Consider the following 72,089-nt stretch of genomic DNA (forward strand, 5'->3'; position numbering starts at 1 on the left):
CCCCCCGTCGGGTAAATTACCAGGACGCTTGAAGCTACTTCCCGGCCTAGGGTCCACGTGCACCATTGTGCCCTGGCCCCTACCCGGAGATGGCTCAAGGCCGCCGGCTGCCCTCCTCAGCAGATCTGTGCCCCTTGACATGATCCCCTGCGACTGTGGTTCCAGCTCCTACCAGGCCCAGACCAATGTCTGCCACCTAGTAGTCTCAAGGAGCCCTGCTCCACAACGGTGACCTCTCACTTCGAGAGACACCACTCCACACTCCTCCTCTTTCACTTTCTCTGTCTCTTCTCACTTCTCACTTCCCCCACCAACCCCCCCAAGCGGGTGGCCCTATTCCCTTCAGGCCCCCCAATGGTGTGTCTGGTGGGTGTGGTGCAAAGTGTTCCTAGAGTTTTGACTGGCTCTGATCTTAGCAACACCAAAAGACAGGGATCCGTAACCAAGGAGGATGCGGAAACTGTGCAGAAGGGCAGGTTGCACAATACCCTGTGACAACTTGATAGGCCAGAGCGTCACAAGTGTTCATGACTCCACCATAAGAAAGAGACTGGTCAAAAAAGGCCTGCTTGGCAGAGTTCCAAGACGAAAACCACTGCTGAGCTGAAAGAACATTAAGATCGTCTCAGTTTTGGCAGAAAACATCTTGATGATCCCCAAGATTTTAAGGACAATATTCTGTGGACAGACGAGACAAAAGTTTAACTTTTTGGAAGGTGTATGTATATCTCATTACATCTTGTGTAGAAGTAACACAGCATTTGAGAAAAGGAACATCATACCAACAGTAAAATATGGTGGTGGTAGTGTGGTGTTCTGGGGCTGTTCTGCTACTTCAGGACCTGGAAGACTTGTTTGGTAAATGGTAACATGAATTCTGTTGTCTACTGGAGAATATCTGACCATCTGTTCGAGACCACAATCTGAAGCGCGCTTGGGTTATGCAGCAGGACAATGATCCTAAACACACCAGAATGTCAACTTCAGGCTTAAGAAAAACAAAATTAAGACTTTGGAGTGACCTAGTCAAAGTCCCGACCTTAATCCAATTGAGATGCTGTGGCATCACCTCAAAAAAGCGGTTCATGCTCGGAAACCCTCAAATGTGGCAGAATTACAATTCTGCAAAGATGAGTGGACCAAAATTCCTCAAGAGCATTGTAAAAGACTCATTGCCAGTTATCACAAACTCTTGACTGTAGTTGTTTGCTGCTAAGGGTGGCCCGGCCAGTTATTAGGTTTAGGGGCGATCACTATTTCAGGGCCCTGAAGGTTTGGATTTCTTTTTACCTTAAAAATAAATACCTACATTTATAAATGCATTTTGTGTTTACTTGTGTTATCTTTGTCTAATATTTAAATTTTTTGATGATCTGAAACGTGAATGTGACCAACATGCAAAAGAATAAGAAATCAGGAAGGTGGTAAACACTTTTTCACACCACTGTAGATGACATTCCTGTGCGGTCCGTGATTTTCTTAGACCCATAGACTATGGGCGATTCAATTTAAAAATTTACTTGTCTCTGGGATTTATTATTTTTTTTTTGCAGAGACACAGTCGACAATAAAATACGGACATGTAAATAACTCCATAAACTACAAAGCGTATATATTCTGTCTGTGAACACCACAGATAGAATATGTACAGGACCCATGGACTTCCGAATGAGGCCTAAGCTCGATTAATATATAGTTTTTTTTTTTGTGGAATTTCGAGTGCAGTATCAGTAACAACATAAATTCGTGGCCAAAAGTTTTAAGATTTACACAAATTTTGATTTTCACAAATTGCGTTGGTATTTTTAGATCTTTTAGTCAGATGTTTCTATAGTTATTGAAGTACAAGTATTTCATAAGTTTTTTAAACTTTTATTAACAAATAAATACATCAAGTTTTTGCAAAGACTTAGGACCCAATTCACACTTTTCCAAGTCACACTTTTATTGTGAAACTTGGAAGTTGAGCAAAAATTGTGTGACATTTAGAGTTTTAACGTAAGTCCTGGACAACTTTGCCAGAATGTGGGGATGGGGCTACTCCTGATTGTCTAGTCCATAAAAAGTTACACAACTTAGATGTAATAACTAACACCAGAAATGTACTCCTGTCACTGACTAGCGTACATTTCTGGCAGAGGCACATAGTAGTTGTAAGATGTATCTTATTCATTAAGTGGCGCGCACCTCTTAATGAATTTGGTGCACCTTACTCCAGCATGCCCATTTTTTAAAGGGAACCTGTCAGGTCCAAGTTGCACCCAGAACCACGAGCATTTCTACTAGTCGTAAGGGCGTCAGTTCCATTGGCTAGTCGACCCACATAGCATGTTGGCACGCCCCTGTGGGCGTACTAACATGTAAATGAATGCGCAGCAACACCGCACATACCTCACTCTTGATTTCAGCCGGTGGAGGATGGATGCGCACTGTGTATGATCGGGAGTCTCAACACTTCCAGTCATGCGCACAATACCTCACTGAAGCCCAGATAGCTTATACCCAGCATCACTTTAGTGTATATAAATGGAAGTCCTGGCGGGACTCCCGATTATGTACAGTGCGCATCCATTCTCTGCCGGCTGCCATCAAGAGTGAGGTATGTGCGACATCGCTGCACATTCATTAACATGTTAGTACGCTCTGCTCACAGGGGCATTCTAACATGCTATGTGTTCCGACTAGCCAAGGGAACTAAGGCCCTTGCGACTAGTTGCTGGCATTATTAGCATATAAGAAACGATCTTTAGAAATACTTTTTCTAAAGATCTGTTTACTTATGCTAGTGTATACATGGATTGTTAGGCAGGAATTAGCAATATGCATACAGAACTGCTTTTGGTTCTGGGTGTGGGTGCATATTGGACCTGACAAGTTCACTTTAAGGCCCCCTTCACACGTCCGTGATACACGTGCGTGTTTGGTCCGTTTCCGTATATACCGGAGACACGGCCAAACGTGCACCAATGTTAATCTGATTGTGGTCACACGTGCGTTATTTCATTATGTCCGTGTGTGCGTGTCCGTGATCCGTATGTGTTTGCGTTTTGCACGGATGCATGTCCGTTATCTGCATGGAGCACGCACACGTGGACACAATGAAAGTCTATGGGTATGTGCACACACGTTAGTAAACACGTATGCATCTACCTATAGTCCGTGTCCGTTTGGTGTTTTTATTTCTAGTGATGTGGGCTATTCTTTCTATTTCTGTGTATGTCGGTCAATCTCCCTGAGTCCGTCGGTCGGTCTCTCTGTCGGTCTCTCACAGTCTGTCGGTCAGTTTCCCCCCCTCTCTCATACTTACCGTTCCCCGATCACCGACGCGGCGCTGCACGGCATTCACACTGCTGCGGCGGCTTTTACTATTTTGAAAAAGCCGGCCGCTCATTAAACAATCTCCTATTCCCTGCTTTCCCCGCCCACCGGCGCCTATGATTGGTTGCAGTGAGACACGCCCCCACACTGAGTGACAGGTGCCTCACTGCACCCAATCACAGCAGCCGGTGGGCGTGTCTATACTGTGCAGTGAAATAAATAAATAATTAATTAAAAAAAAAACGGCGTGCGGTCCCCCCCAATTTTAATGCCAGCCAGATAAAGCCATACGGCTGAAGGCTGGTATTCTCAGGATGGGGAGCTCCACGTTATGGGGAGCCCCCCTCCCTAACAATATCAGTCAGCAGCCGCCCAGAATTGCCGCATACATTATATGCGACAGTTCTGGGGCTGTACCCGGCTCTTCCCGATTTTGCCCTGGTGCTTTGGCAAATCGGGGTAATAAGGAGTTAATGGCAGCCCATAGCTGCCACTAAATCCTAGATTAATCATGTCAGGCGTCTCCCCGAGATTCCTTCCATGATTAATCTGTAAGTTACAGTAAATAAACACACACACACCAGAAAAAATCCTTTATTAGAAATAAAAAACACACACATATACCCTGGTTCAACAATTTAATCAGCCCGAAAAAGCCCTCCATGTCCGGCGTAATCCAGGATGGTCCAGCGTCGCATCCAGCTCTGCTGCATGGAGGTGACAGGAGCTGCAGAGGACACCGCCGCTCCCGACAGCTCCACGCGGCAAATGAAGACAGCCGCGCGATCAGCTGAGCTGTCACTGAGGTTACCCGCTGTTACTGGATCCAGTGACAGCGGGTAACCTCAGTGACAGCTCAGCTGATCGCGCTTCTCACCTCAGTTGCTGCGTGGAGCTGTCGGGAGCGGCGGTGTCTTCTGCAGCTCCTGTCACCTCCATGCAGCAGCGCTGGATGCGACGCTGGACCATCCTGGATGACGCGGAACATGGAGGGCTTTTTCGGGCTGATTAAATTGTTGAACCAGGGTATATGTGTGTGTTTTTTATTTCTAATAAAGGATTTTTTTTGGTGTGTGTGTGTGTGTTTATTTACTGTAACTTACAGATTAATCATGGAAGGAATCTCGGGGAGACGCCTGACATGATTAATCTAGGATTTAGTGGCAGCTATGGGCTGCCATTAACTCCTTATTACCCCGATTTGCCAAAGCACCAGGGCAAATCGGGAAGAGCCGGGTACAGCCCCAGAACCGTCGCATATAATGTATGCGGCAATTCTGGGCGGCTGCTGACTGATATTGTTAGGCTGGGGGGCTCCCCATAACGTGGAGCTCCCCATCCTGAGAATACCAGCCTTCAGCCGTATGGCTTTATCTGGCTGGCATTAAAATTGGGGGGGACCGCACGCAGTTTTTTTTTAATTTATTTATTTTACTGCACAGTATAGACACGCCCACCGGCTGCTGTGATTGGGTGCAGTGAGGCACCTGTCACTCAGTGTGGGGGCGTGTCTCACTGCAACCAAACATAGGCGCCGGTGGGCGGGGAAAGCAGGGAATAGGAGATTGTTTAATGAGCGGCCGGCTTTTTCAAAATAGTAAAAGCCTCCGCAGCAGTGTGAATGCCGTGCAGCGCCGCGCCGGGGATCGAGGAACGGTGAGTATGAGAGAGGGGGGGAAACTTCAGTCACTCGGGGGATTAGAGGTCACCGGTGAATCCTTCACAGGTGACCGCTAATCAGTACTCGACACAGACAGAGCCGCGGTATGAGGATGAAGTCGGGTGAAGTTCACCCGAGTTCATTCTCATCGCGCAACTCTGTCTGCTGTCAGCCGACATTTATAAACGACATTGTGCATCACACACACGGACATTACACACGGACATTCCACGTACACATACACGTTAATTTCACACGCACACACGGACGTTCTACACACAAACACGGCTAGCATACGCAATTCACACAGGTGCCACACGGACCATAAAAACGGACACAAAAACGGGACGTGGACCCGAAAAACGGCCCGTAACACACGTGCGTGTTTTTCACGGACGTCTGAAGGGGGCCTAAGATTGTAGAATGCCAGTCTTAATGAATCAGCATCTTAATATTTACAGTGTTGACTCTTATTTTTCAAAACATAGGGCTCATTCAAAATTCAGTTTTTTCCACATATAAAAAAAACGGACTGATTATTTTGTTCAGCGTGTCTGAGTGTCATCAGTTTTTTTCATATGTGGAAAAAAAGAAGGTTCTCCATCTCCATTTTGACAGTTGGTGAAAATCGGACCACACCCAGATCCAAGTTTTTTCATGGAACGATAGACTTCTTTGCCGATTTTGATCCTTGCTTCGGATTAAAATTCTACACATCTCCACAAAGTTCCGAGTTCTGGAAAAAATCACAGATATGTAAATGGCTCATAGACTATCTCAGGTACGAATGCTATCTCAGGACATCTAAAGGCCCCTTTACACACTGCAATATCGCTAGTGATATCGCTGTAACGTCACCGGTTTTGTGACGTAATAGCAACCTCCCCAGCGACATTGCAGTGTGTGACACGCATCAGCGACCTGGACCCCGCTGTGAGGTCGCTGATTGCTACAAGTTGTTCAGGACCATTCTTTGGTCCTTTGTTTCCCGCTGCGCAGCATGTATCGGTGTGTTTGACACCGTTACAACGACATCATTAGCGACCTAGCCCATAGGCATGCTAGCGTTCCCTTTCCAGCGAGGTAGTTCTGCAGGTCCGTATCGCTGCTGCGTCGTTGGCCAGATCTGCCTGTTTGATAACTCACCAGCGACTGTTAGACACTTTCCAGGGATGCCAGCCAGGTGGAGATCGCTGGTGGGATCGCTAGAAAGTCTGTGTGTAAAGGGGCCTTAAGCTACTTTCACACTTCAGTCTTTTTTCATCAGTCACAATCCGTTGCCTTGAGAAAATACGGTATCCTGCAATCTACATCTCCTGGGAAAAAAAAGGCATCACTGTCGCATGCTGTATGATGCAGTAGTGATTTGTTTTTTTCTTCCCCGAAGGTGTAAATTGGGTGCAGGAATATGGTGTAAAAATGTCAGCACCAAATCTGCATCTCTTGGCAAAAAAATGTCCAAAAACGTTTTTGATGCCGTTTCAGTGCAGTTTTCTTCCAGGAGATACAAATTTTGTGCTGAAATGTCTGCACCAGATTTCAGCATGAAATGTGTGCCTCCTGGCAGAAAACTGCACCATTCAGTGTGAAAACCGTTTTTGTGCATTTTTTTGCCAAAAGATGCAGATTTGGTGCTGAAATTTTTACACCATATTCCTAAACCCAATCTACACCTCCTGGCAAAATAAAAATGCATCACTACCGCATCATACCACATGGTTATTATAATATGAGGGGACCCAATTTTTTCATTTATTTATTTTTATTGTACGATAGATGCGCATAGCGCCTGTGATTGGAAGCAGTCAGATGCTGTCACTCAGGCTGGGGGCATGTCTGACTGCAACCAATCACAGAAACCAGTGGGCGGGGAAAGCAGTGCCTATGCATGAGCCTAATGAGCGGCCCTGGAATTGAATGGGCAGCTATGGGAGCAGTTGCTGCCACATCGCAGTCTTGGTAAGTCTAGCACGCCTGCTCCTATCCCTCTTTCCCTTCTACCACCATTTTTAATCGCCAGATTCTGGTCCCTATAGCCAGATGTCCGGGGTCAATTCCTGGCCGAACCTAATCTTTTTTTTAAAGTCTGGTTAGTCCCGCCAATCCCGGATATCTGTGAGTTCACCCATCACTAATTTTTATAAATCAGCCAAAAAGTTTATAAAATTTTAAGAAGAAAATCACTTTAATTTCACATAGTTAATATAATTTTGCGATGCAATCAACACTCAATGGCATCTGAAACATTAACGGAATTATAAGCAAACAGTTGTGTGCATTTATCACTGTTAAGGGAGATAGAAAATGAGGTACTTAGTAATATGACAGGGTCCAACATAGCAGGCAGGCAACCCTAATGGATAGATAGAGCTATGGTATAGCAATAACTGAGGGAATGTTCTGGACAGGCATCTCCCAAGTTGTGTGTTTTCTTCACTACCATTTCATGCCTTGCTGTAATTACAACCTGATTGCTGGCCCTTGACAAGCAGCAGGACAATAGCGCCATTCAGCTCAAGTTTCACTTGTTTTAAAGGGCAAAACCATTTAGCTCCCCAAATCTGACCATATCTGAAAGTGATTACCTAACTTTTTATTTATTCTTTTAAATAGGAAATATAGACTTGGGTTCTTTTACTTTATGTTTAAAATGTTGTGTATAGGGTGCTTTACACGCTTCAACATCGCTAGCGATCTTGTTAGCGATGTGGCACGCCAGAACGCAGATAAAATTTTACCGAGATCGCACATAGGGTTTTTTTTTTTTTTATAGCGCCAGTCACATGTGCAATCTCAGCAAATCGTATGTGCGATCTGGCGTGTTATATCGCTAACGAGATCGCTAGCGATGTCGTAGCGTGTAAAGCACCCTTAAGTCTCCTCATCTAAAATATGCTGCGTTTTGAAAAAAACATCACTAACCCAAAATATAGATTAAGGGCATGTTCCTCCATAACATAAAAATGTTGCAGTTTTTCCATGGCATTATTTTGTACAGAAAATCTACTACATGTCATGTCGGATTCACGTATCCATGTATTGCGTTCCCGATGCTGCAAGTCTCGTGGCCTGAACTTGACCACCTCATATCCCTATAAGGCTGTTAAGATGGTTTGGGAGATCTGCCACTGATCCGTTACTGCTGAACCATAACAGATGGATATGTGAATGCAATAGTACAAAAAAAGTAGATGTAATTTAGTGAAAACTCACGCCCACTGTGTTTCACTCCCAGCCTGTTTTCACCTTCTTGACCGGGCCATATTTTCCAGTTTTGACCAGTGTCACTATATAAGGTAATAACTCTGAAACACTTCAACGAATCCCAGTGATTCTGAGAATGTTTTTTAGTGACATTTGTACTGTTTTAACCTTTATTTGTTAAAATATCAGAAATTTGGCAAAAATGTTTTAGATTTTCAAGTTTTTAATTTTATGCACGTAAAGGGAACCAATCACCAGGGTTTTCGTATATAACCTAAAGCCAGTGCTATACTGGCACTATCAGGCTGAGTCTATACATACCTTTAGTGGTCAGCTCGGATGTTTAGTTTTGAAACACAAGAAAGTAAAGTTTATAAAATCATCAGCTTCTTGAGTGACAGCAGCTGAGGATCAGATAATAGCTGGGGGGTTATTCATACTTATCCCCTCCCCCTGTTAGAATTAGCATAAGTATTTTACAATCGATTTAATTTTTGACTTGCAGGACCGTTGTGAGGTCATACCCATGTGACCAGAAGGGGTCAAAGCTGATACCAGGAAACATTTTCTGTTGTCTGAGGCAGATGTGATTGGTTTCTTCACAACATGTGATCAAAGAAGCCTAACAAGCAGGCATGCAGCATTTGCTTGGACCTGTCCCACCCACAGCCATGACTCAGTCATGGGTACGGGATTGAAATAGACCAGGTGAGTGCTGCTAAGAGCAGTTCTACCATTCATATGTGAGGCCGTATGGCACATTTTATAAAAATATTTTAGTGTTAGGACTGCCTCAAATGAGATTTGCCGTGACGTGGCGAGGCAGTTCAAGAAATTGCAATTTTTTGCCAAAAATCTCAAAAATTTTTATAATAAGTACAGTTTGGAATTTTTAGTGCTGAAGTGCGCATTTAGTGCTGGCTTTTTGTTTTTCTTCATGTGATCAAAGAAGCCTAACAAGCAGGCTAGCAGAAGTTAACTTGCTAGCCTATGACTGTGTGGCGCCCTGGACAAGCCAGGGGCCACAGAGAGCAACACCCACACACCCCACACTCCCGGTCAGGCACACCGAAGTCAGACAAAAACTCTTGTTGCCTTCCTCCAGGGGCTGATGTCCATACCAGGGGGTGGGCCAGGCGGTTGGCCCCGCCCACCGAGGAGTTCACAGTCCTGGAGGCGGGAAAAGTAGAGAGATCAGTTTGGGAGTTGAAAGTGGAAGGAGGGAAGTAGCAGTTGAGCAGACAGAAGTTGGTCCGGGTGTGTGGCCCGGACGGATCAGCAAGGTTGGCAGACGGTGGTGACCGTCTTCAGGAGTGGCCTATCGAAGTCTACCGTAAGGACCGTGGACAGGCGGTGGCCCGGCGGTACCGGACCGGTACGCAAAGAGAAGTCAGCACCATCTGGCAGGGGCTTACGGACCCCGGCAAGGCTAGGAGTCGCCGTGAATTTGCCAAATTCGTTAGCGAAGGGAACCTCCTGGGTTTCCCAGCAGCCAAGTCCCGACAGAAGGCAACAGTCCAACCGAGAGAGGGAAACACAGTCACCGCCAAGGCTAAAGTTCCCTGGGCCAGAGCCTGTGGGCAAAAGGGGCTCCTCCAGCCCATATCCAAGCTGGGGAGCGGGTTACCGGTGGGAACCCGTTGGAACCGTTTACAGTACATAGGTGCAGGGAAAGGCAGTCACCATCAACCTGCCAGGAGAAACAACACCGCAGCCGTCTGTGGGACCCGTCCATCCAGCCGTGTGTTTTACCGAGAACTGTGTCCTCATCATTGGCTGAGTGAGTACCACCGTGCCGTGCGGCACAGCGCTGCCCCCGCGACCCTGCACCTCACCAGGCCCCGTAACCCGCCTGCCATCCATCCCTACCCCATCATCGGGCCCCGGGACAACCAACCCCCTACCCACAGAGGGGAGAACTAACAACACAGCTGCTCCCTGTCACCGCTCCCGGGATCCCCATCTAGAGCAGCGGTGGTGTCACCAATATCACCACAACCGTGGGTGGCGTCACGGACAATCACCAAATCCCCCACCATCCAATCAACCTCCCTTTTCACTCACGGGCGAGGAACGCCGCTCGAGTCCCCGGGTTCCGGCCCACCGCTCGAGCCACCAACGAGCAGCAGCGGCAGCAGCTGCCGGATCCGAGCAGTGGGAGAGCGCAGCGTCCCCTCCTCCGCCCGCGACAACTGCACACACAGCAGGTTTATGCCCAAGTCTTCCTGTTTTGATCAGAGACACCAGAGAAACCAGATGGAGGCGGAATGTCAGAATCTACAATGTGAACAGAGCCTGACACCACCCCTGAGGTGCCAGAACTGAGGAAATTCCCCACAAGTGACCCAATTTTACAAATTGCACCTCTCAATTAATTCATCTAGGCATGCAGTGAGTATATTGACACCACAGGTGTGTCACAAAATGTTACAGTATTGGGCGGTGAAGAAAAATTATTTACTTTAAAATGTTGTTTTAACCCCAGATTTCCAATTTTCACAAGGGGAATAGGGAAAAAAAGGCTCCTGTCACGGGTGAGTTACTGGTAGCAGACAGTCCTGTGGTTTCTGGTTATAGAAGGTCACAGCGTTTGGCTGTGCAAACTGTTCCCTGATGACCTATTATTTCTGCTTGGTTTTTATCCCTTTCCCTTTAGGAACCTGCAGATTTATTCTGCCCGTCAGCTGCTGTTCATCAGTACTTTCCTTATTTTTATATACCTTCACTTCCCATTACTCGGTGCTGGTGATATTTCATATATGTTTATCAAGTCTTCAATGCTAGCAGTCGGATTGCATACATCTGGAGAATCTTGGTGGTTGTTGCAGTTGTTTGTTTTTTTCCCTTGTTTGTTATCCCTGTGTGTCCTTTAGCACCTACTGAGGTTGATGAAGAACTCATCCCATCCGCTTCTTACCTAGTGTCCAGATTAGGGTCATCCTAGGGTCGGGTATCCAGCTCGGCGCATAGGTGCTGAACCTATCTAGGAAGGTGAGGGAACACAGGGACCAGCGGTAGGCTTGGTCAAGGGTCACCATCTCCTCCTTCCCTAGACACAGGGTTTCCCTTCCCTTCCCTGTCGACGTTTGTTTGGTACTTTCCCGTACCTAGCATGACAATTTCTTTATGTGTTACACAATTTCTCCTGAAAGTGGCAATACCCCCCCATGTGACTGTGCAGTATTTCTTGACAACACGGCAAGGCTTAGGAGGGAAGCAGCACCACTTCACTTTTGGAGCACAGATTTTCCTAGTGACTATTTTTTTCTCTGGAAAACACTCATGGAGTCAAATGTAATGAATGTTGCAGAATTAAAAGTTGCAAATAAGCCTTTGTAGTGCCTAGTGCATTGTAGTGCCTGTACATTCTGCCCAGCCTGTGCTTCTGGAGACACAAATCTTGTGAATTAAGCGGGCTCTCCTTGTAATGCCAGAAACCCTGCACTGCCCCGCTGCCTCCTCCCAGCATGGACGTCGACATGCTCACAACGGCAGCCGGCTATCTGTATCCTCCCTGCTCTTCTTTCTTGCTCCGTCTCTGTAGCTGTCTAGGCCTTGGGTCTCAAGGCTAGAGGTCCTGGGCATGCTACGCACTTCTTAAAGAGACAGTGCACACCCTAATGTGTCTCCAGCCCATGGCTGAGAATCTCTGAATATTTAAGGCTCCTTTTCCTGTGGGGAGGTGCCTGAGCAATTAAGTACTTCGCTTGTCTAGTTCCTGCTAGCATTACAGTCTCCTTGTTGCTGTTCCGACACCGTCCTGCCTACCTCCATTACCAACATATGCTAGTTGTTCCGACTCCGTCCTGCTTGCCTCCAGTACTGATTCCTGCTAGTTGCTCTGACTCTGTCCTGCTAGCCTCGAGTACTGAATCTTGCTTGCTGCTCCATCTTTGTCCTGGCTGCCCTCCCACACCTGCGTCCCTGACCTTCCGTTCAGCTGCTGCACTGTCGGGGACTACCCTGGAGTGGGTCCTGGTGTCTAACATCAAACCAAGCCATCTTAATCATCAGAGGCTCTCGTGCTGATCCTGTAGACACTTAGTCACACCCCTTCGGGGTAAGCCCAATCGTGGTGCAGTGGGTCCACACACGCAAGCGTGATACTCCTTACTACAATAATGCTAAATATGTGGACAGTAGCTGTGGATTAGACACATTGTGGTTCTCAGAAGGAAGGGGGACATTTGAATTAGGGAGCGCAGATTTTGCTGGATTTCTTTTTTTTGGCGGTTGGGGAGCCATAGTACTTTTCTGGAGCCTTTGTACTACCAGTAATGTGGAACCCCCCTATATTTCTGTTAACAGATGACAAACTTGAGTGGGGGCTTGTTTTTTTTGTGGGTTGAGTTAAATGCTTTTTGGTGGCAAATTGGGATACAGAACATTTTGGATCAGTTCACATTTATCCTGTGCTCTATGCTGAGCACTTACATTAGGGTTTCCATCTACATCTCCAAACTATGTGATTATTTGGTGAAACCCCTGACAGATCCATTGACTATAATGAGGCACCAGAGCTACTCTGGACTCCGTTTGGTCTCTGTTCTGCAGTGTCCTTCTTTTCAAAGGTACACAAAACTGTTGTTGATTGCACTTTTGTACACGGCTAAAAAGATGGACACTGCCGGATCACATACCAAATGGGAGTTCAGTGTGACTCCCTCTGCCTCATTACAATGAATTTTCAGTTCTGAATTTTGTTTGAATCATGTTTTTCAAAGATTTACAAGGAAACTCAGATATAAGCTTTCAGCAAAGAGCATAGTACAAATGAGAGCCGAGCCTTAATCTGATCCTTGGGAGGGAGAAAAAACAAAATCCACAGCAGTTGAAGAATTGACTTTACTACTATTTTTTACTTTGTTCACCTTGCTGTATAAGTGATTTGGCACCTTTATTCCTCAGGTCAATACTATTACAGTGATGCCAGATTTTTATAGGTTTTTTTAGGTTTGGCTATGGCTATTCTACAAAATAAAGGTTTTTGCAACACCGAATTTTGAAGGCTATAGTTTTTTAATTTGTCTGCTGACAGAGTCATGTGAGGACTTATTTATTATGGCATGATTTGGAGTTTTTACAAGTACCATTTTGGGCCACATAATATTTTTCAATCATATTCTATTCTGCTTTTTTTGAGGCAGCATCAGGAAAAACAGCAATTCAGGTTTGTTTGTTTTTTCGCCGTTCACTATGTTGTAAAATTTATATGCTTTATTCTTCGGATCAGTAATAATACACCGATGCCACATTTACAGTGGGTACGGAAAGTATGCATACCCCTTTAAACTTTTCACTCTTTGTTTCAAAAAAATTCATTTTTCTCATTAATATACACTATGCAACCCATCTTGACAGAAAAAAACCAGAAATGTAGAAATTTTTTCAAATCTATTAAGTAAGAAAAACTAAAGTATCACATGGTCATACGCATTCAGACCCTTTGCCGGATCCTGCCTTGGGGAGGGCCCTGTTTGTTCTGGCCTCATTCCGTGGGTCACGCCACCATATCTTGGTGCTAGTGCCTCCGGGACACCACCAGTGATATTTCCAGCTCTGCTGTGTGCTCCATTCCTGTGAGGGGTTCTTTGGTTCTTGTCCTGCTACCAGGTACTGTTTGTCCTGACCTCCGCTCCCCTTGCCCAACCTGATTTCCATCACTCTTGGCCATCCATACTTCCGTCACTCTAACCCATCCATTTGTCCATACCTCCCTGTCCTGCGGTCTCCTAAACTACTGACAACATGTCTCCAAATTTCCAAGCAAAAATTTGTGTATTTATTTTCTAAAAAATACTAGTTTTATAGAATAAAACAACGATTTTACTCAAAAATATACCTATAAAGAGAAAAACTTAACATTTTGCAGTGGTCTCTTAATTTTTGCCAGAGCTGTGTATACACCATGTTCCAAATTATTATGCAAATTATATTTTTCTCTGATTTTCCTAAATGGTTGGTGCAAATGTCTAATGTCAGTCTAATAAAAGTCATCACCCTTTAGAGAATACATCAAATTTTATTGTAGAAACCTTCTAATGATGACAGTATAATCTTCAAAATTTAACAAAACCCCTCAAAATGCACTGTTCCAAATTATTAGGCACAGTAGAGTTTCTAAACATTTTATTTGTTTTAAAGAACTGAAAATGCTCATTTGTGGAATTTGCAGCATAAGGAGGTCACATTCACTGAAATAAAAAGCAATTTAAATCCAAAACATCCTAAAAGGCCAAGTTACATGTTAACATAGGAACCCTTCTTTGATATCACCTTCACAATTCTTGCATCCATTGAACTTATGAGTTTTTGGAGAGTTTCTGCTTGAACTTCTTGGCATGATGTCAGAATAGCCTTCTAGAGCTGCTGTTTTGATGTGACCTGCCTCCCACCCTCAGATCTTTTGCTTGATAATACTCCAAAGGTTCTCTATAGGGTTGAGGTTAGGGGAAGATGGTGGCCACACCATGAGTTTATCTCCTTTTATGCCCATAGCAACCAATGACACAGAGGTATTCTTTGCAGCATGAGGTGCATTGTCATGCATGAAGATTATTTTGTTCCTGAAGGCACGTTTCTGCTTTTTATACCATGGAAGAAAGTTGTCAGTCAGAAACTCTATATACTTTGCAGAGGTCATTTTCACACCTTCAGGAACCCTAAAGTGACTTACCAGATGTCTCCCCATGATTTCGGCCCAAAACATGACTCCTCCACCTCCTTGCTGATGTCGCAGCCATCCACCAACAATCCACTACTCCATCCATCTGGACCATGCAGCGTTGCTCGACACTCATCAGTAAACAAGACTGCTTGAAAATTAGTCTTCATGTATGTCTGGGCCCACTGCAACCGTTTCTGCTTGTGAGCACTGGTTAGGGGTGGCCGAATAGTGGGTTTATGCACCACAGCAAGCCTTTGAAGTATACTACACCTTGAGGTTCGAGGGACTCCAGAGGCACCAGCAGCTTCAAATATCTGTTTGCTGGTTTGTAATGGCTTTTCTGCAAAAGACCTGAGACTGGGACAGAGATTTGTCTTTCAACAAGACAATGATCCAAAACATAAAGCAAAATCTACAATGGAATGGCTCACAAATAAACGTATCCAGGTGTTAGAATGGCCAAGTCAAAGTCCAGACCTGAAACCAATCGAGAATCTGTGGAAAGAGCTGAAAACTGCTGTTCACAAATGCTCTCCATCCAACCTCACTCAGCTCGAGCTATTTGTGAAGGAAGAATGGGCAAGAATTTCAGTCTCTCAATGTGCAAAACTGATAGAGACATACTCCAAGCGACTTGCAGCTGTAATCGCAGCAAAAGGTGGCACTACAATGTATTAACTTAAAGGGGCCAAATAATATTGCACGCCCCACTTTTCAGTTTATTTTTTTTTATAAAAGTTTAAAATAAGCAATACATTTTGTTCAATTTCACAATTGTGTCCCACTTGTTGTTGATTCTTCACCATATCATTAAAATTTTTATCTTTATGTTTGAAGCCTGAAATGTGGGAAGAGGTTGGAAAATTCAGAGGGGCCGAATACTTTCGCAAGGCACTGTACATATATACAGTGCCTACAAGTAGTATTCAACCCCCTGCAGATTTAGCAGGTTTACACATTCGGAATTAACTTGGCATTGTGACATTTGGACTGTAGATCAGCCTGGAAGTGTGAAATGCACTGCAGCAAAAAAGAATGTTATTTCTTTTTTTTTTTTTTTTTTTTTTAAATTGTGAAAAGTTTATTCAGAGGGTCATTTATTATTAAACCCCTCAAACCACAAGAATTCTGTTTGGTTCCCCTAAAGTATTAAGAAGTATTTCAGGAACAAAGAACAATGAGCTTCACATGTTTGGATTAATTATCTCTTTTTCCAGCCTTTTCTGACTAATTAAGACCCTCCCGAAACTTGTGAACAGCACTCATACATGGTCAACATGGGACAGACAAAGGAGCATTCCAAGGCCATCAGAGACAAGATCGTGGAGGGTCACAAGGCTGGCAAGGGGTACAAAACCCTTTCCAAGGAGTTGGGCCTACCTGTCTCCACTGTTGGGAGCATCATCCGGAAGTGGAAGGCTTATGGAACTACTGTTAGCCTTCCACGGCCTGGCCAGCCTTTGAAAGTTTCCACCCGTGCCGAGGTCAGGCTTGTCCGAAGAATGAAGGCTAACGCAAGGACAACAAGGAAGGAGCTCCGGGAAGATCTCATGGCAGTGGGGACATTGGTTTCAGTCAATACCATAAGTAACGTACTCCACCGCAATGGTCTCCGTTCCAGACGAGCCCGTAAGGTACCTTTTACTTTCAAAGCGTCATGTCAAGGCTCATCTACAGTTTGCTCATGATTACTTGGAGGACTCTGAGACAGACTGGTTCAAGGTTCTCTGGTCTGATGAGACCAAGATCGAGATCTTTGGTGCCAACCACACACATGACGTTTGGAGACTGGATGGCACTGTATGGTGGTGGCAGCATCATGCTGTGGGGCTGTTTCTCAGCCAAGGGGCCTGGCCATCTGGTCCGCATCCATGGGAAGATGGATAGCACGGCCTACCTGGAGATTTTGGCCAAGAACCTCTGCTCCTCCATCAAGGATCTTAAGATGGGTCATCATTTCATCTTCCAACAAGACAACGACCCAAGGCACACAGCCAAGAAAACCAAGGCCTGGTTCAAGAGGGAAAAAATCAAGGTGTTGCAGTGGCCTAGTCAGTCTCCTGACCTTAACCCAATTGAAAACTTGTGGAAGGAGCTCAAGATTAAAGTCCACATGAGACACCCAAAAGAACCTAGATAACTTGGAGAAGATCTGCATGGAGGAGTGGGCCAAGATGACTCCAGAGACCTGTGCCGGCCTGATCAGGTCTTATAAAAGACGATTATTAGCTGTAATTGCAAACAAGGGTTATTCCACAAAATATTAAACCTAGGGGATGAATAATAATTGACCCACACTTTTATGTTGAAAATTTATTAAAATTTAACTGAGCAACATAACTTGTTGGTTTGTAAGATTTATGCATCTGTTAATAAATCCTGCTCTTGTTTGAAGTTTGCAGGCTCTAACTTATTTGCATCTTATCAAACCTGCTAAATCTGCAGGGGGTTGAATACTACTTGTAGGCACTGTGTAATGTACACAATATATAGTTATAAAAAAATGAATAATTTAAAAACGACGTAGCGTTTTGCGGTATTTTTTATTCTCAGCGCAGATAAAGCGGACGGCTATGGGCTGCCACCCCCATCTGCCTGGTTTTACCTTGGCTGGCAATCAAAATACAAGGAAGCCCATTATTTATTTATTTTTTAAATTATTTAAAAAAATAATTAAAAAAAAAATGAGTAGGCTCCCACCGTATTTTGATAACCAGTCAGGTAAAACTAGGCAGCTGGGGCTGGAATTCTCCGAAGTCGCCCCTGGAAATGGCACATTGTTTCTTAGCGCCATTTCCAGGCGCTTTACCTGGCTCCTACAGTGGCCCTAATGCAGTGGCATGCTGGATAATAAAGGAGTTAATACAAGCTTTGTATTCTCAGATGGTACTAAGCCCGAATTCATGGTGTCACGTCAAATTAGACGTGGCCACCATGAATTTCTAGTAAACAGTATAAAAAAAAACACAACACAGGAATTTTTTTTTATTAGAAATAAAACAAAAAGAAACCATTTAGAGGCTCCATCTTTATTATAACAAACTCCTTAGTCCGACGTAATTCACATGGACAGCATTGTCAGCTCTGCTACATCACTCTGTACAGACACAGTATATACAATAATTAGTGAGAAGCAGAGAGCATTGTCAGCTCTGCCACATCGGGTGTTGCATCACCCCGCAGAGCCTGACACTCTCAGGACAGGAGCAGTCAGCTGTATGGAAATATATGCAGCTGACCGCTGCTGTCGGGAGAGTGCTCCGTGATACAACGTGACACTCCACAGTGACAATCAAAGTTCAGTTAACAGCAGAACCTTTGATGACGTCATAGTCACGTGACCAGTCTGTAACCAACGAGGTAATACAACATTCACACCTGACTGGTCACATGGCCATGACGTCATGGAAGATCCTTTAACCCGGGGACACAGCAATGATCGGATGCGGAAGCAGGAGCGGACGGGAGACAGAGTCTGCAAGACGCATCACGGACCTGTAAGTATAATGACAATGTTTATTATTAACTATATTCTTTATTTTACATCCCCACCCCAATCCTATAACTGTAAAGCTCGAAATCGGTGATCGGACGCAAGATTGTGTTTTCTTGATCCCGATCTTTACAAAATGATCGGGTGAGGCTCCCGATCCTGACCATCGGGGGGATCGCCCATCAGTAGTGGTTAGAGCCGCCGCTGAGCTGTACTGTTTTTGGTGCATTATTCTCTATATGCAAGTAGGCTATCTCTAAATAAATGATGGATAATATCACAATGAATGCGGTATATGGTATAATATTCCATCTATAATACTCTCAGCCACACAGTATATTCTCCTATGGTCTGCCAATGGTCTGGCATTGCAAATACACATTTTTGTTCTTGGAAAAGTATTAAGTCATTTTTGGAATGACAAGGCACTAATTGTGCTTCTGCATTAGGAAAATCTTACACTATGAAGTAAGAGGCCTGTGCATGTGCCAGAACTTACTGGTGTGGTCAGTTTTATAGCCTCCTCATAACATATTCCTTACAATTAACAGATAGTTATAAACTTTAATTTGCTAAAAAGTTATTTCTAGAAAGTGCTCTCTCATTCACTAAATTAAAATACCCTTTTCTTCAAAAAACTCATTTATGATACTACATATTGATAGAACATTTAATAAAAAATTATTAGAAGTTTTCAGCTACTGGGACATTGATCCCAAGAAAATTATATTTGTAGCCACTGTGAATAGTGAAAAGTAGACTGCATATACAGGGTTGCTTTTCAGGTTTTTTTTTTAGGTGTGGCATATCAAGATGCTGAATAGACAGCATAATTATTGCACAGGTATGCCTTAAGGCCGCTGTACACGCTACAACATATCTAACGATGTGTCGGCGGGGTCACGTCGTAAGTGACGCACATCCGGCATCGTTAGTGGTGGTGTAGCGTGTGACAGCTACGTGCGACTGCGATTGAACGTAAAACTGTTCATCGCATACACGTCGTTCATTTCCTAAATATTGCACGTCGGGTTGTTCAATGTTCCCGAGGCAGCACACATCGCAGTGTGTGACGCCCCGGGAACGATGAACAGATCTTACCTGCGTCTCGCCGGTAATGTGGAAGGAAGGAGGTGGGCGGGATGTTTACGTCCCGCTCATCTCCGCCCCTCCGCTTCTATTGGCCGGCTGCCGTGTGACGTCGCTGTGACGCCGAACGTCCCTTCCATTCCAAGAAGTGGATGTTCGCCACCCACAGCGAGGTCGTATGGATGGGTAAGTACGTGTGACAGCTTTTAATCGATTGTGCGACACGGTCAACAAATTGAACGTGCCACACATACGATGGGGGTGTGTCACATCGCATACGATATTGTTGCGGGCGGAGGAGGGGACGCTGCGCTCTCCCACTGCTCGGGTCCAGCCGCTGCTGCTGCGGCTGCTGCTCGGTGGTGGCTCGAGTGGTGGGCCGGATCCCGGGGACTCGAGCGGCGTTCCTCGCCCGTGAGTGAAAAGGGTGGGGATTGATTGTGGGGATTTGAGATTGTCCGTGACACCACCCACGGTTGTGGTGAGGTTGTGACACCACCGCTGCTCTGGACGGGGATCCCGGGAGCGATGACAGGGAGCAGCTGGGTGTTAGTTCTCCCCTCCGTGGGTAGGGGGTTGGTTGTCCCGGGGCCCGGTGATGGGGTAGGGATGGATGGCAGGCGGGTTACGGGGCCTGGCGAGGTGCAGGGTCGCGGGGGCAGCACTGTGCCGCACGGCACGGTGGTACTCACTCAGCCAATGATGAGGACACAGTTCTCGGTAAAACACACGGCTGGATGGACGGGTCCCACAGACGGCTGCAGTGTTTCTCCTCCCGGCAGGTTGATGGTGACTGCCTTTCCCTGCACCTGTGTAACGTGTACGGTTCCAATGGGTTCCCACCGGTAACCCGCTCCCCAGCTTGGATGGGTGCTGAAGGAGCCCCTTTTGCCCGCAGGCTCTGGCCCTGGGAACTTTAGCCTTGGCGGTGACTGTGTTTCCCTCTCTCGGTTGGACTGTTGCCTTCTGATGGGACTTGGCTGCTGGGAAACCCAGGAGGTTCCCTTCGCTAACGGATTTGGCAAATTCACGGCGACTCCTAGCCTTGCCGGGGTCCGTAAGCCCCTGCTGGATGGTGCTTGCTTCTCTTTGCGTACCGGTCCGGTACTGCCGGGTCACCGCCCGTCTACGGTCCTTACAGTTAGCTCCAATAGGCCGCTCCTGCAGACGGTCACCACCGTCTGCCAACCTTGCTGATCCGTCCGGGCCACACACCCGGACCACTTTCTGTCTGCTCAACTGCTACTTCCCTCCTTCCACTTTCACTTCCAAAACTCGTCTCTCACTCACTGCTTTTCCCGCCTCCAGGACTGTGAACTCCTCGGTGGGCGGGACCAACCGCCTGGCCCACCCCCCTGGTGTGGACATCAGCCCCTGGAGGAAGGCAACAAGGGTTTTTGACTGACTTTGGTGTGCCTGACCGGGAGTGTGGGGTGTGTAGGTGTTGTTCTGTGACGACCTGGCTTGTCCAGGGCGCCACATTCCCCCTTAGTAAAATGCAGACCGTCCGCGGGCTGCCCGTCCATCACCGGTTTTATTTTCACAAACTGGAAAAGATAAACGGTAAAACAAGTTACAATTATAATAACATCTTCCCACATTGGGAGGTACTCTTACTTAAACGTTGCAAAACGGTTACGGCTTCCGCTCTCTCCCACCCAAGTAACCTGGCCCTGATGCTGCCCCTAAGCAAACAGGCAGCACCCCTTGACCCCAGTCCAGCACAAGCTACCCGAGCGGGTTCTGTCCTTTTGAGGGGACCCACGTCCATGGGGAACCCTCTGAAACCCCCGGAGGATCGCCACCGGTTGTGGTAGTGGCGGGCCTGGACCATCACTTCCCTCCAGGCCCATCCTCCAAATCAGCCTCTCCGGAGGCTGTAACGGTTTAGCCTTAAAACATATTTTTATTTACATACCACAAGTTCGTGGTTGCCCTGCCAGTTCTCGGGCTTGTCCGTAGTAGTTCCTACGCAGTGGTTTGTATGGGGTCCCAACGGGGACCAGTTGCCGGCAACGACCGGTTTAAATCAAGGCTTCAATCAGGTGAATCTTCGGTTAATCATTCTTATCATTCATTTCCAACTTTTAAATGGTACTTTCAACACTGGTGGTCCCAACGGGGGACAATTGCAACGGGACTCCGCTGCCATCACTCTGATTCTTCGGCGTCGGTTGGGGGAGGGGGCGCGGTACACACTCGGGCCTCTTGGCTGCCACTCAGCTTTGCGTCCAACGCAAACCACCCCCTCTCCCCGAAGTGCCGGGTGTACTGCACCAGGTCTCATGGCATCAGGTTGCGGCCTGGGTGCTCCTCCGGCAGGTGGGCATTAACATCCCGCCGGGCTATAAAGACTCCGGCCTCCAGGCCCGGCTCATATATAAAGCCATAGCCCCGGCAGACATCAAACCGCCTCACCTGCCCTTCATACAGGGGGCCCCGGACACGGAAGGTCGCTTGACGGAGGCTCTCTTTCTCCCGGATCGTACGGGCCACCAACTCCGCCTTCTTCCTCTCTCTGTCTCAGCAATCTCTGGGCCCAGTGGTGTCGGTTCCCTGTCCCAATACGGAGCTGCTGCGAGCTCCAGCGCATGGGTCGGGCCCCGCGAGACCTTCTGGACACTGCCCACCACTGGCAATCTGGGTGGAAGGTCCCGCGGTGACTTGGCCTGGGGCGCTGCCCTGCAGCGGCGACCCGGCGCAACCTCAGCCGAGGTGTGGGGGATGGGCACAGGGGTCCTCTTCCGCCGGGCCTCCTGCACGGAGAGGCCTGTCGGCTCCGGCTCGGAGGAAGTTTCTGGGGATGCTTCCGGCTCAGGCTTCTGCACCTTCCAGGGTAGCGATTCTGGTCGGTCACGGGCTCCGGCTACAGGCCGATCCGCCTGGGCGGACATGCGGGGTACCGCTACCTGTTGTGGGGGTAGCGGGCCTAGTGGCGGGGGCGCGGCAGCCAGTACGGGTAGCGGGGGAGGTAGTTGGGCGAGCGGGTGTGGACCGGGTCCCTCGGCCGCGATGACCGACCCACTAGGGGCACAGGGGCGTGGGTCACTCACCCTCCCTTCTGAAGCTCCCTCTTCCTCGCGTCTCCGCACGGTCGCTACAACCTCCGCCATGTCGGCCTCCCACTCCTCCAAGAGGAGCTGCATCTTGACCTGCAGCCGTTGTTGGAGCTGCGTGGTCCGGATCTCCACCCACGCCGCGGTTCCAGGCGCGGGGGCTACGGTGCTGCGGGACGGCATGAACATGGCTCTGGCGGCCTCTTCCAGGAACCAGCAACAAGATGGCCGCAGGGTCCTGGCGTCCCTGCTTTTATAGCCACGGGCTACATGCGGCCAGACGCCATCAGTCCCCCTTAGTCTCTTTCCGGCTCCTCCTTTACAGGGGCGGGGTTTTGGCCTTCGCGCCTCCACTACTCGAGGAGACGCTCGAGCGGGAATTTTTCGCGCCCAAGATGGCGGCTTCTCAAATTTTCCGGCCGGACACCTCCGGCGGTTACAAGGCGCACCTCTACCAGACAGCAGAGCGGTAAGATCCTGTTTGTGACGCCAAGTTGTCGCGGGCAGAGGAGGGGACGCTGCGCTCTCCCACTGCTCGGGTCCGGCCGCTGCTGCTGCGGCTGCTGCTCGGTGGTGGCTCGAGTGGTGGGCCGGATCCCGGGGACTCGAGCAGCGTTCCTCGCCCGTGAGTGAAAAGGGTGGGGATTGATTGTGGGGATTTGAGATTGTCCGTGACGCCACCCACGGTTGTGGTGAGGTTGTGACACCCCCGCTGCTCTGGACGGGGATCCCGGGAGTGATGACAGGGAGCAGCCTGGGTGTTAGTTCTCCCCTCCGTGGGTAGGGGGTTGGTTGTCCTGGGGCCCGGTGATGGGGTAGGGATGGATGGCAGGCGGGTTACGGGGCCTGGCGAGGTGCAGGGTCGCGGGGGCAGCGCTGTGCCGCACGGCACGGTGGTACTCACTCAGCCAATGATGAGGACACAGTTCTCGGTAAAACACACGGCTGGATGGACGGGTCCCACAGACGGCTGCGGTGTTTCTCCTCCCGGCAGGTTGATGGTGACTGCCTTTCCCTGCACCTGTGTAACGTGTACGGTTCCAATGGGTTCCCACCGGTAACCCGCTCCCCAGTTTGGATGGGTGCTGAAGGAGCCCCTTTTGCCCGCAGGCTCTGGCCCTGGGAACTTTAGCCTTGGCGGTGACTGTGTTTCCCTCTCTCAGTTGGACTGTTGCCTTCTGACGGGACTTGGCTGCTGGGAAACCCAGGAGGTTCCCTTCGCTAACGGATTTGGCAAATTCACGGCGACTCCTAGCCTTGCCGGGGTCCGTAAGCCCCTGCTGGATGGTGCTGGCTTCTCTTTGCGTACCGGTCTGGTACCGCCGGGCCACCGCCCGTCCGCGGTCCTTACGGTTAGCTCCAATAGGCCGCTCCTGCAGACGGTCAACACCGTCTGCCAACCTTGCTGATCCGTCCGGGCCACACACCCGGACCACTTTCTGTCTGCTCAACTGCTACTTCCCTCCTTCCACTTTCACTTCCAAAACTCGTCTCTCACTCACTGCTTTTCCCGCCTCCAGGACTGTGAACTCCTCGGTGGGCGGGACCAACCGCCTAGCCCACCCCCCTGGTGTGGACATCAGCCCCTGGAGGAAGGCAACAAGGGTTTTTGTCTGACTTTGGTGTACCTGACCGGGAGTGTGGGGTGTGTAGGTGTTGTTCTGTGACGACCTGGCTTGTCCAGGGCGCCACAATATCGTATGCTTAATTGAAAGGTGTAAAGCAGGCTTTAGGCTGGCCACGATAAAAGGTCCATCTAAGGGGGGCTTTATACGTTGCGACATCGCTACTGATATATCGTCGGGGTCACGTCGTTAGTGACGCACATCCGGCGCCGGTAGCGACATCGCAATGTGTAATGCCTAGGTGCGACGATGAACGAGCGCAAAAGTGACAAAAATCGCTAATTTGTGTCACGTCGTTCATTTTCAAAATGTCGCTTCTGCTGCAGGTACGATGTTGTTTGTCGTTCTTGCAGCAGCACACATCGCTGTGTGTGAAGCCGCAGGAACGACAAACATCTCCTTACCTGCGTCCACCAGCTATGCGGAAGGAAGGAGGTGGGCGTGATGTTATGTTCCGCTCATCTCCGCCCCTCTGCTGCTATTGGCCGGCCGTTTGGTGACGTCGCGGTGACGCCGAACACACCTCCCTCTTGAAGGAGGGATTGTTCGGCAGTCACAGCGACGTCGCCGACCAGGTATGTGCGTGTGACGCTGCCGTAGCGATAATGTTCACTACGGCAGCAAACACCATATATCGCATGTACGATGGGGGTGTGTGCTATCGCGCTGGACATCGCTAGCCGATGCTAGCAATGTCGCAGCGTGTAAAGCCCGCCAAAGATGTGCAGGTGTAAAGTATTGGGTGGTCCGGAGTGAGGGGGCGGGGAGGGCGGTTAGAAGACCAGACAGTTTTCCATCTGGGATTCATCTGTGAAGAGAACACTTCTCCAACATGCCAGACACCATCGAATCTGAGCTTTTTCCCACTCAAGTGTGTTATGAAGATGAACTGCAGTCAGGTGGAGACCCCGATGAGGATGACAAGTATGCGGTTTCTGACAGTTTGTGTAGAAGTTATTTGGTAATGCAAACCAACTGCTGCAATAGCTATCAGCGTGTCTGGTCTCAGACGATCTTGGAGGTGAAGAAGCTTGATGTTGAGGTCTTGGGCTGGTGGAGTTACACGTGGTCTGCGGATGTGAGGCCGGTTGTATGTACTGGTAAATTCTCTGAAACACCTTTGGAGACTGCTTATTGTAGAGAAATGAACATTCAATTCATGGATAAAAAGTCTAGAGAACATTTCTGTAGTCAACATGCCAAATGTGCACTACCTCAAAACTTATGACATCTGTGACAAGACTGCACATTTTAGAGTAACAAAAAGGAGACAGTTGCACTCTGTAACGCTAACATATGTTGAACTATGAATATGGGAATATAGACATGGGAATATAGACATGCATTATTCAGAGGTGGATCTAGGCTTTCTGGCACCCAGGGCAAGAATCCTGTTTGGCGCTGCCCCGCGGTTTGGGTAGTTGTCATGTGGCCGCTCATTCATATGTGATTTGCGCATTTAGTCATGTGCAGATGAGCTGCTCTTCCTAAGGCCCAGCAAACACGGGGAGAAAAAAAAACCGGAGCGAATAGAATGCGATAAAAATCGCATTCTACTTGGACCAATATTACTCTATGTGCCCACTCACATATGCAATTGTTTTCTCAGCCCTAATCGGACAGAGAAAACAATTGCAGCATGCTGTGAGTGTAATGTGAGCCTCTTTCACTCACACCCATACACGTCTATGGGGCGAGAAAAACATCGCACTGCACTTGCGAGAATCACACAGCAGTTGCGTTACACCGGTGTAACGCATCAGCCAGCAATGGAGGAGTGAGGGAGAAAAATTCCGGCCCTCCCCTCCGCAGCGCCGACCCTGCCCACTGCAGCTGTGGTCTGATCGCACGATCGGACCACAGTCGCATGACCCTCGGCTTCCGCTGTGCTGTGAGCGTGAGCCGAGTGTCATGCGAGGACTCAAAGTAGTCCCCATGTGGCTTCAACCTAAGGGCGGCTTTGCACATTGCAACATCGCACGTGAGATGTCGGTGGGGTCAAATCGAAAGTGACGCACATCCGGCGTCGCTGTCGATATCGTACTGTGTAAATCCTAGATGATATGATTAACGAGCGCAAAAGCGTCATCGTATTATCGGTGCAGGTTCCGACTTTTCCATAATTACACTGCCGCGACAGGTACGATGTTGTTCTTCATTCCTGCGGCAGCACACATCGCTGTGTGTGAAGCCACTGGAGCGAGGAACATCACCTTACCTGCCGCCGGCGGCTCTACGGAAGGAAGGAGGTGGGCGGGATGTTTACATTCTGCTCATCTCCGCCCTTCTGCCGCTATTGGCCGCCTGCCGTGTGACGTCGCTATGACGCCGCACGACCCGCCCCCTTAAGAAGGAGGCGGGACGCCGGCTAGAGCGACGGTCGCAGGGCAGGTAAGTGCATGTGAAGCTGGCGTAGCGATAATTTTCGCTACACCAGCTATCACAAGATATCGTACCTGGGACGGGGGCGGGGACTATCGCGTGTGACATCGCAGCATCGGCTTGCGATGTCGCAACGTGCAAAGCCTGCCTAACTCTTAATCTTCATTGAAAAACAGAAGTAGAAAGAGACGCTAATTGTCACATGACTAAATACAGTTAGGTCCAGAAATATTTGGACAGTGACACAAGTTTTGTTATTTTAGCTGTTTACAAAAACATGTTCAGAAATACAATTATATATATAATATGGGCTGAAAGTGCACACTCCCAGCTGCAATATGAGAGTTTTCACATCCAAATCGGAGAAAGGGTTTAGGAATCATAGCTCTGTAATGCATAGCCTCCTCTTTTTCAAAGGACCAAAAGTAATTGGACAAGGGACTCTAAGGGCTGCAATTAACTCTCAAGGCGTCTCCCTCATTAACCTGTAATCAATGAAGTAGTTAAAAGGTCTGGGGTTGATTACAGGTGTGTAGTTTTGCATTTGGAAGCTGTTGCTGTGACCAGACAACATGCGTTCTAAGGAACTCTCAATTGAGGTGAAGCAGAACATCCTGAGGCTGAAAAAAAAGAAAAAATCCATCAGAGATAGCAGACATGCTTGGAGTAGCAAAATCAACAGTCGGGTACATTCTGAGAAAAAAGGAATTGACTGGTGAGCTTGGGAATTCAAAAATGCCTGGGCGTCCACGGATGACAACAGTGGTGAATGATCGCCGCATACTTTCTTTGGTGAAGAAGAACCCGTTCACAACATCAACTGAAGTCCAGAACACTCTCAGTGAAGAAGGTGTATCTGTCTCTAAGTCAACTGTAAAGAGAAGACTCCATGAAAGTAAATACAAAGGGTTCACATCTAGATGCAAACCATTCATTAATTCCAAAAATAGACAGGCCAGAGTTAAATTTGCTGAAAAACACCTCATGAAGCAAGCTCAGTTCTGGAAAAGTATTCTATGGACAGATGAGACAAAAATCAACCTGTACCAGAATGATGGGAAGAAAAAAGTTTGGAGAAGAAAGGGAACGGCACATGATCCAAGGCACACCACATCCTCTGTAAAACATGGTGGAGGCAACGTGATGGCATGGGCATGCATGGCTTTCAATGGCACTGGGTCACTTGTGTTTATTGATGACATAACAGCAGACAAGAGTAGCCGGATGAATTCTGAAGTGTACCGGGATATACTTTCAGCCCAGATTCAGCCAAATGCCGCAAAGTTGATCGGACGGCGCTTCATAGTACAGATGGACAATGACCCCAAGCATACAGCCAAAGCTACCCAGGAGTTCATGAGTGCAAAAAAGTGGAACATTCAGCAATGGCCAAGTCAATCACCAGATCTTAACCCAATTGAGCATGCATTTCACTTGCTCAAATCCAGACTTAAGACGGAAAGACCCACAAACAAGCAAGACTTGAAGGCTGCGGCTGTAAAGGCCTGGCAAAGCATTAAGAAGGAGGAAACCCAGCGTTTGGTGATGTCCATGGGTTCCAGACTTAAGGCAGTGATTGCCTCCAAAGGATTCGCAACAAAATATTGAAAATAAAAATATTTTGTTTGGGTTTGGTTTATTTGTCCAATTACTTTTGACCTCCTAAAATGTGGAGTGTTTGTAAAGAAATGTGTACAATTCCTACAATTTCTATCAGATATTTTTGTTCAAACCTTCAAATTAAACGTTACAATCTGCACTTGAATTCTGTTGTAGAGGTTTCATTTCAAATCCAATGTGGTGGCGAAAATTGTGTCACTGTCCAAATATTTCTGGACCTAACTGTATGAGACTTGCATATGAGTGGTGCGGCAATGTGATGACTGCTGGAAACAGCGAGCGGAGCTGAATCCTGACAGTGAGTATATTATACTTTGTTAGCATTGGGCTACAAAGCTAAATTTTAATTTTTCATGATGAAAGTCTGCAGTCACGTTAGGTGACTGTAGGCTTCTGAATTCTCACAAAGCATGCTCTGCACACTTTTAGGATTCTCCCATGCCAGTGGCAAGAGTGGAGGGTCATGTGAGCACAATTATGCCAAGTACTGCACATCCGCCTCATTGATTAGCATGGGAACAGATATGCACAACCCAGCCACGGCCACTATCAGAAGACAGAGCAGATCTGGAATTGAGCCTTCTAGCCGTCTGCTGCTGTCATCGATATTTAAAGTGAACCTGTCAGGTCCAATATGCCCCCGGACCACGAGCAGTTCTGGGTGCATATTGCTAATCCCTGCCTAAACGTCCCTGTATATACTAGCCTAGATAAAGAGATCTTTAGAAAAAGTATTTCTAAGGCCCCCTTCACACGTCCGTGAAACACGTGCATGTTTGGCTCGTTTCCGTATGTACCGGAGACACGGCCAAACGTGCACCAATGTTAATCTATGTTTAAGGCCACACGTGCGTTATTTGATAATGTCCGTGTCCGTGATCCGTATGTGTTTCCGTTTTGCACGGAAGCATGTCCGTTTTCTGCACGGAACACGCACACGCAGACACCATGAAAGTCAATGGTTATGTGCGCACAATACGTGACACGGATGCATCTCTGTATGCTCCGTGTACGTTTTGTGCTTTTTTCTAGCGCTGTCGGTCATTCTTTCTTTCCCTGTCTATGTCGGTCAATCTCCCTCAGTCCGTCGGTCGGTCTCTCTCTGTCTTGTCTGTCCCCCTCTCGCTGTCTGTCGGTCAGTCTCCCCCCTCTCTCATACTTACCGATCCCCGATCACCGGCGCGGCGCTGCACGGCTGTTCACTAAACTCCGGCGGCTTTTCCTCTTTTGAAAAAGCCGGCCGCTCATTAAACAATCTCGTATTCCCTGCTTTCCCCGCCCACCGGCGCCTATGATTGGTTGCAGTTAGACACGCCCCCACGCTGATTAACAGCTATCTCACTGCAACCAATCACAGCCGCCGGGGGGCGAGACTATACTGTGCAGCGAAAAAAAAAAAAAAATTAAAAAAAAACGACGTGCGGTCCCCCCCCATTTTGATACCAGCCAGGGTAAAGTCACACGGCTGAAGGCTGATCGCGCTACTCACCTCATTTGCTGCATGGAGCTTACAGGAGCGGCGGTGTATTCTGCTGCTCCTGTCACCTTCATGCAGCAGAGCTGGATGCGACGCTGGAGGTCCGTGGATTACGCTGGGCATGGAGGGCTTTGTTGGGGTTAATAAATTGGTGATGAGGGAATTTGTTAGTGTTTTTTATTTCTAATAAAGGATTTTTCGGGTGTCTGTTTTTGAACTGTAACCTACAGATTAATCATGGAAGGTATCTCGGGGAGACACCTGACATGATTAATCTAGGATTTAGTGGCAGCTATGGGCTGCCATTAACTCCTTATTACCCCGATTGCCAACGCACCAGGGCCAATCGGGAAGAGCCGTGTAGAGTCCCAGAACAGTCGCATTTAATGACTGCCGTTATTCTGGGCGGCTGCTGGCTGATATTGTTAGGCTGGGGGGCTCCCCATAACGTGGAGCTCCCCATCCTGAGAATACCAGCCTTCAGCCGTGTGACTTTACCCTGGCTGGTATCAAAATGGGGGGGACCGCACGTCGTTTTTTTTAAATTATTTTTTTCACTGCACAGTATAGTCCCGCCCCCTGGCGGCTGTGATTGGTTGCAGTGAGACAGCTGTCAATCAGCGTGGGGGCGTGTCTAACTGCAACCAATCATAGGCGCCGGTGGGCGGGGAAAGCAGGGAATACGAGAATGTTTAATGAGCGGCCGGCTTTTTTAAAAGAGGAAAAGCCGCCGGAGTTTAGAGAACAGCCGTGCAGCGCCACGCCGGTGATCGGGGAACGGTGAGTATGTGAGAGGGGTACTCCATTCAGTCACTCTGGGGATTAGCGGTCACCGGTGAGTCCTTCACGGGTGACCGCTAATCAGGACGCGACACAGACAGAGCATGACAATGAAGTCGGGTGAAGTTCAACCCAGTACATTCTCTACGCGCGACTCTGTCTGCTGTCAGCGGGTATGTATCTACGACATTGTGCATCACAAACACGCATAAATTCACACGGACAACACATACACATGTTAGTTATTTCTCTCACGCATAAACGGACAACCAACACGCACACACGGCTAGCATACGGCATTCACACAGATGGCACACGGACACAAAAAAAGGACCCAAAAAGGGAAAACGGACCCGAAAAACGGACGTAACACACGTGCGTGTTTTTTCACGGACGTGTGAAGGGGGCCTAAAGATGTTTTATCGTACGCGATGCTGCCATCGCCACCTGACGCTGGATTTCAGCTCAGTGCACGTGATCCCGGAGTTTTAGTCATGTGCACTATGAAGCCGGGTGTACGCATCCTGGCTTCAAACTGAAGTATTGCACATGACTGAAACTCCGGGGGTCATGTGCACTGAGCCAAAATCCAGCGTCAGGCGGCAACCGCAGTGGAGAGGTGAGTGAGATCATCCTTTAATGCTGCGTATTCATCAGCATGATGGCAAGCACGCCCACAGGGGCCCACAGGCGTATTAACATGCTAATGAGGCTGACAGCAAGGGAAGTAACGCCCTTGGGACTAGTCCCCTCGCTCATTAGCATACGATATAAGATCTTTAGAAATACTTTTTCTATAGATCTCTTTATCTATTCTAGTATATACAGGGACTGACAGGCAGGGATTAGCAACATACACCCACAGGGCCAGATTAAGGTTGGTGGGGGCCCCTGGTCAGAAAATCTGGTGGAGGCCCCATAACGTTAACATTTTTAGCCATAACAGTAGAGCGCGAACTGTGGCATTTAGATAAATCCAATGAACATTTATCTTCTCCTGTTCTGCTATATTCAGATTTACAGTACTACAATACAGATACAGTCCAGGATCACTCACAGCCGTCACTTATACTCAGAAAGTAGAGTTACTCACATTTTTTTATTGATCCCAATGTTAAGACAGCCAAGGAATAGTAAAAATACAGAAAGGGAAAGTTCTCACTGGCAGCAATGGTTGCTAAAAATAACAATGTGCTCTCTATTGTATTATCTCCGGAGTAGTCCATAGCAGCTGATGTCTGTACACGGTATACCATACACAGTATCAGAGGTGGATCTAGGTTTTCCTGTCCATGGAGTAGGAGTTCAGTTTGGCGCCCCCTTCTATACACGGCTTATGCGGTTTGAGTAGTTGTCATGTGACCGCTCATACGCCATTTTCACACGTACCGATAAGCTGCTCTTCCTAACTCTCTCAATGTTCAGTGAAATACTACAGCCCATAGAGAGAAGCAGGAAGAGAAGCTAATTGTGACTCAAAGTATTAAAATGACCTGCAAGTGGTCATGTGACCACTTCTGGAATTAGCAAGCAGAGCTGAATCCTTACATTGAGTATATTACAGGTTGTTGGATTGGGCATGCTACGGGGCTTACTTTTATTATTAAAGGGGTTGTCCAGGTCGACAAGGAAAATTTGTAGTTATCCTATATGACTGCAGACTTCTGAATTCTCACAGCTTGCGGACTGCACACTGTCATGATTTTCCCGTGCCATGAGCAAGTAGTCATGGGACTGCATGATCAAGGGTGAGTGTTTCACCTGAAACGCGTAGTGCTGGTCATGTCATTCTTTGTGTCTGCATGATGAAATAAAGACGTTGGTTTCTTTGCCTGAAGAGCTGGACATCCTTTCTTCTTTCCTATATTATACCGGGCTGTGGCAGTGCCTGTCCGTGCTCCAGGACGAAACCGGGATTGAGCTTTCACACGGTGAGCTGATACATATAATTGGATAATAATGCAGCCTCCATGTAAAATAATGCAGCCTCCCCAAGCCTCTGACCACCGTTTACCCTCTCTCTACCCTCTCTCTTCACGTCTCCTCGTTCCCCCGCCACTGCTCGTCCTCCCTGCTGCTCTGTCCTCGCCGCTGCCCGTCCTCCCCGTTGTTCTGTCCTCGCCGCTGCTCGAATTTGCCGCTGCTCTGTCCTCACCGGCGCTCGTCCTCCCCGCTGCTCGTTCCCCTGCCGCTGCTCTGTCCTTGCCACTTCCCTCGTTCCCTTGCCGCTGCTCTGTCCTCACCGCTGCTCGTCCTCCCCGCTGCTCGTTCTCCCGGTGCTGTGGTCGGCGTCCTCACGTCCTGCACTCTGTGCATTTAGCACAGCAGTCGCACGGGAGTGACGTCACGGCGCAGGCACAGGGGTAGAATGATGATGCATAGCGCGGCAGCGCTATGCTTCATCATTACTGTGCGCGGTGATGGGGGAGCCGCCCCAGGCAGGGGGCCCCGGTGCTGCGGCTGACACCAGGCAGGGGGTCCCGCTGCTGCGACTGACACCAGGCAGGGGGGCCCGGTGTCGGCGGCGGCACCGGTTCAAATAGCGGCTGCGTGGTCTGCGGCAGAACAGTGCAGATCCTCTCTCACTGACAGGAGCTGGCTGCTGATCTGCATGGCGGTCGCCAGGCCCCTAACCTCACGGGCACGGTCGCAGTGACGACCGCTGCGACCGCGGTAGTTATGCCCCTGCTAGCACCCTCATCAGTAAACGAATATATCACCAGAACCACCAATACATGACTACAGTACCAAATTTACTACAACAATATATTGTAATGTCACATCCCCATATACATTTGTATCACATGAATTAAAAACTCCCAGTATGTCCTTAACAATTGTAAGAAAATGCTGGGAGTTATCAGTATTTATCAGACTTTGGACCATACAGGAACTACAGTCCTGATGAGAATCTTTGAGTATCACAAACATACAGTTACATCCAGGTACCTTGCAGGTGACATCTTCTCTGATCGGAGTCATCTTATTCTTTCTTCTCCATCTTGTCCAGACGTCATGATGACTTTTCACATCCACAGCTCCTCTCTGCAGACCTCCCGGGTCTTCTGCAGCACATCTCGACATTATGCCCTTAAAAATAAATAGTAAAATGATTATATTGCTCCTAAATATAAATATATGACCTACGCTGTGCGCCTGAATAAATAATTGCCCCTCACTGTGCTCCCTGCATAAAATGACCCACACAATGTCATTTTTATGGTACATGGCCTCTTCTTTCAGTTCTGGGCCCCCTCGTCACACCGTCCTGTACGTGTTCCCACTATACTTCCAAATGTCTATACTGTGCCCCCTCCTCACACGCCCCCTCCTGAGCTGTACCCTCACACTGTCCCCATGCTATCCCCTCTCTATACTGCCCTCACCCTCAGCACCAAAATCACTATACTGCACCTCCGTCTCACATTCCCCCTCCTCAGCATACTGTGCCCTCACACTGCCCACCATGCTGCCCCATTCTCTATACTGCTTACCCCCCCCCCCACTACCCAGTCTCTATACTATGCCCCTCACACTTTTCTCCACCAATGCTCTCCACTTACAATTTTCTCCCACCATACTGCTGCCTCACTTTTTAATGGTGCCCCCCTGATTACTGTGCAGGGGCAAATATGACGCATGCCCCTTTAAAGGTACGCTCCTGTACAGTGTACAGGAGAATACATGACTGGTACACAATATACTGTGATACAGACACCAGATGTTATACAATATACACATTATTATATACCATCTGATGTGTGTACACAGTATATCACACTACTCTGTACACTGGATGTGGTATACCATGTACACAGATATACCATGCCCTGCACTGATCACACCTGGACCTACAGGACAGGATGTAACATATTCTATATGTAATATGGGCCATATATAGTATAATGTGTGCTGCAGGCTCAGATGTGATCAGTGCAGGATCTGTGTAGTGATGTTTGTGCTGGAGATCAGTGTGAGTTATTGCAGGGGAGAGATGAGGCTGGAGCCAAAGACCCGGCACTGACAGCCCGACCTGGGCTGCTGCAATAACTCACACTGATCCCGAGCAGAGTGGCCGCTGACACTATGGCATCCCGTCTGGAGTTATCAGTGGCATCCTGCTCCCTCCTCACTGCAGTCTCCTGCCGGCACCATGATTAATGACCTCATACTTACCGGGATCCACTGAGACCTCCGGTCCTCCCACAAGTTCCTCTACGAAAGGAAGAAGCAGCAGCAGGTGCGCGGTGACGTCATCCTGGCAGACACAGCGTGCAGTGGGCGTGTCTGCAGTACAGTGATGGCCGGGATTGAAATACCTTAAAGGTACAGTGCGGTCTTGAACCACTGTGGCATTAATAAAATGGCGGACACACAGATGGTGGTGGGGGCCCCCTCAGAGGCTCTTGTGGTGGGGGCCCCTGGGCTGAAGCCCTGCCTGCCCCGCCTATAATCCGGCCCTGTAACACCCAGAACTGCTAGTGGTCCTGGGTGCAAATTGCAGCTGACAAGTTCCCTTAAAAACAGCCAATTGGCGAGAGTGCCAGGTGCCGGATCCCGGCCGATCAGACACACTGGCCATATACTGCACACAGCCATGATACACTGGCCATATACTGCACACAGCCATGACACACTGGCCATATACCGCACACAGCCATGACACTCAGGCCGTATACTGTACACAGCCATGACACACTGGCTATATTGTATACCGCACACAACTCTGACACACTGGCAGTATACAGCACATTGTACGCACACAATGGGCGTATACTGCACATAGTCTTGACACACTGGTCATATTGTATTCTGCACACGACACACACTGGCCATATACATATGCATTGGACATACTGTATGCCGTACACAGCACTCACACCCTGTACACAGCACTCACACACGCGACACGCTGTTTACAGCACTCACATACCGTATACAGCACTCACACGCCATACACAGCACTCACACCCTGTACACAGCACTCACATGCGACACGCTGTATACAACACTCACATATCGTATACAGCACTCACACACACGACATTCTGTATAAAACACTCACATACTGTATACAGCACTCACATGTCGTACACAGCACTCACACGCTGTACACAGCACTCACATGCGACACGCTCTATACAGCACTCACATACCATATACAGCACTCACATGCCTTATACAGCACTCACACACGTTGTATACAGCACTCACCCTATATGCAGCACTCAAAACCAGTATACAGCATTCACACACGCCGTACACAGCACTCACACCCTGTATGCAGCATTCACACACGCCGTATACAGCACTCACACAAGCCATACACCGTACTCACATTCTGTATACAGCACTGACACCCCGTATACAGCACTGACACCCCGTATACAGCACTCGCACCTTCTATACAGCACTCACACCTTCTATACAGCACTTACATACTGGACATATACAGCACACATACACTGAACATTGAAGTCACTAATACATTAGATATATGGTGATATATATTAGACAAACACACTTGGTTCAGATATAAATACCTGCTGCTTTGTTGCCCCTGTAAGCTCAGGTGCAGCACAATTTCCTGACTAACGCACCCTCCTCCTGTAAGATGGAGGCAGCAGTCGGACACTAAGGGGTTAATATGTGGCCAATCAGCGCTGGTTTGATTCTCCTCTTCTGTCTCCTCTGCGGTGCTAGAGCTGAGCACACAAGACAGGAGGGTGACAGGCTGAGCACATGGCACTATGCAGCACTGCCGTGCGAGCCCCTCCCCATCACGCTGCAATCTGACAGGAGATGTGCAGGAGCCAGAGGCAGGGGGAGAACCCCCCTCAGTGTTGTCTGCCGACCGGAGCCCTGTGTCACTGCACAGCTAGCACAAATACTGCCGGCCATGCAATGGATCACAGGGAGAGGCGCGCCACACTTTCTCTGACTCTGGCTGTCAGCTTGACTGCCAGACTCAGAGAATAGCTGGCTCCCACTATGGAAGGCGGTAAAACACAGCCGCCGGGGAGACTCTCAGAGCGCTGCATCAGGAAGACTGACAGCACCCCCCTGACAGCCGGCAGATGCCCCTTCAGCCCCCCCTAGATGTGCCTCTGCATTATTGCTATGAAAAACATAAATATTTAGATACTTAGCACACAAAAATGGACAGTTTTATGTCAGCCCAATAGCCAGCGGCAAGGTGACCTCTTTTTGTTGGGTCCTTATGTCGCGGGCGGAAAGGGGTTTTCGGGGAACGCCGCTCGCCTGGGGAATCTCTGACGCTCGGGTCCGGTGCTTCTACTCCTCGGTGGCTCGAGCACAGGGCCGGACCCAGGGGCTCGAGCAGTGCCTCCTCGCCCACGAGTGAAAAGTGGGAGGTTTGGTGGTGGGATGTCGGTTGTGATGCCACCCACGGGGTTGTGGTGATGGTAGGCACAACCGCTGCTGGTGACGGGGGTTCCCGGGAGCTATGGCGGGGAGCAGCTGAGGTGTTGGCCCCTCCATGGGTAGGGGCGGTTGGTCCCGGGCCCAGGTTGGGGGGATGGATGAATGTTGGTGGGTAGGGGCAAGGTTGCAGGTGCCGATGCGGGGAGGCAGCACGGATGCGGGGCAGCAGTGCAGCGCTGTGCGGATGACACTGGTGTACTCACTCAGGTAGTCAATGACAGAGTCTCTGGTAAACCAAACAGCTGGATGGACGGGGCCCGCAGTCGGCTGCGGTTTCTTCACTTTCCCCAGACGGGTTGATGGCGGCTGTCTTTCCCTGCACCTGTGTGTAAGTATTTGACCCCTATAGATTCCCACGGGTGGTCCGCTCCCCAGCTTGTACGTGTCGGGAGAGCCCGGTTTGCCCGCAGGCGCTGGCCCTTGGATCTCTGCCCGTTGGCGGTGGCTCTTATCTGGACGGGTTGGGCTGTTGCCTTCTGACGGGACTTGGGTGGGAATGAACCCCTGAGGTCCAGAACGCAATCAGAGAATTTGACCGTTACGGCGGCTTCCGAGCCTAGTCGGGGTCTGAGTACCCTGCCTTGGTGCTTAGCTTCACCCCGCTCCCCGGTTCGGTACCGGCTGGCCACCGACCGACCCCGGTCCTACGGTTCCGCAGACGTCCACTAACTCCTGAAGACGGCCACCACCGTCTGCCGACCTTGCTGACTGTGCCTGAGCTCCAACCCAGACACACAGTCTCTCCACTTCCACTCCAACTCTCCACTCTCTCTAAACTCAACTCCAACTACCAACTAAATTAAACTGACTTCTTTTCCCTCCTCCAGGCCTGTGAACTCCCCGGTGGGTGGGGCCAACCGCCTTGCTCCGCCCCACCTGGTGTGGACATCAAACCCTGGAGGAGGCAACAAGGATTTTGTTTGACGGATGTTCCCTACCAGGGGAGGGTGTGTGTGTGTGTATGTGATGTTATTCTGTGACCCCTGGGGTCCAGGGCGTCACACTCCCCCTTGGTAAAACGCAGACCGTCTGAGGGCTGCCCGTCCACCACCGGTTTTATTTTTCTGAAAAATATAAAAACAAACGGTATGCATTTCAAAACTTCCCTTATGGGAGGTGACTCGCCCACCCCAGGGCTATGGGACACTCGGTGCCGGGCCGGACTAGTCCGGTGGTAGTCAGTGGTGGCTGGGCCCGGCTCCGTGGCCCTGGTGGGTGTCAGTTGAATATGTGGCTGATGAGTTGAAGTTAATGTTCGTGACGCCACCTGTGGTATGCGGCTATTAAGCCGCCGCTGCTATGGGAGAACTCCGGGGTGATGTTATAGCAGCTATGATGTTACTGCTCCCCACAGGTGGAGCGATGCCCCGGGATACAGTTGGTGCCCGTGAAAGTCTATGGTGTTGTGTGGCTAACACGGTGCAGGGCCGACAGGCGAGGAAAGAACCAGGCACAAACAACAGTCTCTTTACCTTCTCCTCTTTTACTCTGGGAACAGTCCAGTCCTGGGAGACCGTTACAGGTGGTGATGGGGATCCGGTCGGCCTGGAAGTACTTGGGATGATCTTTCTGGCCAGCTGAGTATGAGGCCTACTCCTGTACTTTGCTTTGTGATGATAGGACCCTGCTTCTCTGAATCCAGCAATGGCCCTCTTTGCTGCTGGGACCGATGGCACGTCCCTTCTTTCTGTAGGTGGCTGCGCAGACCCTCTCTCTGGTGCTTCTCCGCTGGAGTCCACACCGGGCCCTGATGCTGCAGCTGTACCTTGGATGTTTCTGGGCCAGGGGCTTGCAGCTCTCCTGCCCTTCGGACTCGGCTACCAGGGACGGATTTTATACCCTGGCAACCACAGACTCCGATGTCTGAGTCTCTCTGCTGCCTCTCAGCTATTCCTGCTTCTCTGGGCCAAGCTGCTCCAGCTCTAGGCCCCAGATTCACAGGACAGCTCACTCTGCGTCTGTTCACTTTCACTACTCCCTTCAGACTGACTCCACTTCCTCCCTCTGGTCAGGTAGAGGAAGGCTCCCTGGAATTCCAGGTTCAGAGCTCCCCCTGCTGGCCGGAGGGAGAACTGTGTTGGGTGTTAAACCTGCTGGCCAATGGATCTCCCAATTACCTCCAGGCTCAGCATTAACCCTTTGAGAGGGCAATGCTGTTGTGGCGACCAGGTCCTAGGGCGCCACACTCCCCCTTAGTTAAATTCAGTACTCCCGGACTGTGGAAACAAAACATAACATGTCATACATTTCATCCCAATATGGGAGGCACATTCTCTTTAACGTTACAAATTCAAACAGTACTATAAGAGTCCAGTGTGGCTCCCTGCCGGGTGTCCATTACACTGCTCCATGGGGGACCCGCCGCGATAAAACCCCCAACGTAGGCTCTGGGCGTGCGTCAGAGCATTGATGACCCCACTCTATGCACGCCGGACGGGTTTTTCTTCAGGGGTGTTGAGCACACTGGTGCTAACTATAAACAATTTAGGTGTTGGCCACCCATAGTCCAGTGGCCCAATTGTCCAATTTCGCAATCACAAAAAAAAACATTTTGTACACGACATTACAGACTTTTCACATAACTATTTACATTCTAATAAATACTCTTTCTTTATATAGTTGATTCCCTATACCTTAGAGGGGGTTGTCCCCGAGTGCTGCGTTGAGACCTGCGTAGCTCTGGTGTTTGTCCCTGACTACTTAGTGTGTCTCCTATCTCAGCACTACCGGTAGGCCTAACCCCAATAGGTATGCATGATGATTGCCTATGTGGTCTAGGAGTCGCCAAGGGTATGACAGGTTCACCACTGACAGGGGGTTGATCCTCCTGTTCCACTGCTGGCGTGTCACCGCGTGTCGGGGCGGACGGTTCTTTGGGTGGATCCGGAACCTGTTCTGTTTCTGGCTCAACCAACTGTGGGAACGTCAGGACCGGTACCACTACGGCACCATTTATGCGGGTCCAAGTCTTGGGGAATTTGCCGAGGATCGTTTGTATCATCTCTTCCCCTTCTTCTCGAACTTCCTCCACTTCCCTTTGAACTTTGCACCGCTCAGGGCACGTCTTCAGGCGGTCTCTGGATATTGCTTGACAAGTCTTGCCTTCGTCCTTGCTTATGAGGCACACCTTACTGTTGTCAAAGTTGGAGGGGATAATGGTGTAGGGCTCGTTCTCCCACTGATCATCCAATTTATGCGTCCTCCGCTTCTTCTTGAGGACTTGTTCTCCAGGTGCTAAGGGAGTTGCTGGGGCCGTTTGATTGTACTGCTGCTCTTGTCTTGTTCTGGCTTGAGACAGGCTCCTCTCTACGCATTCCTGGACCTTACGGTACTGCTGCTGCCGTTCTGTATCCCAATCCTCTATTTCTTGAACCGCCTCAGGCGACACAGTCCCCATCTCAAAGTCTACAGGCAACCTGCCAGGTCTGGCTCGCATCAGGTAAGCGGGGCTGCAGTTGGTCGAATTTACTGGGATATGGTTGTACAGGTCGACCAGATCTGGCAGCTTCTCTGGCCATTGGTTCCTTTCTTCCAGAGGTAGTCTTCAGCATATCAATAACCACATGGTTCATTTTCTCGCACAGTCCATTGGTTTGGGGGTGGTACGGTGTTGTTCTGATTTTCTTACAACCGTACATGTTACAAAACTCTTGGAACACCTCCGCCTCGAACGCAGGGCCTTGATCGGTCAGTACCCTTTCCGGATAACCGTGAGGCCGGCAAAAGGATGCCTGGAACGCTTTAGCTGCTGTTCTGGCTGTCTGGTCCTTCACAGGCACTACTACCAGGAAACGAGAGTAATGGTCCACAATTGTGAGGGCGTACACATAGCCTGACCGGCTTGGTGTTAACTTCACGTGGTCCAGGGCCACCAACTCCAGGGGCTGCTTCGTAACAATTGGCTGTAGGGGAGACCTTTGGCTGGCATCATCCTTCCGCCTCAGGTTACACGGGCCACAGTCTCGGCACCACTTCTCGATCACCTTTCTCATGTGCACCCAATAGAACCGATCACGGAGTAGGGCCTCCAACTTCTTCCACCCAAAGTGGCCGGCGTTATCATGATAAGCTGCTAGGACCATTGGAGCATCCCTCTGCGGAACCACGATCTGCCAGACAAGTTCATTTGTTCGCCAGTTGACGTGTCTCTTGCAGAGCTTGCCTTGGTAGGTGAACAGTCGTCCCCTCTCTTTCCACAACTGCTGGGCTTCTTCTGGAGCATCTGGACCAAGATGAGTCTCAGCTTGTGCTAGCTTTTCTTTGACCAATCGCACCGCCGGGTCACCGTTCTGTGTCTCTTCCCAATTATGGTGGAGTAATGGGTTAACCGGGACCTCGTGTTGGCTCGAGCGCTTCACTCCCACAGCATGCTCACACTGGGAAACGCCCTGATGATGGAAAGCCGGTAACTCTATCTCTTCGAGTTCATCCAGGTCTTCTCCAGATTCGGGTAAGTGAGGCATTCTGGACAGCGCATCAGCATTGTTATTCTTCTTGCCAGCCCGGTACTTGATGGTAAAGTCAAAGTTAGACAGCCGGGCCATCCATCGCTGTTCCAACGCCCCTAACTTGGCTGTTGCCAGGTGTGTCAACGGATTGTTGTCCGTGAAGATGGTGAACTTGGCCGACGCCAGATAGTGTTTGAAGCGTTCAGTCACTGCCCAAACAATAGCGAGGAACTCCAGCTTGAAGGAACTGTAATTTTCTGGATTCCTTTCTGTGGGCCGAAGCTTCCTACTGGCGTACGCTATCACCTTCTCCCTGCCTCCCTGCACCTGGGACAAAACGGCTCCCAGGCCCACGTTGCTGGCGTCTGTATACAGTACAAACGGCTGGCTGTAGTCAGGGTAGGCCAGAATTTCTTCTCCCGTGAGAGCCCCTTTCAGCTGGACAAAGGAGGTTTCTAGTTGGCTGCTCCATTCAAATGGAGGGCTCTGCTTCTTAGCCTGCTTTGGTTGGCCCACCAGGAGATCTTGAAGGGGCGCTGCTATCTTGGTGAAACCATCAATGAACCTTCGGTAGTAGCCCACCAGCCCAAGGAACTGCCGCACCTCCTTTACCGTGGTGGGTCTTGGCCAGTCCTTGATTACGGTGACTTTCTCCGGATCAGGTGCCACACCTTCTGCGCTGACCACATGACCCAGGTACTGTACCTTTGGCTTCAAGAGGTGACATTTGGACGGCTTGATCTTCAGGCCATATTTTGACAAAGACTCGAACACTTCTGCTAAGTGCTTCAGGTGGTCTTCATAAGTCTTGGAGTAGACTATGACGTCATCCAGGTACAACAGCACGGTTTCGAAGTTGTGGTGGCCCAAGCAGCACTCCATCAACCGTTGGAATGTCCCTGGGGCGTTGCAGAGCCCGAATGGCATGCAGTTGAACTCGCAGAGGCCCATCGGCGTCGTGAATGCAGTCTTCTCCTTGTCCGCCTCTGCCACGGGAACCTGCCAATACCCACTGGTGAGATCCAAGGTGGAGAAATAGTTAGCTGACTTTAAAGCTGTTAGTGACTCCTCTATTCTGGGTAGGGGATAAGCATCTTTATGTGTAATGCGGTTAATTTGCCTGTAATCTACACACATTCTCATTGTACCATCCTTTTTCTTTACGAGCACTAGTGGAGCTGCCCAGGGGCTACAACTATCTCTGATAACCCCAGCCTCCTTCATTTCCCGTAACATTTCTTTGGCACGCTGATACTGTGCGGGGGGTACAGGGCGGTATCTCTCTTTAACGGGGGGATGATCACCCGTGGGGATTTGATGTTTAACCCCTTTCACCTGCCCAAAATCTAGGGGGTGTTTGCTGAAGACCCGCTCGTACTCCTGTACCACCCGGTAAACCCCATTCTTTTGGTGTGAGGGGGTGGAGTCGGTGCCCACATGTAAGTTTTGGCACCAGTCTTCCAGCTGCCCCTTGGAGCCCTTGTCTTCCGCCTGGTCGGACGGGATCAAGGGTTCCACTGCTTTGATGGTGTTGTTGCTGACAGTGTACAGTTTTGCTACAGTGGCGTACCGGGGCAATTTGGCTTCCTCCTCCCCACAATTCAGGACACGGATGGGCACTCTCCCCTTGCGGACGTCTGCTACCCCTCTGGCTATCAGGACTCCAGGCCTACTGTCTGAATACACCGGTTCTACCAAGGCATGGTAATCCTGACCCTTGAGGCCTATTGCTGCCCGACACCATATCAACATTTCACTTCTTGGGGGTATTGCAATGGGTAGGGGGTCACTTACCCTCACACTGCCAATTTCTCCTCCGGCCAGCTCCACCTGCTGCCTCCTCATCAGGGCTCTGATCTCCCTCTGTAGGGCACGCTGCTGCCCGGAGCTGGCAGTTTCAGACGCCTGCTGCAACAAAATTATCACTTCGGCAATACAATTTTCTATCACATTTGTACCAATGGTTACCAGCGGGTCAGATTCTTTGCGATCAATATCTACAATTATCATCCCCTGACATGGCAATTCCACCCGCCCCACTTTAATGGTTACTTCTTTATACCCAATTTGAGGTAAGGGCTGACCATTACTGGCCACAATTGTTAAATCATCATCTGGGCCATGGTCAATGTCTGAATCAGCCCAATATCTTTTGTACAGTTTATAGGGGATGGTCGTTACCTGGGACCCAGTATCCAGGAGGGCATTCAAAGGGATCCCATCCAGCACAATAGGAAGGACCGGTCGTCCTCCCACATACTTGCTGCGGCTGGGGGTTGAGCCGGGCTTCCTTACACCTGGGGGTCGGCTCCTGGCCCCAGGCTCGGCCCATTTAAAGGACAGTATCGTGCAATGTGGCCCGCCTGGCTGCAGCGGCGGCAGATCGGTTGTCCCGTTGAATCATACCGGTCTGTGTCTCTGCCTCGGGTCGGCGGAACCCTCCTCTGTCGCATCCATGGGACGTCATCTGGGCTGGAGGCCAACTCGATTTTTGCAGGCGATGGGGTCACTTGTAGGGACTGCACGATCTTGGCAAGGGCAGCTACAGTCTTGGTCAGCTCCTGGAACTGCTGTCTGAGCTCTGCAGTGGGATCCTTATCCAGGGACTGCGCCTCAGCCCCTGCAGTGGCTCGTGTTGCAGGCACCACCCCGGGGTACGTGATAGCAAGAGGCCGGAGGGGCACTGGGTCATTCGGTGTAGATTCTCTCAGTACCCGGATGGCCTGGTCCTTAAACTTTGCAAAGTCCAGAGCAGGGTTCTGCAGGACCATGATACGCAGCTGGGTCCTGTGGGCATCTGACAGGAGCCCCTCTATGAACTGCTCAGTTAGGAGTTTGTGTTCTTCACGTACACTCTCTGGGTCCACTTGTTTAACCGCTTTCAGGGCCTCCTGCAGGTTTAAGGCATAGTCCCTTATGCTGTCTGTGGGCCGCTGCTTGCACCCAAAGAATCTCATCTTTATCTCTGCTGCGGTGCGGGTGTCAAAAGTACTCTTTAGCTTGGCCAGTATCTGGGTTACTGTCCCTTTATCTGTATCAGGCCAGGACTTCACTTCACGCTGGGCTGCGCCGGCTAGCTGTCCCATTAATATGCCCACCTTCTGGCTCTCAGTCAGCGGATACACCCGGAATAAGCTGTGCAGGCTTTCTCTGAAGTCGCTCAAGGTATGGGACTCCCCGGAATACTGCGGCAGCCATTCTGCGCCCGGTATGTACGGCATGGTGATCGGCATTACCGGCGCTACAGCGGGGGATGGGGCGACGGCGACAGGGATCGCTTCGGCGGGCGCTGCGGCGTCTCGGGCTATGGCAGCCACCTGCCCTCCCTCTGCGTCGGACATCTTCCTCCCCCTTAGTGAACCTTACCAGGCTCCGTTCACTTTTCAAATTTCCTTCCGGGTCGCGCGGGGTTAACAGCGCTCTGCTCTGATGGCGCGCTCCCTTCGCGCTCTTTGTCAGGCACGCCCCCCTTCTTCCTGCGCTCAGTGAGGATAATGGCGGCGGCAGTTTTCAAACAGTGAAACACGCAGTAATACAGTCTTTAAAGCGCAATTATTCAGGCGCACAGTACCCGGTGGAACCGGGCACGAAATCCTGTTCGTGACGCCAAAAGTTGACTCGCCCACCCCAGGGCTATGGGACACTCGGTGCCGGGCCGGACTAGTCCGGTGGTAGTCAGTGGTGGCTGGGCCCGGCTCCGTGGCCCTGGTGGGTGTCAGTTGAATATGTGGCTGATGAGTTGAAGTTAATGTTCGTGACGCCACCTGTGGTATGCGGCTATTAAGCCGCCGCTGCTATGGGAGAACTCCGGGGTGATGTTATAGCAGCTATGATGTTACTGCTCCCCACAGGTGGAGCGATGCCCCGGGATACAGTTGGTGCCCGTGAAAGTCTATGGTGTTGTGTGGCTAACACGGTGCAGGGCCGACAGGCGAGGAAAGAACCAGGCACAAACAACAGTCTCTTTACCTTCTCCTCTTTTACTCTGGGAACAGTCCAGTCCTGGGAGACCGTTACAGGTGGTGATGGGGATCCGGTCGGCCTGGAAGTACTTGGGATGATCTTTCTGGCCAGCTGAGTATGAGGCCTACTCCTGTACTTTGCTTTGTGATGATAGGACCCTGCTTCTCTGAATCCAGCAATGGCCCTCTTTGCTGCTGGGACCGATGGCACGTCCCTTCTTTCTGTAGGTGGCTGCGCAGACCCTCTCTCTGGTGCTTCTCCGCTGGAGTCCACACCGGGCCCTGATGCTGCAGCTGTACCTTGGATGTTTCTGGGCCAGGGGCTTGCAGCTCTCCTGCCCTTCGGACTCGGCTACCAGGGACGGATTTTATACCCTGGCAACCACAGACTCCGATGTCTGAGTCTCTCTGCTGCCTCTCAGCTATTCCTGCTTCTCTGGGCCAAGCTGCTCCAGCTCTAGGCCCCAGATTCACAGGACAGCTCACTCTGCGTCTGTTCACTTTCACTACTCCCTTCAGACTGACTCCACTTCCTCCCTCTGGTCAGGTAGAGGAAGGCTCCCTGGAATTCCAGGTTCAGAGCTCCCCCTGCTGGCCGGAGGGAGAACTGTGTTGGGTGTTAAACCTGCTGGCCAATGGATCTCCCAATTACCTCCAGGCTCAGCATTAACCCTTTGAGAGGGCAATGCTGTTGTGGCGACCAGGTCCTAGGGCGCCACAGAGGCATGTCACTTTAATGTTGCAAAACATGAAAACATTTTTAATAACGGACGGGTCCCATTTCTTCCGCTTCCCCACCCAAACAACCTCAACCTTGATGCTGCACCTAAGAAACGGGCAGCACCCCTTTTCCCCAGTCCGGAAAACGAAACCTGGTTCAGGTTGCCCAAGTGGGAACGGGTACGGTATCTCGCACCCGACTGTCATTCAGGGGGCCCCACGTCCAGGGGGACCCCTGACCCCGGAGGATGGTCACCGGTCCTGGTGGCGACCGGACCCCAGCCTGCTCCGCTGCGGGTCCCTCCTCCAACCTGCCTCTCCGGAGGCGGTCAACGGGACTCCTGCCTACAATTATTTACCAGTGAGGATAGATTACTAAAACTTAGCTTTTATTAGAGCTATTTAAAATTCATTTTGAACAAACACTTATAAAATACACTTAGGATCACCCTGCAGGTAACCAAGGTGCATGTTACCATGCTGCAATGAACAACCCTTGGAAAACACCGATAGGGGGAAAACAATTATGTGTAATGCTGGTATCAATTACTGTCATACATACCGCATTATGAGGATTTTTTGCACAGAAGTTCCGTTAGCTTAAAGCTAAATTTAGGAAACTATCTCCTCATAAGCAGTAAGGTATATACTATCCCCTAATACAGGGATCGCTTACACATACTAAGATATAAAATTAAGAACGATCTCACCCATTTGGAGGATCTTCAAACGTTTGGTACGGCAGTCCGTCTTTAGGAAGGGTCACAAAGGGGCCTGTGGTCCAGGCTGGGTATGTCTTGCCCTAAACCCCCTTGTCTCCCGTCCTTACAAGGACGGTCCACATCTGAACCTATATCCTTGAAAATGGTAGTCCCACATGCCTCCCGCCTCCCGACGCGTTTCGTCACTTTCTGTGACTCCTCAGGGGTCCAAGCATGAAAGATCATGTAGTGGGTCAAAGAAAGGTGTGTGACCTGCAAAGTCCAAACACCAAATGCTGCCAACCGTCAACCCCCTCATTAGTCATCTATAAATGTATAGTTAGGGGCCCGCACAGCCAATCCCAGCAACTCCTAAACAGGTGCAACCCATGAGTAATGTAATAACTCACCATCTGGTTAATAGTTATCGCCATGACAGCGGCTTTCCACGTGTCCCGGGCATTGGCATGTATTCCAAAAACCATTACGCCCCGGCGTGTACCGCACTTCCGGATAGCGATCACGAGAGGGAGGCTTGATCCGCCTCACGTGGTGCACTAAGCACCACGTGGTCGGACATGTGATCCATTACGTCACCATGTCCTTCGATGCGGACCTCCGATGTCAGGCACGCCCATAGAGAGGCCAGTTCCGTGTCACGTGGTGCATTCCGCACCACGTGATCGGACATGTGATCCAGCACGTCACCATGTCCCCCAGAGCGGACCTCCGGTATCAGGCACGCCCACAGAGAGGCCAGCTCTGCATCACGTGGTGCATTCCGCACCACGTGATCGGACATGTGACCCAGCACGTCACAATGTCCCTCAATGTGGTCCTCTGACACCGGGCACGCCCATAGGGCATACAATTAGAAATAACGCACAAAGTATCTAATCTCTCTGAATAGTTCATTGGGTTCTAATGTCGTAGTTATACTAAAATATATAGATGTAATTATGTAATTTCGTAGCAGGGAAAACCTCCACGTCTGGAGGAGATGTCACATAATGCTCACATCACCAAGTGATCTGTCCTATCATCATATTAACAAAAAGGGGGGGGGGGGGATGCAGGCCACAGGACTTCCCCCTGACCCTCACACAGAGGGGCCAAAAAAAAAATTATATATAAAATATACATGGATCGTAATGTAATGCATTGTGCAAAGAAGATGCCATGTGTCAGCCAACAGTGGAAGGGGACACATCCCATAGGCAACTATACTGCACATGTGACCAATAAACATTACCTCTCAGTAGGGGGACTGCTCCAGGTTCAAGCACACATTCATGTGTTCCAGTGACTCAAGATAATAAAGGACATGCAGCCTAAAATAATCCCTGCTATATTTCACATACAACACTATATAATGTCTGGACATTAGAATGTCGCTTAGACTTACTATGAAGCAGTATATATGAGTAGCAACAATTTTTTGGGGGATAACTTAGTGGTTATTTCTTATCACTCATTCCCCAAAATAAGGGGGGGGGGGGGGGGAGGATTGCACATAACCCATGAGTGTAGTAGGAGTTGGTGTATTTTAACAGAAAGACAGCGTGGCAGAATAGATTGTTATCTTCTGTCACACATATATAATATGGGGGGCCAAAAGCATGCCCCGATTATGTCCAGTAATATTTAGGCAGGCTAGATACTGGCACAGGTTTATGGATAGTAGCAAGAGAAGTTTCATAGAGAGGTATACATCGTATTCAGGATATGGGGAGTCAGGTTAAATATAGCAGCCATATTGTAGTTGTTCATTTAGGCCCCTGGGTGACACCGTATCCAACTTGAAGATCCACCTCGTTTCGCGCTGTAGGATCAGGCGATCCCAGTTGCCACCCCTGATTGGTGGTTCGACTTTGTCAATGCCAATGAAGGAGATCACAGTTTTCCTTCCTCCATGTGTGTTATTCACATGGCGCGCCAGAGGGGTCTCTCTCTTGTGTTCTATGTCACCCAAATGGTCCCCAATTCGTCGTCTGAACTCTCTGATTGTTTTCCCGACATATTCTACTCCGCATTCACAGGTGGCTTTATATATAATACCTCGGGAACGACAGTTGATAAGGTGACGTATGTCGAATTGTTCATGGGTGACATTAGATTCAAATTTCTTTGAGGGTTTAATAAATGGACAGGCTACACATCCTCCACATCTGTAACACCCTTTTACATTCGATTTTAGCCATGTTTCCTGCTGGGGTGTTTGAAAATGGCTATGGACGAGTCTATCCTGGATAGACCTTCCTTTTTTATACGTGACATGTGGATATGCGCCAATCTTATCCTCGAGATCTTTGTCCATCCGAAGGATGGACCAATGTCTGTCCAGGATGTTCCTTACTTGGTTTGATCCATTAGAGAAGGTCGTAATGAATCTAGTTAAACCCTCATCAATCTTTTCTGGGGCTGGAACCAGGAGATCTGCTCTGTTCATTTTTTTAGTATCATTATATGCCTTTTTTAAGACCTTGTCAGGGTAGCCTCTTGCCAGGAACCTCCTTTTGAGGTCATTAGCCTGGTGTTTAAAGGCACCCTCATCCGAGCAGTTTCTACGCATTCTAAGGTATTGCCCTTTTGGTATTCCCCTCTTGAGGGGAGCAGGGTGATTGCTTTCCCATCTTAGAATGGAATTCGTAGATGTCGGTTTTCTATATGTGCTCGTTCTGAGGGTGCCCCCCTCCATTTTAGTGACCAGGACGTCCAAAAAGGGCAGGCTGGTGTGATTAACCTCATAGGTGAAATGTAGTCCAATAGGGTTACCATTCAAACTCCCCACAAAGTCCCCAAGAGCACTCTCCGTGCCACGCCAGACCAAAAACACGTCATCGATATACCGTGTCCAGAATTCAATTCTGTTTATGTCACTTACTTCGTCCTCGCCGGTGAACACCATCGTCTCCTCCCACCAGCCCAGGAGCAAGTTGGCATACGAGGGGGCACAAGGGCTCCCCATCGCGGTGCCCCTGCGCTGGTGGTAGAAACGGCCATCAAAGACGAAGTAATTTCTGGTAAGGCAGAAGTTAAGTGCTTTCAATATGAAGGCATTGTGTTGAGCAAACTGGCAACCTCTAGTGGACAGAAAATATTCCACCGCCTGTAAGCCCTTGTCATGTGGTATAGAGGAATACAAGGCCTCCACGTCTATGCTCGCCAAAATGCAGTCACCGTCTATACATATCCCCTCGATCTTCCTGAGGAAGTCCATAGAGTCCCTCGTATACGACTGTAGGGATACGACGAATGGACGCAGAATAATATCTAGGTATTGTCCCAGATTTTGGCAAATACTGTTAATTCCTGACACGATAGGCCTACCCTTTAATGGATCCAACCCTTTATGTACTTTTGGTAATCCATAAAAGGTAGCGACTACCGGGTTTTGGGGCAGCAGGAATTCATGTTCTTTCTTATCAATAGACTTGAAGGCTAAAGCCTCATCCAACAAGTTTTTTAATTCAGATAGAAAAGGCTTAGTAGGATTTTCCTTCAGAATATCATATGCTTCTCTGTCTCCGAGAAGGTTCATGCACATACTACGATATTTCTCAGAGTCAAGGACCACCACATTGCCACCTTTATCTGAGGGCTTAATGACAATGTGGTGGTCCTGCTCCAAACCACGCAGAGCCAGCATCTCCTCCCTGGTACAATTGAAAGCCGTAAATAGATTCTGTTGCCTCAATTTTCTCAGGTCCTCCGTTACCAGGTTAACAAAGACATCCACAGCAGAGATGTCGCCCTGCGGGGGCGGCATCTTTGTGCTTTTGCCCCTAAGGCTGGTAAAGGGGCCTTCACCCCTATCATTCGGGTTTATCTCGGTCAATGAATCGAGCAATCTTACATCGGGCAACATGTCGGGGGGGATTCCCAACTCCTCACAGGTTTTATTATCCTGCCTACAAAAATGCTTCCTCCATTTCAGCTTCCGCGCAAAGAGGTTGAGGTCTAGCTGAATATAGCAGCCATATTGTAGTTGTTCATTTAGGCCCCTGGGTGACACCGTATCCAACTTGAAGATCCACCTCGTTTCGCGCTGTAGGATCAGGCGATCCCAGTTGCCACCCCTGATTGGTGGTTCGACTTTGTCAATGCCAATGAAGGAGATCACAGTTTTCCTTCCTCCATGTGTGTTATTCACATGGCGCGCCAGAGGGGTCTCTCTCTTGTGTTCTATGTCACCCAAATGGTCCCCAATTCGTCGTCTGAACTCTCTGATTGTTTTCCCGACATATTCTACTCCGCATTCACAGGTGGCTTTATATATAATACCTCGGGAACGACAGTTGATAAGGTGACGTATGTCGAATTGTTCATGGGTGACATTAGATTCAAATTTCTTTGAGGGTTTAATAAATGGACAGGCTACACATCCTCCACATCTGTAACACCCTTTTACATTCGATTTTAGCCATGTTTCCTGCTGGGGTGTTTGAAAATGGCTATGGACGAGTCTATCCTGGATAGACCTTCCTTTTTTATACGTGACATGTGGATATGCGCCAATCTTATCCTCGAGATCTTTGTCCATCCGAAGGATGGACCAATGTCTGTCCAGGATGTTCCTTACTTGGTTTGATCCATTAGAGAAGGTCGTAATGAATCTAGTTAAACCCTCATCAATCTTTTCTGGGGCTGGAACCAGGAGATCTGCTCTGTTCATTTTTTTAGTATCATTATATGCCTTTTTTAAGACCTTGTCAGGGTAGCCTCTTGCCAGGAACTTCTGTGCAAAAAATCCTCATAATGCGGTATGTATGACAGTAATTGATACCAGCATTACACATAATTGTTTTCCCCCTATCGGTGTTTTCCAAGGGTTGTTCATTGCAGCATGGTAACATGCACCTTGGTTACCTGCAGGGTGATCCTAAGTGTATTTTATAAGTGTTTGTTCAAAATGAATTTTAAATAGCTCTAATAAAAGCTAAGTTTTAGTAATCTATCCTCACTGGTGCTAAGTTATCCTATTGTATGTGAGTTGTGTCCTCTAGAAACACCTATTGGTGTTTTCTTGCTTTATTCGTTTCTACAATTATTTACAAACCCACTAGTTCGCGGGTGGCCTGCAAGTTCTCGGCCATGTTCATGAGTAGTTTCTCATGTGGGCATGGGTATTTAAAGAGACACGTGACTTAAGGTCCCAACGGGGCCAAATTCTTCATAGCCAACGGGCTACCAAACTGTGGGTCCCAACGGGGACTACTGGTCTTTTGCAAATTAGGTGAGTGCCTGGTAAATTAGTTACTGGTTCATTCGACATATATACACAATCAACATACGGCACCCCTAGATGGCAGTTTCCCTATACCTAAGTGGGGGCTTACCTAGGTTGGGGCGTGTGGACCTTCTGGGCCCAATGATGTCATCGGGGGGCACTGGGACAAAGGAGACAACTGGTTCCTCTTCCCGTCTGTTGGGTATGGCAGGTGGAGACTTACGGGGGCTCGGTATAGGTGCATACCTGGGCACTGGTTCAAGTGGTTCACTGGCGGTTATTTCGTTTCCACTTCTTCCACAGGTTGTGGGAGCATTATCACTGGAATAATCATCGCACCGTTCTGCATAGGCCAGTCTACTGGGAAGTCGCCCATCACTGTGTGGATCACCTCTTTCTTTTCCCCGTTCAGTATGGGGACTGGAACTTCATTCGCCAATCGTAAGGGGTGTGGGCATCTCTTCAGGTGGTCCCTGGAAACTGTAGCCGTGGTTCTCCCCTGGTCGCGACTAATCAGATAAGTCTTCTCGTTCTCCCATCCAGTGGGCTGTATGAAATACGGGGTTCTTTCCCACTGATCATCAAGCTTATGGGTTCTCCTCTTCCGTTTCAGCACTACATTTCCAGGCTCAACGGGAACAGCTGGGGCCCGTCTGAAGCGCTGCTCTTCTTTTTCTCGGCTCTGACGCAGATTCTTTTCCACATATTCCTTGATTCGTCGGTACTGCGCCTGACACTTGGTATCCCAGTTTGCAGTGGAGGTAAGAGCTTCTGGAGCATCCAGGCCCATTTCCAGGTCCACCGGCAGCCGGCTCGGTCGGGCTCTCATCAGAAACGTGGGTGTACATTTGGTAGAACCACATGAAATGTTGTTGTACATGTCTACCAGGTCAGGCAACTTCTCCGGCCACAGGTTTCGTTCTTCCAACGGTAGTGTCTTGAGGAGACCCAGGACCAGGTGGTTCATCTTTTCACACATCCCATTGGTTTGGGCATGGTATGGTGTGGTCCTGATTTTCTTGCACCCATACAACTGGCAAAACTCTTGGAACACTTCTGCTTCAAAGGCCGGACCCCGATCCGTGAGCACCCTCTCCGGGTACCCATGCGGTCGGCAGAAGTAGGCCTGGAATGCTCTAGCCGCGGTACGGCCTGTCAGATCTTTAACTGGAACAACCACCATGAACCGCGAGTAGTGGTCTACGATGGTCAGGGCATAGGTATACCCGTTTCGGCTGGGTGTGACGTGGTCCAAGGCGACCAATTCCAGCGGTTGATGGGTGACGATCGACTGTAGGGGGGCCTTCTGGCTGGCTTCATCCCTTCTTCTCAGTGCACAGGGACCACATTCTCGACACCAGGCCTCCACAGACTCCCGCATCCCACTCCAATAAAACCGCTCTCTCAGCAACATCTCCAGTTTCTTCCAACCGAAGTGTCCAGCGCCATCATGGTACGCCTGCAGGACTTTGGGCACGCTGGCCTGAAGGACCACCAGCTGGCGAACCTTCTCATGAGTTTTTGGGTTGATCAGCTCCCGATACAGCTTCCCTTGATGCAGGTATAGCCGAGCTCTTTCTTTCCACAGCCGCTGGGTTTCAGAGGAGGCTGAGGGATCCATTTTGGAGGAGCCCTGTGCAATCATGGTCTTGACCAACTGAACAGCAGGCCCCTGGTCCTGGGCTTCTTGCCACCCCTGGCTGGGTAACGGGTCCAGGTTCACCTGTTGCTGATTGACACAAAGTTTTTCAGCCGGTGGCCGGTGGAACGCGGGCAACTCGATTTCCTCGAGGTCGTCGTCTTCCGACCCCCCCCATCAGGCAGGTGGGGCATTCGGGATAACGCGTCCGCGTTGGTGTTCTTGCGGCCGGCTTTGTATTTGATAGTGAAGTCATAGTTGGACAGTCGGGCCAACCACCGCTGTTCCAGTGCGCTTAGCTTGGCCGTATCCAGATGGGTCAATGGATTATTGTCCGTGTAGGCAGTGAATTTCGCCGCCGCGAGGTAATGCCTAAACCTTTCGGTGATTGCCCACACCAGGGCTAGGAATTCAAGCTTGAAGAAGCTGTAGTTCTGGGGGTTTCTTTCCGTGGGCCGGAGTTTTCTGCTGGCGTAGGCGATCACTTTCTCCTTCCCGTTCTGAACCTGGGAAAGGACTGCCGCCAGGCCCACATTGCTGGCATTGCTGTAAAGGATGAACGGGAGGCTGTAGTTGGGATACGCCAGGATTTCTTCCCCTGTCAAGGCTGACTTCAGCTGGCAAAAGGACTCCTCATGCTTCTCTTCCCACACAAATGGGGGTCCAGGAGCCCTACCACCCTTGGTCTGTCCCACGAGGAGGTCTTGCATTGGTGCAGCCATCTTTATGTACCCCTTGATGAAGCGGCGGTAATAGCCCACCAGGCCCAGGAACTGCCTCACCTCCTTCACCGTGGTCGGTCGTGGCCAGTCCTGGATAGCAGTAATCTTCTCAGGGTCTGGGGCAACACCTTCTGCACTCACCACGTGTCCGAGGTACTGCACCTTAGGCATCAGCAAATGGCACTTGGAGGGTTTCAGCTTCATCCCATATTTAGCAAGGGATGCGAACACTTCTGCCAGGTGCTCCAAGTGAGCCTCGTACGTTTGGGAATACACAATCACATCATCCAGATACAGCAAGACAGTTTCGAAATTAAGATGTCCCAGGCAGCACTCCATAAGCCGTTGGAAGGTCCCAGGAGCATTGCACAGCCCAAACGGCATGCTGTTGAACTCGCAGAGTCCCATAGGGGTGGTAAATGCAGTCTTCTCGCAATCTTCTGGTGCGACCGCCACCTGACAGTATCCGCTGGTAAGGTCGAGGGTAGAGAAATATTTAGTGGTTTTCAGCGCAGCCAGCGACTCTTCAATACGGGGGAGAGGATAGGCATCTTTGTGCGTTATTTGGTTGATCTTCCGGTAATCCACAAACATTCTCATGCTGCCATCCTTCTTCTTTACCAGTACCAGTGGGGCTGCCCAGGGACTACAACTATCCCGGATGACCCCGGCCTCCTTCATGTTCCTCAACATGTCCTTAGCGCATTGATAGTGTGCTGGTGGGATTGGCCTATACCTTTCCTTTATGGGTGGATGTATGCCCGTGGGGATATGGTGCTTAACCCCTTTAATCCTCCCGAAGTCCAGCGGGTGTTTGCTGAAAACCTGCTCATACTCCTGCACTACCCTGTATGCCCCCTCTTTGTGATGCGTGGGTGTAGTGTCAGTGCCTACATGTAAGTCCTGGCCCACTCCTCTAGTTGTTCGGGGGGTGTGCCGCAATTGGCGGGGGGGTACAGAGGTGGAAGGGGTGGCTTCGTGGATGGCGTGAGGGTCTATGGTAAGCAGCTTGGCAATGGTAGCATAACGGGGAAGCCTAACTTCTTCCTCCCCACAGTTCAGCACTCTCACAGGCACTCTTCCCCTCTTGACGTCAATCACCCCTCTGGCCGCCATCACCGTGGGCCAGTGTTCTGAAGGCGTGGGCTCCACCATCGCCGGGTAATCGCGCCCCTGGGGTCCTACTGCTACCCTGCACTAAATCATCATCTCACTCCTCGGTGGCACCACCAAAGGGGCCACATCCATCACCCGCACTCCACCAATCTCTCCACCCGTCAAATTCACTTGCTGCAGATGCAGGAGGGCCCGAATCTCACGCTGTACTGCCCTCTGTCGGCATCCTCCTGCAGTGGCGGACAGCTGCTGCAACAGACTCAGCACTTCCCCCATACAATGCTCAATCACATTAGTCCCTAGAATTACTTTTGGGTTACGGTCACTGGATTCATTCAGCACCACAATCATCCCTTGATGTTTGAACTCGGTACGTCCCACAGTCAGGGTCACTTCTTTAAAGCCCACCTGTGTCATAGGGAGCCCATTGGCCGCAATAATGGTCAGGCTGTCATCAGGAGGGGCAAGTTCACTATCATCCCAATACCACTGGTACAATGTGTATGGCATAGTGGTTACCTGTGATCCTGTGTCCAATAGGGCCATGGTCGGGACGCCGTCCACCGCCAGGGGGATGATAGGGCGGCCTCTAACGTACCGGTCTCGCCAATCAGTAGGGCCGTTAGGGTCTACTCCTGAGGATTGGCCCTTGGACCCAGGGGTTGCTCGTTTAACGGGTATCGCCGGGAGTAGTGACCAGGCTTGCTGCACCTGTAACAGGTAGGGGGTCCATACCACTGGTCGTTGGTCTTTTTCCGCTGCATCCAAGGGACGTCCTCCAGGCTGTCGGCGAGCTGGATCTTCTCCAGGGGCTTGACTCACGTCGGAAGCTGCAGTGTGGCGAGGATCCGGGCGAGGTCTCCATCCATGCGGCGGACTTGTGCGGCCAACTCCTCCATCAGTCCACCGGGCGCTGCAGGAGCCGGTAGAGCCAGGAGGGGAGGTGCTACCGAGACAGGAGCGATTTCAGCCGGCCATGGGGCTGCATCAGGGATGTCAGGGTTTGGGGCCTGCAGGGCCTTGATGGCCTGTTCCTTCAATACGGTAAAGTCCAGATCAGGATGTTCCAGGGCCCACAGCCGCAGCTTGCGGTCCTCCGTGGACCCTAGCCCCTGCAGGAATTGTTCCACTAGGATCTTATTGCTGTCCACATCGTTAATGGTGTCCACTCGTTTCAGTGTACGGAGGGCAGTCTGCAGGCGCAAGGCATAGTCTCTTATGTTATCTGCAGGTCGCTGTCGGCATTGGTAAAACTGCATCTGCAATTCAGCTTCTGTGCGGGTCTCAAAAGCGGTCTGGAGTTTCTCAAAAATGGTAGTCACTGAGGCCCAGTCCGCGTTGGTCCAGGTCTCCGTCTCCTGCTCAGCCACGCCGGTCAGCTGCCCTAGCACTACCACCGCCCGCTGTCTGCCGGTCATGGCATACAGGTCAAGAACCGGGCTACTCTTTTTCCAGAATGCCTGCAAAGCTTCAGGCTTCCCATCGTATTGCGGCAGCCAGGTAGCACCGGGCAAATAGGGCAGGGAGATCGGCATTACCTGGGCGACCGCCGGAAACCCCCCCCCCCCCCGTGTCTGCGGCTGGGGCAAGGGCTGCCATATTCCCATCTCCGGGCGCCGCCCCTCCAACAGCCCCGTCAGGCGTGGGCATCTTTTTCTCGCCCCCCCCTTGGTTCTCTCCTGCACCTCCTTCTCCAGGGGGTGGGGCTTCACTTTTCGCGCCTTCCCTGCTCGGGGAAGACGGCTCGAGCGGGAACTTTTCGCGCCCAAGATGGCGGAATTTCAAATTTTTCGGCCGGACACCGCCAACGGGGACTGCAAGGCGCACTTCTACTGGTAAGTAGATGGGTAGGATCCTGTTCGTGACGCCAAGTTGTCGCGGGCGGAGAGGGGTTTTCGGGGAACGCCGCTCGCCTGGGGAATCTCTGGCGCTCGGGTCCGGTGCTTCTGCTCCTCGGTGGCTCGAGCACGGGGCCGGACCCGGGGGCTGGAGCAGCGCCTCCTCGCCCACGAGGGAAAAGGGGGAGGTTTGGTGGTGGGATGTCGGTTGTGATACCACCCATGGGGTTGTGGTGATAGTGGGCACAACCGCTGCTGGTGACGGGGGTTCCCGGGAGCGATGGCGGGGAGCAGCTGAGGTGTTGGCCCCTCCGTGGGTAGGGGCGGTTGGTCCCGGGGCCCCGGTTGGGGGGATGGATGAATGTTGGTGGGTAGGGGCAAGGTGCAGGTGCCGATGCGGAGAGGCAGTGCGGATGCGGGGCAGCAGTGCAGCGCTGTGCCGGATGACACTGGTGTACTCACTCAGGTAGTCAATGACAGAGTCTCTGGTAAACCAAACAGCTGGATGGATGGGGCCTGCAGTCGGCTGCGGTTTCTTCACTTTCCCCAGACGGGTTGATGGCGGCTGTCTTTCCCTGCACCTGTGTGTAAGTATTTGACCCCTATGGATTCCCACGGGTGGTCCGCTCCCCGGCTTGTACGTGTCGGGAGAGCCCGTTTTGCCCGCAGGCGCTGGCCCTTGGATCTCTGGCCGTTGGCGGTGGCTCTTATCCGGACGGGTTGGGCTGTTGCCTTCTGACGGGACTTGGGTGGGAATGAACCCCTGAGGTCCAGACCGCAATCAGAGAATGACTGTTACGGCGGCTTCCGAACCTAGTCGGGGTCTGAGTACCCTGCCTTGGTGCTTAGCTTCACTCCGCTCCCCGGTTCGATACCGGCGGGCCACCGCCCGACCCCGGTCCTACGGTTTCGCAGACGTCCACTAACTCCTGCAGACGGCCACCACCGTCTGCCGACCTTGCTGACTGTGCCTGGGCTCCGACCCAGACACACACAGTCTCTCCACTTCCACTCCAACTCTCCACTCTCTCTAAACTCAACTCCAACTACCAACTAAACTAAACGGACTTCTTTTCCCTCCTCCAGGCCTGTGAACTCAGTGGGTGGGGCCAACTGCCTGGCTCCGCCCCACCTGGTGTGGACATCAAACCCTGGAGGAGGCAACAAGCATTTTGTTTGACGGATGTTCCCTACCAGGGGAGGGTGTGTGTGTGTGTATGTGATGTTATTCTGTGACCCCTGGGGTCCAGGGCGTCACACTCCCCCTTGGTAAAACACAGACCGTCTGCGGGCTGCCCGTCCACCACTGGTTTTATTTTTCTGAAAAATATAAAAACAAACGGTATGCATTTCAAAACTTCCCTTATGGGAGGCATGTCACTTAAACGTTGCAAAACATGAAAACATTTTTAATAATAACGGACGGGTCCCATTTCTTCCGCTTCCCCACCCAAACAACCTCAACCTTGATGCTGCCCCTAAGAAACGGGCAGCACCCCTTTTCCCAAGTCCGGAAAACGAAACCTGGTTCAGGTTGCCCAAGCGGGAACGGGTACGGTATCTCGCACCCGACTGTCATTCAGGGGGCCCCACGTACAGGGGGACCCCTGACCCCGGAGGATGGTCACCGGTCCTGGTGGCGACCGGACCCCAGCCTACCAGGGGAGGGGGTGTGTGTGTGTATGTGATGTTATTCTGTGACCCCTGGGGTCGAGGGCGTCACACTTATCAAACTAATGCCTCTCTTTGGGTTAAAATGGATAGGAAACTTCAAATGGAGAATTAAAATAGCCTAAGGCTGAAGAGCAGGTGTGCTCAAACAGAAGGCATGACCCTGTAATCTAAGAAAATGGCTGATGGCACATCCTACCTTTATAATGTGAACGGGTACAAACTGAAAATGAAACATAGCAACAAAAAAGAGACAGTTGCACTCTGTATGTTTCATGTTCAGTTTGCACCTGTTCACATTAGAAAAGTAGGATGTGCAATCAGTTTTTTTCTTAGATTACATGCACATTTTAGGGTAGCCGTTTTTTGCCAAAGGCATACCTGTGCAATAATTCTATTGTCAAATCAGCATCTTGATATGCCACACCTGTGAGATGGATGGATTATTTGGCAAAGGAGAATCACTCACTAGCACAGGTTTAGACAAATTTGTGAACAATATTCAAGAGGAAAAGGCCTTTTGTGTACCTAGAAAAAGTCTTAGATTTTTTAATTCAGCTCATGAAAAATTGGAGCAAAACCAAAAATGCTGCATTTATATTTTTGTTCAGTAGAGATATCACTAGAAATTCATACAAACAGTAACTAATTCATGATAGCTTAAATACTTAACACAGAGTTGACATGAATGATAGACATCCTTATGTAGTGACATCACACACTGATAGTTGGCCAAGTCAGTATCACCTATGGGACTGTAGCAGCTTGGATCATCGCAGGAATGGGTTCTGGGGTGGACATCATGAAAAGATTTCTCTTCAGCTGCTTTTCCATTTAGATCCAGGCAATTATGGAAACACTGAAGTTGTAAGTAGGAGATAATGAAGTTCTAAGGGTGATTCTCCACATGTTAATGTGGTCATTAACATTATGCTAAATTCGACAAATATTCTTCCTACCTTTTGTTTCCTCATCCACTATCAAGGAACAATTTGAATGTATGTGTACATTTCTGTAAAGTTATAAAAATGATATAGCCAAGATTATCTTAAAACAAATAATGTAACACCACGATATTACAAGACCAAAAAAAGTAATTTAACACCTTAGACTCCCCATACACATTATCGACTGTCTCATGTGTATATTGATATACACCTTGTCGCTGGTTATCGGGCTCACATGCATTGACCAATACATAAGCTAACTATCTCTTTTTTCAAATATTCCTATAGCAGTAATGCAATACCAAAGTTCCCTTATTCATTGTTAGCATTTTAGAGTGCAACTGTATGTATTTTGTAGTTATTTGTATAGAGGATCAGACAATTGATGGGGGATTAAGGATCTGCCATGTCCGATGTTGAACTACTGATCCTTTTGTTCTCCCAGACTTAAGATATATCCGGGAGAGGTTCTTTCAGAGAACTTAGCAGTGCTCAACTGAATGAGAATGGCAGAACCAGCTGAGATGGCAGCCAAACATACAACTGGTCAAACCATCATTCGGTCGCCAGCCATCTTTTATCTGTGGAGGGCTTAACTAGACTCCAGTCAATGGCTTGTGAAATTATAAATGAGCTTAATCCTCTTAATTGAGACAATTTGTGACGTTATCAAATGGTGCAATATTTGGCAAGTTAAATTGGTAACATACGTAAAAAAACCCAAAATGATAAAATCATCAAGTGCCTACAGTTAATGAGTAATTGATAATTACAGAAAGCAAGAAAAACATTGTAAAAACATGGAGTAAAGGTCTAGTTGGTCATTAGTTGATCATCCTTGACATTGCCCATGACCTACCATAAAGAGTCATACTGTCATGTCTACTAATACATCGTCATGACCCACTATAAAGAGTCATACTGTCATGTCTACTTGTTCATCGTCATGGCTCACCATAAAGAGTCATTCTGACATGTCTACTTGTCCATCGTCATGACGCACCATAACGAGTCATACTGTCATGTTTACTTGTACGTCATGATCCACCATAAAGAGTCACACTGTCATGTCTACATGTAAATCATCATGACCCACCATAAAAAGTCATACTGTCATGTCTACTTGTAAATAGTCATGACCCACCACAAAGAGTCTGTCACAAACCACCGGGGGGGTCACTCAGAAATCCCCCGCGCTGGCTACCAGTACGTCACAATCGGGGGGTAACAAGTGGGGGTCACCCCTCCTTTATACCTCCCGACCGACAGACAGAGCACGTGACGCGCTCTCTAGCGCCCCTCTTATAGTCAGGCCAATTATGGAATTGCCCGACAATAAGCAAGGAGGCCGCTATACTACTTATGCCGATTATTGAAGGGTCCCCGGTGAGAGTAAGGTATATATTCCCCCGACCTCCGCGGGCGGAATATATAAAATCTGCCCGAATCTCACTGGCCTCCCCACAATAATCCTTGGCACAATTCGCTGCCACCAACCGATTTACGGTAACTATTAGCCGAACACACAGACGTGGGATTCAAGATCGAGATAACAGAACAGCCCAAGATTAATTATATAATTTAATCAGCCTAAAGCACACTAGAAACTACAATATATACAATAGGGAATCTACAGAATATACATATGTCAGAGTACAGTTACAATCAAAGCATGGGTTACAAACAGGCATACACAGTTCCAGCAGTTACCTTGTTGCGTCTGGCCACAGGGGGGCGCTGTAGGCCAGGTTTCTAGGATCCTTCCCACAGATGTTTCCTACACGTGCCCCCAGCGAAAGAACCCTGGAAAATGGCCGAAGTAGGGTTATCAACCTGGGCAGATCCAGGTCCCCTCCTACCTTCGTGACCTCACAGGGAGCACTGCTCCACCCCTGGCTTGAGTTATGGACAATATCCCAACATGGAATATGGGCCATAACTTTGCCTGGGAGCGTCGTAGGCGGACGCCAACGCTCTCATTGTGACAGCTATGAATTTAGCTACAGAACGAGGGGACTCATGACCTGTCTGCCAGTTCCCCATTGGCTGATATCACGCCTGGGGCATTTCCCAATGTCCTGCTCCCATAAAAAGGGTGTGCCGGCATCGCCCGCATGCGGAGACACCATTTTTATGGTTGCCATATTTATCGGAAATATGGCTTGCGAGATATGAACCATTTTTTACTGGAGTCGTTCTGTCTGGCTATTTCCATAGCCTTGCTAACTAGCTAGCAGCTCCTACTACAGGGTGACGGCAGGGAGTCATCCTGTGTCCATTGTTCCCACACCACCTCATCTCCATATCACAGGACATGGCCATGGAGGTGTAAGTGGAACACTGAGAACAAGAAGGGAGGGGGCACTGCCAGGGAGTGATGAGGGATTATGACTGGAGTCATAATTCATCTTCATATCCCGGGATTTGCCTCACACCTCCCCCCTTTTGAGGGCGCTAGGGGGCAGCACACTCCGGTGTTCCCCCGTGCGCCCGTCCGCGACCTCTCCTTGTCGGGACAGCCCGTCTGCGTTACCGTGGTCACGGCCCCTTTTGTGGCGAATGGTGAAGTTGTATTGCTGGAGCGCAAGGCTCCATCGCAACAATCGCCCATTCGTCCCAGAGACGGTGTGCAACCAGCTGAGGGGATTGTGGTCCGTCTCCACGATGAAGTGGCGCCCGTATAGATAGGGTTGCAGACGCTGCAGGGCCCACACTATGGCCAGGCACTCCTTCTCCATCGTGGAATAGGCAACTTCCCTTGGTAACAGCTTCCTGCTCAGGTACAAGACTGGGTGCTCTTGGCTCGCAGAGTCCACCTGGCTGAGCACCGCACCGAGGCCGAAGTCACTGGCGTCGGTCTGTACTACAAACGGCCGCGTGAAGTCGGCTGCCTGTAGCACGGGCGGGCTGGACAGGGCGTCCTTTAGGGCCCGGAAGGCTGTCTCGCAGTCCATTGTCCAATCGACTGCAGAGGGCAGCTTCTTCTTGGTGAGGTCCGTCAAGGGCTTTGCCAGGCTACTATAGCATGGAACAAACCTCCTATAGTACCCAGCGGTCCCCAAGAAGGACATCACCTGCTTCTTGGTCCTGGGGGTGGGCCAGGATGCGATGGCTTCCACTTTCTCAGGCTCGGGCTTCAGTGTTCTCCCACCTACCCGGTGACCGAGGTACTGGACCTCGCTCATGGCCAGCTGACACTTTCCCGGCTTGATGGTCAAACCTGCCCGGTGGATCCGCCTGAGCACCTGTGCTAGATGCTCTAGGTGGTCCTCCCAGGTGGGACTGAAGACGGCAATGTCATCCAGGTACGCGGCCGCGTACCCTTCAAGTCCCTTGAGCAGGGTGTTGACCATCCGCTGGAAAGCGGCAGGGGCATTCCTCATCCCGAATGGCATCACCGTGGACTCGTACAGTCCAAATGGGGTAATAAAGGCAGAGCGTTCCCTGGCCTTGCGAGTCAGGGGGATCTGCCAATATCCCCGGCTCAGATCCATGATGGTCAGGTACTGAGCCCCGGCCAACTGATCGAGCAGGTCATCGATGCGTGGCATTGGGTACGCATCGGCGACCGTGACCGCATTGAGCCCCCTGTAGTCCACGCAGAACCGAGTGGTTCGGTCCTTCTTAGGGACGAGGACTACAGGCGAGGCCCAAGCGCTGTTGGATGCCTGGATCACCCCCAGCTTCAGCATCTCGTCAATCTCCTGGCGCATGTGTTGCTGCACCTCCAGGGAGACCCGATATGCTGAACGCCGGATCGGGGGATGATCCCCAGTGTCCACGTGATGGACAGCCAAGTCAGTCCTTCCGGGCTGGTTGGTAAACAACCCCCGGAAGGGGTGTAGGGTGGCCCACAGCTGGGACCGTTGGTCCTCCAAGAGCTGGTGGCCAACCTCCACATCCTCAATGGATCCGCCTGCCCTAACCTGGGCTAGCATATCCAAGAGGGTTTCCGCTTCTCCCTCCTCGGGCAGGTTGCACACGGGGAGCGCACATGCCTCCCGCTCATGATGTGCCTTCATCATGTTCACATGGAAGGGCTTCCGCCTTCCACGGGCAGGGTCCAGGGTGACCAGGTACGTTACAGGGTTGAGCTGCTGGTACACGAGGTATGGGCCTTCCCAGGCTGCCTGAAGCTTGTCCTGTGGTACGGGGACCAGTACCCACACCTTTTGACCCACTTGGTAGGTCCTCTCACAAGCGTTCTGGTCGTACCAACGCTTCTGATCGGCCTGGGCTTGAGCCATATTGTCGTGTACCAGTTGCGTCAAGGCCTGCATTTTGTCCCGGAAGCGCATGACATACTCGATAACCGACACTCCAGGGGTGGCCAAATCCCCTTCCCAAGCCTCTTTCACCAGAGCCAGGGGGCCCCGCACACGTCGCCCGTACAGGAGCTCAAACGGTGAGAATCCTGTTGAGGCCTGTGGAACCTCCCGGTAAGCAAATAACAGGTGTGGGAGATACCGCTCCCAGTCACGCCCATGGGAGTCGACCAACATCTTAAGCATCTGCTTTAAGGTGCCATTGAACCGCTCGCACAGGCCATTAGTCTGTGGATGGTACGGGCTGGCCACCAGATGTCGCACCTGGACTTGCTTACAGAGGGCCTCCATCAGCTGGGACATGAATTGGGTCCCCCGGTCAGTGAGCATTTCCTGGGGAAAACCCACTCGGGAGAAAATCTCCAGCAATGCGGTGGCCACCTTGTCAGCCCGAATGGACGACAAGGCCACTGCTTCTGGGTACCGGGTGGCATAGTCCACTACCGTCAGTATGAAGCGTTTCCCGGAGCTGCTGGGGATGGCCAGCGGGCCGACCAGATCCACAGCCACCCTCCTGAAAGGCTCATTGATGATTGGCAGAGATACTAGTGGGGCTTTGGGGCGTGGCCCCGCCTTCCCCACTCTCTGACAGGTTTCACACGAACGGCAGTAGGCAGCCACATCGGCCCCCATTTTTGGCCAGTAGAAATGCTGGTTTAACCTGGCCTTGGTCTTAGCGATCCCTAGGTGTCCGGCCATCGGAATCTCATGTGCGATCCGCAACAACTCCGTCCGGAACGGATAGGGTACCACCAACTGTCGGTCCCTGGGCCACGCCTCCGGTGAACCCTGCTGGACCGTGGCCCGGTACAGCCGTCCTTGGTCCCAGACCACTCGCTCCGGGTCCGAGTCCGAGGGAGGCTGGGCCGCCTGCTCCTTAAGAGCTTTCAGGCTGTCGTCAGCTTCTAACGCTGCCTGAAACCCCTGACTAGATGTGGCCAGAATCGACGAGACTGTCACATCTTCGGTCAGTACCCCGGGACCTGTGTCCTGGCCTCCACCTGACTCGGCTGCCACTTGGTCAGAAGGGGAAGAGCTATCGGACCTCCGGGAGGCCCCTTGGCTTCCAGCACTCCCACTGCGGGTGACAGCGGCCACAGCCGCTGCGACCGTGGGTCGTGCCTGCTCCTCCTCCGTTCCTGACCAAGTCGCCGGTTCAGGCAGACCTACCTGGCTTCCTGACACCCCGGTTGTGGGGGGACCATGCACCGAGATCTTACCTGGGAGCACTTCCGCTCCTGGACCGGCCCCAATCTCACCTGCCTGTTGCTCTCGCTCTTCACGCGCTGCCTGCCGCTCTCGCTCCGCAGCCTCACGCTCTGCGTGCCGCTCTGCCCTGCGCTCTGCCAGGAGTTCCTTGTAGCCCTTCTGGTCTCCAGCCTGGAGAAGGGCCATAGCCATTTGAAGAAGGCTATCCGAGCCTCCCAGGCTCGGTGGAATGGCACGTGGTGATCTGCGGCACGCTGCAGAGCTAGGCGATTCACTGTCCCTTTCAGAGCGGAGGGCTGGCATCTGGCTCGTTGAGGAACCTTGGGTGAGCTCCTCCTCATCTTGTCCAGCAGTGCCAGGTTGCGCAATGTCCTCGGCAGAACGGTTTTCTGGCGTCGAGCTCCTGGAGGACTCGTGGGCAACCTCCTCATTGCTGTCCACAGCACCGTCCTCCCTCTCTTCGGCTCCTGCCTTAGCATTGGCCAGTTGCATAGCTCTGCTCCTGGTGCCATCAGCCATTCTTGCAGACTTTTGGTCACTGACACAGAACTGACACCTGATGCCTCCACACACCTTACAGTATCTGCACTCTGACACTCTAGTGTTGAGCTAGTCTGAAGACCCCAGCAGCCACAGCTGCTGCAGGCAGTCTTTAGTGTCTGGGAGTATGGGTCTCACACTCACACACACTATTATCTCGATCCCACCGCTATGCCACCAATATGTCACAAACCACCGGGGGGGTCACTCAGAAATCCCCCGCGCTGGCTACCAGTACGTCACAATCGGGGGGTAACAAGTGGGGGTCACCCCTCCTTTATACCTCCCGACCGACAGACAGAGCACGTGACGCGCTCTCTAGCGCCCCTCTTATAGTCAGGCCAATTATGGAATTGCCCGACAATAAGCAAGGAGGCCGCTATACTACTTATGCCGATTATTGAAGGGTCCCCGGTGAGAGTAAGGTATATATTCCCCCGACCTCCGCGGGCGGAATATATAAAATCTCCCCGAATCTCACTGGCCTCCCCACAATAATCCTTAGCACAATTCGCTGCCACCAACCGATTTACGGTAACTATTAGCCGAACACACAGACGTGGGATTCAAGATCGAGATAACAGAACAGCCCAAGATTAATTATATAATTTAATCAGCCTAAAGCACACTAGAAACTACAATATATACAATAGGGAATCTACAGAATATACATATGTCAGAGTACAGTTACAATCAAAGCATGGGTTACAAACAGGCATACACAGTTCCAGCAGTTACCTTGTTGCGTCTGGCCACAGGGGGGCGCTGTAGGCCAGGTTTCTAGGATCCTTCCCACAGATGTTTCCTACACGTGCCCCCAGCGAAAGAACCCTGGAAAATGGCCGAAGTAGGGTTATCAACCTGGGCAGATCCAGGTCCCCTCCTACCTTCGTGACCTCACAGGGAGCACTGCTCCACCCCTGGCTTGAGTTATGGACAATATCCCAACATGGAATATGGGCCATAACTTTGCCTGGGAGCGTCGTAGGCGGACGCCAACGCTCTCATTGTGACAGCTATGAATTTAGCTACAGAACGAGGGGACTCATGACCTGTCTGCCAGTTCCCCATTGGCTGATATCACGCCTGGGGCATTTCCCAATGTCCTGCTCCCATAAAAAGGGTGTGCCGGCATCGCCCGCATGCGGAGACACCATTTTTATGGTTGCCATATTTATCGGAAATATGGCTTGCGAGATATGAACCATTTTTTACTGGAGTCGTTCTGTCTGGCTATTTCCATAGCCTTGCTAACTAGCTAGCAGCTCCTACTACAGGGTGACGGCAGGGAGTCATCCTGTGTCCATTGTTCCCACACCACCTCATCTCCATATCACAGGACATGGCCATGGAGGTGTAAGTGGAACACTGAGAACAAGAAGGGAGGGGGCACTGCCAGGGAGTGATGAGGGATTATGACTGGAGTCATAATTCATCTTCATATCCCGGGATTTGCCTCACAGAGTCATACTGTCATGTCTACTTGTCCATCGTCATGACCCACCATAAAGAGTCATACTGTCATGTCTACTTGTCCATCGTCATGACCCACCATAAAGAGTCATACTGTCATGTCTAATTGTCCATCGTCATGACTCACCATAAAGAATCATGCTGTCATGTCTACTTGTAAAGCGTCATGACCCACCATAAAGAGTCATACTGTCATGTTTACTTGTACGTCATGACCCACCATAAAGAGTCAAACTGTCATGTCTACATGTAAATCGTCATGACCCACCATAATAAGTCATACTGTCATGTCTACTTGTAAATAGTCATTACCCGCCACAAAGAGTCATACTGTCATGTCTACTTGTCCATCTTCATGACCCACCATAAAGAGTCACACTGTCATGTCTACTTGTCCATCGTCATGACCCACCATAAAGAGTCATACTGTCATTTAAACTTGTCCATCGTCATGACCCACCATAAAGAGTCATTCTATCATGTCTACTTGTCCATTGTCATGACCCACTATAAAGAGTCATACTGTCATGTCTAATTGTCCATCGTCAATATGTATACAACAGATAAATAAAGGGAACATTATGGGGACATAATTTTGAAATTAAAGGATGTACGGTATGTAAATGTATATCTGTGTAACTGTTCACGTAACTAATGAAATATCCATAACGTTTTTGCATAGAGAAGGAAATGAAGTTCCTTACATTACTGCATAAAAAGATAAAAAGAAAGTAACATTTGCCTAACAAACAAGGTCATTGCAGTTAATGATCATTGTATCCCTAAGGCTTTCACAATGGCCATCAGCTTGTGAAACTCACCATCTACCGGTCACTGCGGAGGGACTACACTCTGGCCCCATATCTGGAAAGGCTACGCCACCCCAAGGACAGGCAGACCCTGAGTCTGTACAGACTGAGTGCCCACAGCCTAGAGGTGGAAACAGGGCGGCACCGACAGACATACAAGCCGCGGGAGAACAGACTGTGCCACCACTGCCAGCAGGGGGCTCTGGAGGACGAGACGCATTTCCTACTGCACTGTGACAAATACTCAGCAGTGAGGGCCTCCCACTTCCAGAAATTTACCACCCATAGCCCGGGCTTTCCATCCATGGATGAGGACATGAAACTCCGCAACCTACTGGGGGAAGAGGAATCAATGGTGGAGATCGCCGCCCAATATGTCACCACATGTCATAAGCTGAGGGGAACCTAAGACCCCTAAATGGACTGTCAGAGCCCAAATTGTGCCTCCCAACTCCCCATAACCCTGATCCCCTCCCACCTTACTTACTGTATTACTCTTGCTTTGGCAACACTAACTGCATTTTGGTCCTGCCAATAAAGCATATTTGAATTTGAATTTGAATTTGAATTTGAATTACATGGGAAGGAGAACGAGCCACTACTTTACATTCCTCCCTCCCCCTCCGGCTTCCTGATATGTACTGTTCCCAACAAATGTTCCTTGCCTGAACAGTTTTCCTTCTTGAAGTTAAAAATATACACATACTTCAGTAAATTCTTTTCTTCCTCTTGGGACTCAAGGAAAGTAATCCTACCCCTTCCCCATAGCCCCCATGGCAGACAAAGCCCTTATCTAGGCCCCCATGCCTGCTAGTTGTCTACTTGACTTAGGGAACTGATAACATATATATTGCTGCCTTAATGTATGGCTCCAATTTGTTAGTCTGCTGGAAAACACATCCATGGGCACGTACCTGGATCAGATATATGAGAATTACTGCAGAATACGGACATGACCTGAGAAGTAGAAGTAACTGATTTTCCAGTCGTTATTATAGTTTGAAGGCTTTAAAATATAATAACTATATAAAAATTTAAAAGGAATTTTACTGTGATCTTCCTTGTTTATGTCACAGGCAACTTTGGCTCCCCAGAAGCATCGGCGCCGGGGTGTATGGGGTGGGTCCTGCTAACTTTATACCTTCCTTGTTATTAATAATTAATTAAAGAAAGTAGACATAATTGGAGGATCTCTTGTACACAGTGGCCTGGATAAGAGCTTGATAAATGGTTAAATTTACATGGAGTTTCAATGACAGATATATCACTGGTGCAACCTGTGCAGCCACACAGGGGCCCAAGAGGTAAAGGGGCACATTTCTACATCCAAAGTAGGCAGAATTGTGCATTATAATGTGCTATTGGACTGCAAAAGGCCCTTATATTGCTATTGCACAGGTTTTCTGTGTCCGCCATTGTGCAGTTTGTATGTTCTTTCTACTTCTGTAGGTTTCCCCAATTAGCATCCTCCTAAAATATATGATATTAAATGGTTTCCTATGAAAACAGCCTAAAGCGGGCTTTACACGCTACGAGATCGCTACAGCGATCTCGTTGGGGTCACGGATTTTGTGACGCACATCCGGCCGCTGTAGCGATGCCGTTGCATGTGACACCTATGAGCGATTTTGCATCCTCGCAAAAACGTGCAAAATCACTCATCGGCAACATTGGGGTCCATTCTCAAATATCGCTACTGCAGCAGTAACGAAGTTGTTCCTCGTTCCTGCCTCAGCACACATCGCTCCGTGTGACGCCGCAGGAACGAGGAACCTCTCCTTACCTGCCTCCCGGCCACAATACGGAAGGAAGGAGGTGGGCGGGATGTTCATCCCGCTCATCTCCGCCCCTCCGCTTCTATTGGGCGGCGGTTCAGTGACGCTGCTGTGACGTTGCTGTGACGCTGAACGAACCGCTTCCTTAGAAAGGAGGCGGTTCGCCGATCACAGCGACGTCGCAGGGAAGGTAATTAGTGTGACGGGTCCGGGCGATGTTGTGCGCCACGGGCAGAGATTTGCCCGTGTCGCACAACCGATGGGGGCGGGTACCCACGCTAGCGATATCGGTCACGATATCGCAGCGTGTAAAGCGGCCATTAGCCTAAGATCGGTCAAGTGCTGTTATCAAACTATGTGGTGCAGAAGCAGCGTATTATTTACATTCACTAATTTAGTCCATAAAGTGGACCAGACTAGGACATGCTGCATTTTTTTCTACAGACCTGAGGTCTATGAAGATTGTTTCTACATATAGGCTACAATCAGTGTTGCCTGTGTGCGGACCTTTGGTATGCACAGTATTTGCTTGTTTCAGGCAAGGAAATTAAATCACTCAAAGTTGGTAATGAGTCCGACATGGGACAGACACTGACATTGGTGATCACAGGACACCGTAGAGCTCTGGGCAAATCAACTTTGAACTTTTATTTAACCCTTTCACCTTCACAACAGACATGGCCAATATCATCTGGCTCTGCTGCTGCTGTTTCCTGGGGTACTTCATCTTGCCTAGCCTGCTGACTTGGACCTAGTTTTCCAGCTGCATGGCCTAAGCCTCCACTTCCTGCTTTGTTCTTTCAACGGCTACTCATGTCCAATCAACTTCCTTGGCCAGCTTCTAGTCTCTTGACTTCCCTAGGTACGTACCTGGGAACTCTCTCCTGGGCATGTCTGGCTAGCTCATAGACTCTTCATAGCCCGTACTGAGGTGAGCCATAGGCTGTGGACACCTGGAGGATACCTCCGTGTTCCATGACGGGCCCAAATTGCAAAGCACCGTCTATACATGATGAACCCCACTGCAGAACTGCTGTCTCAAAGGCCTCTCTCCCCAGACACCCCTCTGGCCACTTGTCACTCCTCTCACCTTTGCTCTAAGCTTCCTTTGTAACTAGGAAGCGACTTTCTGCTTATCACTAGTTCCATGCCCCAGTGAGATGACCCTAACATAAACTGTTTCTATTGCTAACACAATCTATCTACATAACGTTCCTATGCTTTGTTAATATAAATTATACATTACTATAAAATACAAATAACACCCTTAATCGCCAGGTGGTGCTGACCGCTGCTCTGCCAACCCATATTTTCCAGCAGCAGCATCACTTAGACATCTGTAGCGCCCCTGATCCCCTCAGGGCACTACTAGGTACTGCATCCTGACATAGATGCAGCGCCTACCCCCAGGGACCTGGAAGACCAGTGCCAGTACCACCTAAACACATAACATCCCACTAACATTTCCCACTCCCCATTAGGGATGACAGACTAGTCAGGGACCCAATGGATGGCCACCCAGATGCGGAGACAGACACAGACAGACACTCAGACAGGGAGTCCAGTAGTGACAGTTGAAGGGGACGGACGTGGGCACCGACGGGGCACCCTAGGTCAGGCGACAGCTTCAGGCAACCTGACAAATATCTGCACAGTGAGGGGACCTTCACGGACCTCGCTTACCCGAAAATCCGGGGGCACCAGCAGTAAAGATTGAGCCAGGGAACGGAATAGAACACCGACCATACAGGGTTTGCACTGCCTGCCGTACAGACGAGAGACTGCCAACAGACAGTAGGGGACCCACAAATGCTCCAGGCTACGGGGTCCCACCAACAAGTGAGAGGTGCCGGGGAAAGAGACTACCAGGTCACCACACCGGCACTGAGACAAAAGGGATCAGGGGTCTGAACCAGCCGTCCTCAAGGCCACAGCTCAACATCACTGTGAGTAAACAGAAGTTGCACTGCATCCCCATCGTGTGGTCTCCCTTCTTTGTGCAACAGACCCCTCCATTCACGCCCTGGGGCCCAGCCCTACTTGTGGAGGGCCTACCATCCAGGCTGCCACCACCATCAGCCCCAGAGGTAACAGACTGTGCAGCGGAGGTACCATAACTGCAACTTGCAAGTAGCCTCACAATACAAAC

The 72,089-nt window shown here is 50.1% G+C and overlaps 1 long non-coding RNA gene across 1 annotated transcript; it reads right to left on the bottom strand.

Moving 5' to 3' along the window:
* Positions 1–4,964: 4,964 nt before the first annotated feature.
* Positions 4,965–34,624, bottom strand: LOC142295019 (uncharacterized). The gene is made up of 3 exons (XR_012751343.1): positions 34,548–34,624; positions 33,321–33,461; positions 4,965–5,714 (listed from the first exon to the last, which is right to left on the bottom strand). It is a non-coding gene; the product is annotated as an uncharacterized LOC142295019 (long non-coding RNA).
* Between the last annotated feature and the right edge of the window lie 37,465 nt (positions 34,625–72,089).

This window comes from Anomaloglossus baeobatrachus, chromosome 3 (assembly GCF_048569485.1).
Source record: "Anomaloglossus baeobatrachus isolate aAnoBae1 chromosome 3, aAnoBae1.hap1, whole genome shotgun sequence".
NCBI classification, from domain to species: domain Eukaryota; kingdom Metazoa; phylum Chordata; class Amphibia; order Anura; family Aromobatidae; genus Anomaloglossus; species Anomaloglossus baeobatrachus.